The sequence below is a fragment of the Artemia sp. Qi Xiang Cuo genome, chromosome 14 (genome assembly GCF_049724085.1).
Source record: "Artemia sp. Qi Xiang Cuo chromosome 14, ASM4972408v1, whole genome shotgun sequence".
NCBI classification, from domain to species: Eukaryota; Metazoa; Arthropoda; class Branchiopoda; order Anostraca; family Artemiidae; genus Artemia; species Artemia sp. Qi Xiang Cuo.
Window position 1 is genome coordinate 32,740,608 of NC_142807.1, and position 54,837 is coordinate 32,795,444.

At 35.5% G+C, this 54,837-nt stretch overlaps 1 protein-coding gene across 3 annotated transcripts; it reads right to left on the reverse strand.

Annotated features, from left to right (window-relative positions):
• Nucleotides 1-9,312: 9,312 nt before the first annotated feature.
• Nucleotides 9,313-53,920, reverse strand: LOC148944381 (SET domain-containing protein 9-like). 3 transcript variants are annotated; one of them, XM_089099887.1, is made up of 6 exons: nucleotides 53,850-53,920; nucleotides 41,147-41,258; nucleotides 37,137-37,260; nucleotides 32,841-33,080; nucleotides 22,200-22,442; nucleotides 9,313-9,961 (listed from the first exon to the last, which is right to left on the reverse strand). In XM_089099887.1, exons 1-5 carry the CDS (start codon nucleotides 53,918-53,920, stop codon nucleotides 22,225-22,227), a joined length of 765 nt encoding a protein of 254 aa, XP_088956013.1. In that variant the 3' UTR covers nucleotides 9,313-9,961; nucleotides 22,200-22,224. The 3 variants fall into 3 exon arrangements, with proteins under 3 accessions (XP_088956013.1, XP_088956011.1, XP_088956012.1); XM_089099885.1 differs by lacking the exon at nucleotides 9,313-9,961 and adding an exon at nucleotides 20,718-20,941; XM_089099886.1 differs by lacking the exon at nucleotides 9,313-9,961 and adding an exon at nucleotides 20,718-20,987.
• Between the last annotated feature and the right edge of the window lie 917 nt (nucleotides 53,921-54,837).

Sequence of the window (54,837 nt, forward strand, 5' to 3'; positions counted from 1 at the left end):
ACCTAAGGATCGGCTAAGGAAATTTAGTTGAAAGCTTCAGGGTGTATTGACGGGGATGTTGAAAAGTGTTCCGAGGGCAACCAGGCCTCCTTTCCTTTTTTAAATATCCGCTCCCCTCATCACTGATTGAAATTTTGAAAAGCAGTTTTGTTCAAAATAGTCAAAAGATCTCGTGACTATGCCTTGGGAATTCAATATCACCCCAGAGCCCTTGGGGTAAGGATTGTAATCTATGCAATTTGCTCTTTTTTACAAGCAGAATTTATCATTAGTAAAGGGAAAACATTTCATCCTGGGTGTGCTCGAAACGGCTAAGAGTATTAATGTGAAACTTAAGGGAATGCTGAGGAGTATATTAAACTAAATCAAAAGACACCATGTGTATCAGTTTTATCAAAAAGGCGTATCTGCAGTATCTTGAGAATAACAGAGGGTATTAAGTTTTAACTTTCAGGGCATTTTGAACAGGATGTTGAAAAGTGGTAGGGGGGCAACCCGTCCTCTTGCCATACCCTATTTACCTGCACTTTCCCCAAAGACACCTGATGAAAATTTTGGAATAGCCATCTGGGTGAAATAGTGAAAACGTCAAATAATTATGCCTGCATGCATAAAATAAATCCCACAGCACCTGGGGCAAGTGCTGCAAGTTATGTAAGCTCCCCATTGTTAATATATAAGATTGGTCTTTGGAAAAAAGAAATCTGTTTGATCCCGAGTCTCCAAAAAGGCTAAGGGTATTAAGATAAAACCAATAGAAAATGTTGAGGGGAATATCGAACAAAATCAAAATACAATAAATGCAGGAGGGTGTCAAAAGGGCACAACAGCAATATCTAAGGAACGGCATATGGTATTAAGATGAAACTTTAAACGTATGTTGAGGAGAACGTTAAAAAGGGAACGGAGGGCATCCAGCACCTTCCTCCTGCCCTTTAGATGCCCCTCTTAACATTGATAGAATTTTTAAGGAGCCATTTTATTCAAGATAGTCACAAGGCCTAACAGTTAGGCCTCCGTGGATACCACGCCCCCACAGCCTCCAGGGCAAAGAATGTAGATTATCTAATTTGCCCATTTTTAACATTCAGGATTATCATTGGGAAAGGGGGGAAGGTTTGATCCTGGGTATATCAGAAAAGGCTAAGGGTATTGAGGTGAAATTTCAGGGAACTTTTAGGGGTATATTAAGCTAAATCAAAAGACAATATCCACATCCAACTTATCAAAAAGACTTATCTGCAATAACTTAAGAACGGGTAAGGGTATTAACTTTAAACTTTCGGGGCCACTATTACTACTACTACTGTTACAACTTTTACTACTACTACTACTACAAAAACTACTACTAATACTACTACTACTACTGCGGCTGGGCTGCGAATGCGACTGGTTGCGACTCCCAGTGTGATTACTTCCAACTGCAACAACTTACGACAGTGACTGCAACTATGACTGCAACTATTTGAAATTGCTACTACATCTACTTGTTACTATTTTCAAGGAACTTTGAGGGGGGTGTTGAACAAAATTAAAACCCTCTATGTGCATGCTGATTGCATAAAGGGCGTAAAGTAACACCTACTCCCCTTGTTCTTTTTAGACCCCTTAACACTGATCAAAATTATGGATTAGCCACTTTATTGAAATTAGTCAAAAGGTATAATAACTATGCTACTAGTAATTCCATACCTCTCCCCCCACCACAGCCCCTAGAGAAAGGGCTGTAAATTACGCAATGTGCTAATTGTTTACACATAGGGAAATTTGCCCATTGTTTACATATTTATCATTGGGAAAGAGAGTGGATATTTGATCTTGAGTGTGTCAGAAAAGGCTAAGGGTAGAACTTCAGGGAATTCTGAGGGGATGTTAAACTAATCCAAAAGACATTATTTGCATTCAGGTTATAAAAACGTATATCTGTGCGACTATGACTACTTTCGACTGCTTGCAAGTTCGACTACTTTCGACTGCTTGCAAGTTCGACTACTTGCAACTTCGACTACTTCTACTTGAGACTGGGACTACGTCCACTATGTGTATCCAAACTATCAAAAAGGGTGGCCGGCACCCCCCCCCCCGGAAAATGCCTCCCGGAAAATACTCCCCCGCAGAAAATACCCCCCAGAAAATACGCCCCCGTGGACAATACCGGAATTTTTCATGGGAAGAGAAAAAATTTCTCGGTATAATTTAAAAACGATCAGAAATGAATTTAAAAAAAAAAAAAAAAATTTCAACTGAAAGCAAGGAGCAACATCAAAACTTAAAACAAACAGAAATTATTACGTATATAGAAAGGGGTCGCCCCTTCCACAAGACCTTGCTTATTACGCTAAAGTTTTGACTTTTTGTCCTAATTCTGTAGGAACAATTCCTGAAACACAATGGCCGTTTAATTAGAATAGTAAGCTTTGTTTTAAAATTCAAAAAAAAAACTTCAGCGTAAAGAGTGTGCTCTTGAGGAGGAGGCAGCCCCTTTCATATACGTAATGATTTCTGTTTGTTTTATGTTTTGATATTGCTCCTTACTTTCAGTTGAAAAAACTTGTTTTTTTTTTTATTTCTGATCGTTTTTCAATAATACCGGGAAATCCGGCTCTCTCTCCATGAAAAATTAAGAATTGTTTTCTGAATGCAAACTTTCTAAACAGTTTACCCCCCCCCCCCCCTTATGTGCAAACATATAGCCCAAATTATATATTTCCCATCTATTCTGTCACTTGTCTTAGTCCTGTGTCACGCTAAGCTGAACGAAACTAACGAAGAAACCGGTTTGTTCTCGAGTTTTACACAGCGTAAACTTGAGTTAGTGGCATATAATACACAAGTACAAAAATTTCTTCCCCCTACAGAAAAAAAAAACAAAGCTCAAATACAATTCTCAAATTTGGAAAGCCTCATTTTCCACGGGGGTATTTTCCCGGGGGTATTTACCGGGGGAGTATTTTCCAAGGGGGTATTTTCCGGGGGGGGGGGGGTATTTTTGACGGGGGTATTTTCCTCGGGAGTGGTAGGGGGGGGGGGGGGTACTTTCGGGGGTATTTTTCGGGTGATATTTTCCACAGAGGTATTTTCCGCGGAGGGAGTATTTTCCGGGGGTAATTGCGACTATTTGTGACTTCGACTAAGACAACTTGGGACTACTTTCAAGTGCAACTATTTATGGCTGCGACTGCGACTATCTGCAACTGTAACTGCAACGATTATGAGTGTGATAACTCGTGACTGCAACTGCTTGTGACTGTGACTACTAGTGTTAGTGCTGCTACTGCTACTAAGATTGTGACTATGGCTGTAAATAATACTACTTCTTTTATTACAAATAAAACTATTGAGCTAAATCAAAATATTTTAACTGCATACTGCTTGTCAAAATGGCATAGTGCATTCAGGTTGTCAAAATGTCTTATCTACAACATTCAGCTAGATCGAACTTTCAAGGACCGTTAAGGGGACGTGTAAAAAAATCAAAACACGCAAATTAGACCTAACAAATTAGAACCCGTATATTTTAATTCTTAGGCCGAAGACGCAAAAAACCGTAAAATATTCATTATGCGAACCAATAACAGAACTTCGGTAATAAAAACATACATAAGTTAATTAAAAAAAAAACTCTCCATAAAAACTCCATAGCCGAATTAGACTCAAGACCAGCAGAAACAAAGTCCCATGATAATTCAAACATAAAACGACCAGAAATTACTTTTAAAGAATAAATGAAACTCAAAACAAACAGAAAATTAATATAATTCATCATATTAAACATGAAGATAGCAGATACTTGTATAGATGAATTAATAAATCTTAAAACGAGTAAAAATTAATTTGAATATTCAACTAAACTTAAAACGAAAAAAAATTACAACAAATAGGACTTCGGGTACTACCCCCTTCCCTAAAGCCCATGGCGACATTAGCGCTTTACTTAAAAAAAAAATATTATAATTTTGTTTCTACATTTATAACATTGAAAAAATTAAAATAAAAAATACAATGAAATAAAATTTTGAATTACTGAGATTTCCAGGAATTAATATCATAATACATTAAAAGTTCAGTTTATCCCAATCAGTTCTTTCCTGTTTTCTTAATTATTATATTGAATTATTGCCGATTTTTGAAAAAATAAAGCAAACTATTCGTACACATATATTCTTCAATAAAAAGCAAATGTTTCTTGCTTTCAAAGTCGCAAGCTGACCTGTTCCGCCGCCCCTAGCCCGTTACCTCTGAAGTTGGCAGATTTTTTCCTATGGAACTAGTAAATTCGTAGGTTATTCAACGAATTGAAGCCAGGAGAATTCTTTCCATAGGCTAGTATTATCACTTTTCTTGGCGCATTCATTACTTTCTCTGCATAATTTGATATATTGACGAGATCACCTGTGACTTAATTCATCAGTTCTGCCATGTCATGAACAATAGATAGATAAATCGTGTATTTCCAAAGCTCAAGAGCGATACACACACAAAAATTTATGAAAAATAAAGAAATCACAACAGAAAAAATTACGAAACACACAGCAACATGATACATAGCAAAAATTGCCTAATGGTAATTTATCGAGAAAATAAATTTAATTCCATATAATAAATAATAATTAATTCTAAAAACGTTTCCTTCTTTCTAATCCTTTCTCTATATACGCACCAATACGAAATACTGTGGTTGGATTACTACTTTGTAAAATACCAGGAAGCAGCAAAACAATCCGATGCAAGTATTTTTTCCTTAAATAAGAGATCACCAGGCACTTTCGGAGAAAATGGTCCAAATCTTCGTCCTCATCTCTACAATGAGGGCACACACGCCGACCTTCAGGATCAACTATCCACCTGTCAAACACCATTTGCCTGCTCTGGGTTGGAAGGCAATTCGCCCTAAGCTGAATCCATCGACATAAAATCATAGCCGGTAAATTAAATTTAAAATAAATTACCTCTCCAAAACTAGGTTTAGCCTGACTATAATGATTCAATGTAGTAGAATTTAATACCAGCCCTTGCCAATTCTGAATTTCTTGACCTTCTAAGATAAATCGTACCTGGCTTACTAAATTTGCTAGTAGATCACGGGAACCAAGACCATCATTCCATAAGTAAGGCATTCCCACTCTTTCCAGTAATGACCTAATTTGGGATGGCCACGACGTTTTCGAACAACAACTCAACATCTGATAATAAGCTGATCTAACTAGTCTATCTTCATTCCACCTAATGAGCTTCAACCAAAATCTAAGCATCAAAATAGACCTACGCAGTTTTAACGAATTCATTACTTTCTCTGCATAATTTGATATGCTGACGAGATCAACTTGACTTAATTCATCAGTTCTGCCATGTCATGAACAATATTATATTTTGGAGCCGCTTTCACAAACGTGTTCTTCCCCAAAGAATGTGCAAAGCTTGTTACTTCGGTGCCACTAAGGCAGTGAAGCAAACCAAAGCTGTCAATTAAGACCCGTGGAAGAGAAGTAGCTGTCCCACTTACAGGGAAAACTATCATGGAATTGGATTAAAAAACTAATTCTTTTTTATCTCTTCAGTAGCTAACGATAAAATAATGTTGCAAAATACGACAAAGATTTCAGTTTGATTAGGCCAAGCAATGACGGATGAACTTTCATTCCTGAAACAAAAAGCAACACGGACTGCTACATGCATGGCTGATTCTTCAAACGTTCTTCCAAATTCAATAATAAGAGAAGCTGACGGTTCCAGAGATCCTTTTCCTCGGCAGAATTCTTACAAATTATTCATTACCGAGACCTATAGCAAGCCTAATGCCAAAGCTCTTACTTTCTTTCCACCCCAGTCGGGGACATTGACCTGCTTTTTATTTGGTCAAAAACGGAGAGCCAGAAAGTAGATTCTTCGGCAATCCGTCATCTTTCATCCATAAAGCGTGGCCTAGCTATCTTAAATTTTCTTTCATTCTAGCCCTAAAAGGTTGGATCGAACCACATTTTTCGTGCAGCATATTGTTTGATATATGTCAGTCAAGTAAATACCTAAGAATATTCTCACACAACTCTTCTGGTGAACTTTTACAAAACTCTCCTAAGCTTTTTGAACCACCAATGTTTCAGAACCGTAATTGACCCCTGCCATTAGCATAACTTCCAATACTCTAGTCTTTGCTTGCAGACTCATCTTCCAGTTCTTCTAAACTTTTTTCAACTGTGAAAAAATACTGTATGCCTTGTCTATTCTCCTTTTTCCATCTTCACTTTATTAACTTTCTTTGCGAGTAATACAGCCATGTTAAGTGAAGATATCCACTTGGTCGATTTTTTCGTTTCCCAACATTCAGCTCTTCACCCTCATTTACTCCTAATCGAATTAACTTAGTGTTCTTAATATTAACTTTCAAACTACGAAGTCCAGAGTATGTTTTTGGCCCTGGAGTCATTGCTGAAAAGTTTTATGCGGCTCGATCCCTAAAAACTAATTAATTTTGCTAACATATTTACTTTGGACACAACAATCCTCTATTTTTAATAACAGTTCTAAAGAGACTAATTCTTTTATTGGAAAAAGAAAACTATAAAAACTATAGAAAAAGAAAACTATATGGATATTTCGGTCACATACACAGTGTTCGTCCTCAGCAGATAAAAAAAAAAAAAAAACACACAAATAAAACATCGACATTTACACAAAACAAATTAATTACATATTATTCAATGCTATTATTTTTTGCCACGCAGTTACAGAAGCTAATCTCTTTGAGAGAGAGAGAGAAAATAATTTATTAACTAAAATAACGCTTACATAATCTTTCAACAATCATCAGGGGAACCCATTGGGTTGTATATGATGGTTATTTCCATCCTTATAGTTTACTAACATATATTCCCACTTCACCTATAAATCAAAATCACAAAAAAAAGTGAAAATATAACAACTTTTAACTATTAGCACACACTATTAAACAATATCATCGATAAAACCATAAACGATGTGGAAACGAATTACTAGCGAGACACACTTCAAACAACTTAAATCATTAACAACTTCCCAGAAGGTGAATTCCACAGCTGTGGTCCTGCAAAACGCGGAAATAAAGATCCGCGTTGAGTACTCCAAGCCTCAAACACTATACGTGAAGAATACCTTGTTTCATAACAGTGATTAAATAAAAAAAAAGTTTTTTTAACTGAAAGTAAGGAACGACGTTAAAACTTAAAACGAACAGAAATTATTCCGTATATGAAAGGGACTGTCCCCTCCTCAACGCCTCGCTCTTTACGCTAAATTTTTTTATTGTTTAAAAAAGATAGAGTTGTGAGAAAGTCAAACTTTAGCGTAAAGATCGAGGCGTTGAGGATGGGGCAGCCCCTTTCATATACGGAATAATTTCTGTTCGTTTTAAGTTTTAACGTCGTTCCTTACTTTCAGTTAAAAAAAACTTGCTTTCTATTTATTTAATTTTTGAACGTTCTTGAATTAATGCAGGTTTTGATTTTGGCTCACCGTACATGAATAATAAAAAAAAAATTGAATATTAATTTTACTTTTATTTGGTTAAATGGCTTTCTCGAAACCTGTTTAATTTTATTTAGGAACGTTTTTATTATTAATAAATATACGTAACTTACGAATTAACTTACGTAACGCACTTCTATACTCATATATTTTCAGTGCATAAATTAGAAGGCTCGTCCCCTAGTGAATACCTCACTCTTTAAGTTAAAGTTCAAATTTTTTTCCAATTCTTTAAAAATAACCCCTTAATCACAAATGCCGCTAGTTAGAATAAATAGCTCTTATGAAAGTACTAAATAATTTTTGGCTTAAAGAGCGAGGTATTGACTAGGGAATGAGACCAATCATATATGTAATGTTTTCTGTCCTTTTAAGTTTTGATGTTGCTCCTTACTTTCAGTTAAAAGACTTGTTTTTTCATATATATATTTCTTATCTTTATTTTAATAATACTGGGAAATCCGGCGCCCCCTTCATAGCAATGTCTCTTCTCCCATGAAAACTTCCTTCGTGGTAAGATCCTCCCACATAACCCTCGACCCCCTCCCCACCTACCAGAAAAAATCCCCTCTGAAAACGTCTGTATACTTCCCAATAACAAATACTATACGTAAACATTGGTTAAAGTTCAAAACTTTCAGCCCTCCCCGGGGGACTGTGGGGGAATAAGTTATTCGAAAATACATTTATTATATTTTCAATCATTATGAATACAATGAATACCTTGTCAGTTTGATTGGGTGATTGTGGGGAAAAAAGAGTCTGGAAGGGGGCCTAGGTGCCCTCCATTTTATTTGGTCACTTAAAAACTAGAACTAGTGCTAGAAAAACTAGCACTAGAACTTTTAATTTCTGTTCGAATGAGCCCTCCCACGATATTCAAGGACCACTGGGTCGACACGATCACCCCTGGGGGAAAAAAAAACAAACAAACAAATAAACACGCATCCGTGATCTTTCTTCTGGCAAAAATGGCAAAATTCAACCTTTTTGTAAATAGGAGTTTGAAACCTCCGCAATAGGGTTCTCTGACACGCTGTTTATGATGATTTCATTTTTATTGGGATTCTATTGTTTTTATGGGGCCTTTTTCTCTTTTTTCGAAAATCCTTCATGCGTTCTCAGGCACGTAACTTTTTACAGATAGGAATGAATATGATGAAACTTATATATTTGAAATCAGCATTAAAATCTAATTCTTTTGATGTCTCTATTGGTATCAAAATTCCGTTTTCTACAGTTTCGGTTACCATTTCGGTTACCGGGTCGCTCCTTACTTACAGTTCGTTACCACGAACTGACAGTTCGTTACCACGAACTATTTGATAAAACGAGTTAGACTTTAAAATTTCATAAAAGCACTCCGGTGAATAACGATTCAAACATTGATAAACAAAAATAGTTAGTTGATAATCTCTTAACTTATAAACATTTAGTATTTTCATTTTAGTGAAGCAACTCAAAGTACTATTTTCAAATCTCACATAATTTCCTAAGACACGAACAGCTTTATTTTGTAAAAGTTAAACTCTTTTAAAGACACAAAAGAACTAGTCCACAGCAAACAACCATAAGATAGATACGGACTGATAAGAGAATGATAGAGGATCATTAGAATTCTTGGTGGGAGCTCATTCCTTGGCCTTCTTATAAGACCCAGTCCTCCTGCCGCGTTCCCTGCTACTACGTCACAGCGTAATTTCCAGTTCCAATTGAAATTACGAAAAAAACCTACATACTTGTCACTAAATGCTTTTTTTAGAAATTCACCATTCAGACAAATTTTATTATTTAAAATAATGGAAGTACCAATTTAAAAAAAAATGATGAAATTCGTCTTAAAAACATTAACAGATAGACTCGTAAAACTTGCCAGTTCACCGAGATAACTCGTAAAACTTGCCAGTTCATTTAGGGCCTTATTTGACTTTTAAATCAAAAAAATTTCGCAAGATGATGTGAAGTAGCTATACTTTTGGTGGTTTTCTGAATTCTGGAAAGAATCGAACTTCAGTGGAGCAACAAAGTGAATTATATTAGATTCCATGTATTTACGGAAACCCCTATGTACGACGTAAAAAACAGAATTTAAAAATGAGATTTCTACAAAATCAAGATTCTATTTCGTCGGCCTTAAAGCAAAATTCTGAACCTGAAGAATTTACATCAGCTCTATCGGAACCCATTTTAAATTTGCCGGACCATTCTATTATGTTCAAAAATATCGCTTTGGTATCTAGGTATCGAGGTTTATAGCAAGTTTTCCGGGAATTTATAGAAATTAAGAAAATTGTATTCAAAAACCTAGCTTTAAATAGAGATTCGGATGAATTTCGCCTAAATTCAATTCATGATAATATACTACGGTCAAATAAAGTATGGTTCGTTTCTCCCAATACTTTTAACTTCTGTTTACCTGATAACGAGCCTTCTCGTTCAAATCATGCCAATGAACCTGAAACTAAGAGATCAAAGAGATTTACTTTTGTAGCTGCTTGAACAAAAAAAAAAAAAAATAAGAGCACTAAATAATATGTGATTATTTTATTTTGTATAAATGTCGAAGTTTTATTTGTTTATATTTGTATTATTTGTGTGTATGACTGAAATATCCAGAGATTTTGTTATTGTTTTCACGGTCTAATCAAAGGATTTGTTCCTATTGAACTGTTATTTGTAAGTCATGGAAAGGCAATGGGGTCTTCGAAATGCCAGATCCTCTACATACTGTAAGATAAACTACATACATAAGACTATGCAAGAACTAGAGAAAACTCAATTTTACGGAACGCTGAAAAGTTGTTTCCATTCTTATTCAGTTTTTCTTGGAAACCAATGGTATGCAACGGTAGATAATGAGGTTAGCAGCTGGTTTTGTATTGAATCAGGAGTTAAGCATGGTTGTGTTCTATCCCCTTTATATGGATCATTTTGATTGACTTTGTCGTAAGGGGCACAGCAAAAACAATGGGAGACCATGGAATCAAATGGAGAGGAAACTCTCCTGGACTTAGATTATACTGATGATTTAAGTATCCTAGATGAAAGTGTGAGCAAAATGAATGAACTTTTAGAGTTTCTGCAAGTTCAGGAGGCAAGAACATGTTTGAAAATGAATGTTAAGAAGACCAAATCACTGAGGATAAAAATAAGTGAATATGAAAAGGTGACATTGGGTAACGAAAAGATTGATCAAGTGGACAACTTCAAGTATCTTGGTAGTAGTATTAGTAAAGACGGTGGGAGCAGTGAAGATGTTAAAAGTAGAATAGCCAAAGCTCAGGGTGTTTTTTCCCAGTTAAAAAAAAGTTTGGAAGAATAGGAAGATAAGTCTGCAAACCAACATTAGAATATTAGAAGCTACAATGATGACAGTGGTCAAATGTGACTCTCAAGCATGGGTGCTCTGAAAAGCGGATGAAGAGTTTCTAGATGTTTTCCAGAAAAATTGCCTACGGATGGTTCTGAGTACGCGGCTTACTGACCGTATTTCAATCAGTAGGCTGTACGAAAAGTGTGGTTCAATCCCGCTTTCTAGGGCTATAAGGAAAGAAAGGTTGAGATGTCTAGGGCACGTTCTGCAGATAAAGGATGACATATTGCCGAAGATTGTCCTTTTTGGCCAACCGTTTAGGGCTTAACGAAAAGTAGGTCGTCCTCGTCTGGGGTGGGAGGACGTCATCAAAAATATTTAAAGGAAATGGGAACTCCCTAGGATGGTGTAAAACGGGAGGCTTCGAATAGATTGGGATGGAGAAGGAGCATGCGTAGCTGTGTTAGCCTCAGGCAGCTTGGTGCTGCGGTGAGTTGTTTGTAGTAGTAGTAGTAGGTATGAAAATGACGAAATCAGACTCTTTGGAAAAAGACACATCAGAAACCATTCTTTATTTCTGCATAAAGATACTGGAGAATTTAAATATTCCATTGGAAATCGCATAGAGTGCTGATAATACAAATACGAATCTGAAGGACAAGAGAGGCAGGAGACGAAAATTGTTCATTTTAAACTAAAATCAAAGCTCTCGAAAGCTCTAGAAGGAATTGAGTGGTGTGTTCACATCCGACATAAAACAGTATGGATATCTGCTGACGTACTTTCAGTTGATGTGGAGTCTGCGGTACTCAAGATTAATAAATATTTAATAAAGATAATTTCTTAAACCACATTGGCCTGACATCAAATATTCGCTTTGTTTTTTCAGTATCGTCATTTGGCCTATAAAAACCCCATTTTTGCTCGTTTTTCTTTCTTTATGTAATTATTTAATAATCTAAGACACTACGAACGCCTTAAATCTTTTTGTGAGGCAGCAGATGCCATTTATGCTAATTCACAATCTCACTCAAGAGCTAGGTGATTGTCATTTTTGTCTGCTGAAACTGAACCGCCCACAGCGATAGTCAACATCTTTAACCATCCGTTGTCACAAGTTTATTTTTTGCTTTTACATACCCATTCTTTTTATTTGAGAAACAAATAAAGAAAAACAAAATAAAAACATAATCATTATTAAAGTTAATGAACTTATAACCGGTCTTGAAAAAACACTCTCAGAACGTGTAGCAGCAAAATATTTGGGGATTCAAACTGAAACTGAATATGATTAAACAGCAAAATTACTCAGCATTGAAATTTAATAAAGTCATATGACGAGGAAATTGAAAATTATTATACAGCAACTTTGGAATATTTACAACAATGGAATGGTCCACTCACCATCTATGATATTTTCATGGATGAATCTTGCTGCTCCACCGCAATGGCAGGATGTTGTAAAGACAGTACATTATTAACAAGAAGAGAAAATAGTTAACTTCGACAGCGTATTTAAAAAAAATACCATATCTCAAAGATTTTGAAGGACAAAGAAGAGGTAAAGAATCTTGGGACGAAAAAGACATGCACGAAAAAAGGTTAAGCTTTTTTTCTGGAGACGGTAATGAAACAGACTTTGATACTGAGAGGCCATCCCTTGTCTTAGCGCCAATGTGGGACAATATTTTTTTTAGTAGCTGCGCAGTGGACCAAGGGACTTAATCACCTTCACGTAGACACGGTCGAAAGCACAATGTAATGTAAGTTTAATCGTAAAATGACATGTTCAGAATGACATTAGTATTGGCAAACCAGACCTGATAAATAAGGCAAAGAAATCTGAAATATATAGTAAGTAATCAGTGTTTCAGGCATAGAATCCACGTGGTGGACATTTAATTTCGTTTCTATAATTTTAGTTTGATAACAAAATAACGGTAAAATGCTAACAAATGTGTTTTGTTTCTTTCACATGGAGATTTTCAGTCACTTACAGCTAATGTCCGTTTGTACTTGGGCTGCTATGGCAACCCTAATTTCAGACACTGTCCGTTTTACCTCTTCGCTGTCTATACAAAGCATAATTATTTACGGTTGTTGGATCGGACTGAATGCATACACTTAAATGCGAATCAATTCCCACATACAGCAACAAAAGAAGGCAGTAAGAGTTTTCTGTATTATCAAAGTTTGGCACTTTTACAAGACAAAATTTTCGTTTCAACCCTGAAACGTGGAACATGAGCTTTGACGTAAATATATAGTATTTCTATCATCAAATATGAAATTTTTAATTGGAATTTCTATCAACAAAATAGGAAATAAAATTTCCAAGGCAGATAAGATTTCCAAGGGCAAAAGCCAAAAAAATCAAAGAACATAAAACTCCTTTTTATTCAATTACTATTTGGTCAAAATCGACTACTATTTTCGACAGCAATTTTGCTATTTCTTCAATGAAAATACCAAAAGAATTTTTCCAAATATACCAAAAAAAATTTTAAACACCAAAATTTTTCAATAAATACACCTAAGAAATTGTCTTTAAAATAAAAAGGGGTCAAATGCACTAATTCTCTTATTTCTTTTCTTACCTTTTACAGAAATCTACTTCATCTTATTTACCTTTGACCTTTGTCGTATAAATAAAACTGCAAAAGAATAATCCTAGAGCATGCTACAAGTATATAAGCATGCAGCTTTTGCAATCTGATAAAGTCCTATCCCTAACTTTTTCCTTTTATTCTCTAAATGCAGCAATCAATTTAGCTGTATTTTTCCTAGGAACCATACGTTACTTATTTATACCATCAAGTAGGAAAAGAGGGTACGTACTTAAAAACATATTAATGATGTATAGTAATTGAATGACACAGAGGACTCCAAAGAAAATGAGAATCATAATTGAAACCAAACAATTGGCACGGGGATATAAAAACTAACTGAATAACCGACAAAACACGCGCCGTAATGAATCTTTCAGAAACAAACGCACATTTATCAAAAACCCTTCAGAATGCTTCAAACCAAAATTCATTATCTTTAAACTGCTTTTTGACCATTAGCACCATCTTGGATTGGATTTAGGTAAAGGGGACTTTGGGAGACTATGAATAGCTCAGCAGACCATGTTTTCGGAAAGAATTCTTCTGGTAAATCTTGGAATGGTAGTTCCTATCATCGAAACAGATAGAGGCAGCTAATTTTGCGTTGTCAGAAGGGTCATTTAACAAAGGAAGCTAATTTTTGTTACTTATATAGTAAAGATAGTTAATTAATTCTGGCATGGATTATTTTGACAGACTTTGCCTTAAGGAACACGGTAAAAGCTATGGGAAAGCATGGAAATCAAACGGGAAAGTATTGCTCTCCTACACTTGATTATACTGATGATTTGAGTGTCCTACATGAAAATGTTAGCAAATTTATGTTTTGAGCATTCAGAGTGCAATAAAAGGTTTGAAAACTAATTTTAAGAAGACCAAGTCAATTAAACTGCGAATAAGTGCATATGAAGAGGTGATGTTGGGCAACGACAAGATCGATCAAGTGGATAGTTTCATTCACTAGGTAGTGTTATTAGTAAAGATGGTTATTGCAGTGAAGATGTTACAAGTAGAATAGCCAAAGCCTGGGGTGTTTTTTTTTCAGAGTTGCAAAAAGTTTGAAAGGACAGGAAGATCCGCCTGCAGTCCAAGACTAGAATATTAGATGCTACAATGATGACAGTGTTCAAGTATGGCTCTGAAGCGTGGACTCTCAGAAAGATAGAGGAGGATCTATTACATGTTTTCCACAGTCTGTCTACGGGATACTTTGGGCACCCGTTTCACTGACCGTATTTCAAACAGTAAGCTGTACAAAAAATGTGGTTCTATCCCCTTTCTGGGGCTATAATGAGAGAAAGGTTGAGATGGCTGGGATACTATCTGCGAATGAAGAGTGGCAGCCAAAGATCGCCGTTTTTGGCCAACCATCTAGGGCCAGGCGAAAAACAGGTTGTCCCCAAATTTGGTAGGAGGAGGTCATAAGGAAAGATCTAAAAGAAATTGGAACTTCTTGGGAGGGTGTAAAAATAGGGGATTCGAATATACTGGGATGGAGGAAAAGTGTGCGTAGCTGTGATGGCCTCAAGGGCTTCGTGCTACAGTGCGTTGTTAGTAGTTGTAATAGAGATTATGGTACTACCCTTTTCTTTCTTCTAGCCCTTCCATTGTAGAAATGACACCCAAATTCCATTTTTTAGGTGGATATGGCACTTTACGAATGGCGTTATCAAGTCAAATTTCTAAAAAGCGATTATATGTACAGAATTAGTTTTTAAATGAACCCTAAAAGAGACCTCTACGATATTGTAGGGCCTCACTCAGCCTTTTCATTTCAGTAATAGTATCCAAAGTGCAATCTTTGGGTGCCATATAGCACTTTATGATAGCTTTATCAAGTCAAACTTTTGAAAATCAATTAGACATGAAAATTAGCTTTTAAATGAACCCCTAGACAGATCTCTATGACGCTCCAGTGCCCAACTAGTAGCCGACAATGATGGATGATGATGGGTAACGAGAAGATCGATCGAATAAACAGCTTCACTTAATAAAAAAATCGATTCACAAAACAACAGGTATGGTGATTTTTCATCCAAGTTGAATTTTACTTCTGTTTTTAATTTGGTGCTTAAGTGGTGGGAAGAAATTGCTAATTATGCACCTATATCAATTGTTCATAGACTTGTAGATAAGTGTCTAACTAGTGACCCATCATTCCATGAAATTTGCTTCAGGTCAATGGTTTTCAGAATAAAGTAAATTTGATATTAATTTTTAGCCAAATAATCTGTTTATTTAGCATTGATTAGTTTTGCTTAAAAAAAATAAAGGGCAAGCATATCCTGCTTCGTCCTGACAACATTACAGCAGTAGCTAATATAAATAAAATGCGAGAATAAATTTAAAACGATTTAATCATTTTTTTAATAAGATCTGGCAGTTGATTTTGCGGGGCAAAGGCTAGATCTCTGCAGAACATTTGCCCGGATTTGTCAATATTGCTGATAAAGCGTCAAGAAAGTTTGATGATGAAAAAGAATGGGAATTTGATCCTGCAAATTTCACGATTTTGAATTCTTTGGTAGGTCAATAGATAGCCATTAATTTCCAGCATTTCCGGCAATCTAGTATAGAACGAAGTTCAGCCAATAGTAACCGAAAATTTAAAAATTCTTTCTGAAAAAACTGTCAAGTGAGAAAAACTGCTATCTGAAGCTGGTTACGGTTCAACCGAGTTTTTGTTCAGGTTCAATGGCAAAAACAAAATTGTCTTTTAATCAAATTTTAATACAGCTTGTTTTCTTCTGCTCACTAAACTTTAACAACTTTTTTGCTCAACTTTTTTCTATTCACTAAGTGAATTGATATATAAGTGTTAACTTTATTTCCTGCTTATTAATATGTTGCCAATCATTAAGTTGTGATACATCTTCTTTTTTTTAATTAGGTCCTAATACAACATTTTTTTTCTGACTTAATTTAAATAAACTTCTTTTTTTCTGCCAATTAAAGGTTAATAAGCTTGTTTTTCACCAACCATTTTTTTATTCACTGTTCTAATACAGCGTTTGAAAATGACATCATTTTTACACAATCCTGAAAAAGGCTTATGCCAGCTTTTCCTCTCACTCAGACTATCTGTCTTGGCTTTATCTCCAATTATCCGTGGCTCGATGGCAACTTGATTTTAATTCAAAAATCAACGAGGTCGGGGCCGACGACCGAGACCGAGTCCGTTGATTAAAAATTCAGTCCGTTGAATAAAAATTGAGGTTTTCCTTAAAAATGATTAATAAAGAAAAAATTTCAGGAATTTAGCCGTTTCAAAATATAAGATTAGACGTTCACATTTCTAAAAATAGAATGCAAAGCTCGTTTAAATAAGCATTTAGAAAAAAAGCGGACATATAGATGTTAACTGCTGATGCTTGCAACTTACTCTGCAGCAAAAGAAAATCATTATCAGTTTTATGTTACTTTCAGCTCTAATTACAATGTTAAGTCCCCATTGTCTATACGCGTAATGAGTTTAAATAAAAGCTAAACTAGAAATCACTAATAAGCCCTCTGCAACTCGTAATCTCATCTCTTTGAAGGAAAGACCGCTATTGGTTCTGGACAAGCTCAGGATTTAAATTTGAAACATCCCTATTGTCTAGCAGTAAACTTCAACCCTTTTCATGTCACAAATTTCTTCTTGAACTGTATTTTTACACAGTTTAGGTCCCCTTTTAGTTCTCATTTTCTGCTCGAAGGACATTTGGGTTGCTCAAATAGTCTAATGTTTTTAAGGTAACTGAGTTTAAAATAAAGTTAAGCATCAATTCCACTGACGTCAACAAACTACATACACTACCAAAAGCACTACTAAGGTATTGTAGTGGGTTAATTGTATAGCTTTACTACCAGTGCAATGGTAAAAAGTTTCTATCAGTATTGTACAGACCATATAATTTTCAATATATTTCCCACTTTTCTTTTAATTTTAATTTCCTTTTTTCCTAAGAGAGGCAACGACGAAAAAAATACACTATTAAATATTCATTCTTCCACGACTATCTCTAGGAGCCATTACCTACTCTTAAGCGCCATTAAGTGCACCACTTGAAACGATTTTTTTTTTCCATTAAGAGCAATTACTGAGGGAATTTTCTTGAACCTAAAAAAGGAAGTAGGAACTAAGCGATAGTCTGGAATAGATAAGCACACCGTTCTTCATTATGAATGCGTGTTACGAGGAAGGACGTTACGATGTCTAATAAACAAAAAGATTAATCGTTTCTTCAATGTACCTAATGAGACTTTACATACAAAATGTAGTTTATTTATGGCCAAAACCGATACTTTCTCTGGCACTTCCATACTTCTATAGCAGAATGAAACTAAAGTTTAAAATGCTACAGTGGGAGCCGCTCTTTCCGTGGATTTAAATTCTCAAAAAATTGTCAAAATTTCGACACAAAGAAGATACAATTATGCCAAGAAGTATTTGATCTAAAGGTGATGGAGACTGAATTTCCTAGCTATTGCAATTTTCCCTTTCTATTTTTAGTTACCTAAATACGCCTTTATAATGTACCTAGTAGATACTAATCCACCAGACAAGAGGACTCTAAGGGGAAGAATAGCACTTAATTATTGGAGGGAATTCCCTATTGCCCTTTGGGCTTATACCTCCACAACAAGCTCGAGAATACCCTAAAAAGCGAATTTTAAGCGATTTGAATTTGAAGTTACTCGATAGTTTTGAAATTTGTATTTCGTGGTCATGTATATTCAATCAGTCCAATAGTCTTATTTTGCAAAAAACTCACTGCGACGTTAAGATCCTATATCTCATTAGCTGTTCGACTATAAAATGTTAAATTTATTGCCAAGTAATGCCAGTCGACCAGTGGCATTCGACAATTTCCTTGAATACCCTTTCCGAGGGATCTTATTCATAGGACTGGTGAATATGGGCCGAATTATTAGGGGTGTCAGGGAAGAGGGGCAGTATTTTCCTAAAATGGCGGGAGAGTTTCTGACCTTTTTGAGGGCAATCAATAACCCCTCTCACCTATGAGTGTTTAGTGTAACCCCTAAAATCAATCCTAGGATAAATGAAAGAAAAATCCCAAGAATATAAAATTTACCTTATTAAATATTTAACCAAAATTTCGCTGTGTTGCGTTTCAATTGTTTTCTGTATCTAACATTTAGTTATTTTAGTTAGATTTCAGTGCATTCGTCCCTGTCTGGCCAACTAAAAGATTTGCAATAAACTTAAATATAGTTGGATTATATAATTTGGAGACATCCATTAAGATCCACAAAGTACAGGATAGAGTGACAATAATTCTCCGTCTCGTTGTAAATCAACATCTTTGCCATATATTTCGGTATTTATGACTCAGGATTTCGTTGAAAATTCGGGGAGAATACTCCAACGAGGATAAGCTGGGTATAAAAGGCCGGAGCTGTTCCCGTGTTGTGAGACGGCTGATGATCTCCACTCTACCATAAGCTGCTTCCTCCGCCCCTATACCTGGAGGGGAAACCTCACCTGTTTGGACTCATAGTGACATCGGGGTGGAACTTTCACGAAATTTCCCAACCAGAGTCGTAACTGCAAAAAGCACTTCAGGGTGACCTTGAGAAGTGGTGACCCTTGAGGAAATGACAACCAATTAAACGATACAGCATTACACCGGAGTTGATTAATGCATAACCCTCCTGGATCGCTACGTTATGCATTATGGGTTACTTAACCATTGTACAATGTCCGCAAGCAGAGATACATAATGATTCGGAGGTAATACAGCCAAAATTACATGCACATGACGCCAACTGTTGTTGACAGAAGTGCATCGAAAAGTGCTGAAAACCATATTGTAGCCAAAATAGAAAGCAACTATGGCACATTTTGGCTAGTATTCTGGATAAACCGCAGGATGCTGCATGGTTGGGTAGTTGGTCCTATTGGTATGCAAGCAAAATGCAAATTCGCTGAAGCCCTTCTCCAGTTCAAGGCCAATTAAAATGGCTACACGAGCCAGACCGTTGGTAGTTCATGCATGACCTTGAAGTGTATTTTGGCAAAAAACAAAAAAAAAAGTTCTCCGGCTACTCACTATCTGAACTAGAACTTACTGATGTGACTGTCTTAGAGAGAAACAAACCTCCCCGAATTTAAATCATTGCAACTTCTTCTAAAAAGCCCTCAATAACAGATTCAGTTCTCCGTAAAATACATAAGCTTCTTGGTCATAATGTAGAAATACATTCGAGTATCGTTCTGAATGATAAAGTATGTGAAAAGTAAGTATTTTTACTTGTCTGAAAATCCACCGTTTAATTAAGGGACAGAGGATCCATATTCAGGAACCGAACTATTATTTTTCTCTCTCTCTCTCTGTTTTTATAAACAATGCATTTTTTTGCCACTTAGACAAATTTCCTCGTGACAATTCCCATTGTGACAAGTTCCATGTATTTTGTTGGTACGTTTAAAAGAGGTAGGAAGTAAGGCTGTATTTAATGCCCTATTTTAACGAAAATTTATATGACTTTTTAGTTTCATCGCCGAAGTTTCACAATTTTTTTTTTTAGTCAAAGTTTTGCGAATGTTTCATAAAAAAAAATTAAAACGGACAAAAATTAGTTGGAAAAACAAAGATTTTCTGATGGAAATAAAGAGCCAAGTTAAAAATTAAAATGAACCAAAAATTATTGATTCATAGTTTATGCAACAGATACCTTCAAAACTAGCTCAAGACAAGCTGATTCGTGATGTAGAATTATGAAAAACTAGTGCTTTACTGAAGACACAAAACCAACGTAAAAAATCAGGATGTACTCTTAGGAGCAGAAAAGCCCCTAAGTAACATTCAGAAACGACTAATTTCTAAGACTCTCAAGTGTCTTTCACCAGCGATGATATCACAACTTTTAGCTTAAGATTTCAATCCTTAAAACAAGAAAAAAGGGAAAAACACAAGCAAGCTCACTTTCCGGTACAACGCTGGTTTTTTCTTAAAATTCAAAAATTTTGATCATTTTCACTGTTTGATGTTCCCTTTAGTTGGTATTTTTAAAGTTTTCAGCTTCGATGAAGTTCGTATTCGAGATCTTTTCTAGCATATATAGTCAAATATTGCAATATAATAGCCCAAAATCATAAAAGATTATATACGTTAGCCACAAATAGCGTTCGATTTGCCAAAGTACTTAGTCAAATGTACGCAGTTCTTAGTCAAATAGTTATGAACACAAGAAAACTCAACACAGGCATCTCAACCTATAATACCTTTTTCTACAGAGTTATTTGTTTCTAACTCATTTACCCTAACTTCATAACATAATTGTCTTTTCATAATTTCCTTTTCTCAGTTTCTATTTTAACATTTGTTTTTCTTAAAAATCAAAAACAACATATTAAACTCCCATTTCCATCATCGTATTTCTGCTAGTTTGACTTTCCACCACCGACTGAAAACAAGGCCAAGAAGCGAGAGAGTCTTCTCAGAATTGATGATGTTCCCTTGGAAATTTGGAGCCTCAATTGATTGTAATCCATCCTCGAAAACAGCTCATCCTTCAAAATAAATTGAAGCGAAAGTAAATGCTTCTCTTCTATAATGCTTAAAAAATACTTTAATGAGTCCCAAAATTTGTCAGGTTTTCTTAAAGTGTTGTGATTAATAAGAAAAGCGGAAGTATAGCTCTATCTGTCAGAGAGATCGAGGGCCTTAAGGCAAGCTCTTATTTGCGGTACTTTCTGTTCGTTTTAAGTTTAGGTTAACTGTTTAATTTGATATTTATTCATTTTATGTTTTGCCTATTTATTCATAGTAATTTCTGTTTGTTTTAAGTTTCACCAAGTGTATGACTTTATTTTTACTCGGTTTAGGTTTTCATAATCCTCTTTATTTTTCTTAGACATAATTCTTTATGAAAGTTTCTTCAAAGTTTCAAAGCTTTCTTCAATAAGAGTTAGTTTTAAGCTGAAGATCACAGACTTTCTTTGATCACAGCCTAGAAAGCGGGATTAAACCACGCTTTTGTACAAATTACAATTGTAATTAAAAATACTTGTCTTAAACTGTTTAACACAAGAACTAGAACAGTCCGAGTTCTTTCTTACTATGTGAGATGGAAAGTGTATTGAACGTATTATTGTATTTTTGATCTGGATAAAATCGAAAGGATGTATCAAGCAGTTTCTCAGAACTCATTATTCAGTTAAACGCAGTTGATGGCTATTTATGGCACATCTAACTCAGTACTAAGAAAAGAAAGTTTATTGTGCATATTACAAAAGGTGGCCTTTCAAAGTCAGGTTATTTACTAAAGCATGGAAATAGCTCAATACCAAAAAAAACGAATACTAACGTATAAATTATCGTAGAATAATTTTTTTTAGAGAAGCCTTTAATTGGGACAACCAATAGACCTTTGAATCTCAAACAACCCGATCTCACAAGACCTTAATTAATATAAAAATAATAGCATTAATTATTTCGATAGTCAACGGAAGGGAAATTGGGACCATATTGGACCGCTCACAGGGGAGATAGTGTTGAGTCACCATAGAGCTAAGAACCATTTTTAACTGATTTATCTAACCATCCGTGCAATTGGCTATGATTTAGCCCTCAATCGCAAGAGTTTGAAAATTATTGGGTAAGGATAATATATAGTACTGTTTTAAAAAAAATATATTAATGTTTAAAATCATCTACAAATGATGGTCAATTAATGCTGAACGATTGTTCATTTCACCGAATAATTCAAACAAAAACTTTTTATTTCATCTTAAACTCGCTTTTCAATAGAAGCTAAGACATAATTACCTATTGTTTCTTTGTTGTCGACTGATTAGGATTTATCAACAATAGAGATATAAGTGGAATATAGCTCATCTCCTTCTTGTATTAAACGTGTCGCAACCAGACCAACAATCTTCAGCGGTGGGAAGTTTCCTGCTTCATCAAGAAACACAGTTCTATATGATATATTTGGAATATATTTCCTAAGATGGATTGGAAAGTCAGCGGATATTGTCATTTCATGATAAGCAACATTTGCTGGACGATCTAGAAAATATAGAAGGTAATTGAGCCTTGTCCCATGAACCAGAATAAACGATTCGGTCACTTAACAGGGATATATTTTTAGGGGAAAATAAAGGGTAACTATTATACTAGCTAATACGGATGATACAAAAAAAAAATCTAGCACACACTTTTTGCCCTTTTTCGGCTAATGCTTCCCCAGCATTTCGGGGCAAATTTGTATTCATAATTCAATTATGGGCGTTTAAAATGTTTTAGATTAAAAAAAAATACTATCTATGTCTAAAATTGAAACTTACTCGTTACATACTTGAAAAGATGCACGACCTTAAATTTCAACCACAGCAGCCCCCCCCCCCCTCAAAAAAAAAATTATTCGGGAAAAATTGAACTAAATGAAATACAAGTCGAGATACAATTATGCATTGTGCATTCGATGAAGCACTTATGATACCGATTGGGGCGTAGCTCCAGCATTTTTATTGGGGGGCAAGAGGGGTCCACATCCAGAGGGTCAAAGGACATGGGCTATATAACAATTTTTTCTCCAAATTATTGGGAGGGGGGAGATCTTCCCCCCCCCCCTTGCCCCTCCCACACGACGCCACTGGATACCAAGGACACAAAATAAATTTGGTTTCTTAAATTGTTAAAGTAGAAACCTATACAACCATATACGTCTTTTTAAAAAAAATTAGGAAAACCCAAGAGCTCAATTTTTAATATATAAGATACTTGATGCAGCCATGCTGTTTAAACGTATAGCGGGCGTCAGGCTTAAAAATCAAGCACATACGGGAAAAATCAACAGAAAATGAACGAAAAAACATATTATCACATAGCTCTAGAAGGTGTAATTTTCCTTGTTGCTGTAGAAAAAGACATCAATGCCATGAATTGGCAGTAAACTGAATAAAAAAAGAAACAGTGACTGGATGATAAAACCTATGAAAGAATATTGTTTAAGAAAAACTGAATAGAAGTATATGTATATCATTAAATAGCTAAAAATCTAAGATATGTGTTGATATGCTGATTATTAAAATTTTTCAAGATTAAACATATCAAACTTCTAGTTAATTGTCTCACCTACCAGAGAACTTTTTCAGAAAGACCAATTAGACTATCCTATTTTGTTGTATTTATCTCTTTAGTCGACAATTGACATATCGATACACTCCTTTTTTCTTCTGATTCAAAAAAATTCTTACTTAATTTTGACAAAGTCTCGCTAGCCAATCATTGGTAGCGCAATCGTACTGCCTAAGTAAAGAACGATGTTGGCACAATGTATTTTTTTTTTTCATACCCGGGCACTTCGTATCGAAGGAGCTGTCGTAGAAACTTCAAAAAGCGCCCATTCGATTGGAAATTGGAGTGGCTAGTGCTATTTTTGATAGTCGAAAGTGATTAAGGGGTGGCTAGCCCCCCCACACCCATCATTCCCCCAAACACATCCAATAAAAATCTTGAGATAGCCGTTTTGTTCAGCGTAGTTGATTCCCATACAGTAAATATGTTTTTGAGGACACTCCCCAACAGCCCTCAGTCTAAAGATTTTGAGTTCTGGCCTGGGGGCATAAAAGAACCTTGTTGGCACAAATTATTATTTATTATTTTTTTCCTTTAGAGCAGGGCACTTCGTATTAAAGAGGTTATCGTACAAACTTCGAAAAGGGCTCATTCAATTGGAAGTTGGAGTTGCTTGTGCCCTTTCTGATAGTCGAAAGTTATTGGAAGGCGACTAACACCCCTTCCACGCCCACCATTTTCCCCAAACACATCCAATCAAATTTTGAGACAGCCATTTTGCTCAGCGTAGTTGATTTCCAGATGGAAATAATGTTTTGAGGAGGACATTCCCCCACAGCCCTCAGGAGAAGGGTTGTAAGTTATGCCCTGGGGGCATATACGGTTTTTTATAGAAAGGGTTGTCGTAGGTACTTCAAAAAAGGCTCATTCGGTTGGAAATTGAAAGGGCTAATGTCCTTTTTAATAGTTGAAAGTGATTAGAGGGCAACTAACCCCCCTCTCACGCCCAACTTTTTCCAAAACACATCCAATCAATATTTTGAGATAGCCATTTTATTCAACGTAGTTTTAATTTCTGAAAATTAAGTCTTTGAGAATGACAACCCCCCACAGCCCTCAGGGCAAGGGTGGTAAGTTATGCACATATGACATATAAGGGTTTTATAGAAAGCACTGTCTTAGAAACACCATAAATGACTTATTTTATGAGAATCAGAAATAACTAGTAGAGTCTTCAACCGTTAATGGTGACTGATAATTAATAGACACCTTCTACATAACAACCACTTCTCCACAAACATCCAATAGCTATTATGTTCCACGGAGTTTAAAGTTCAGGAAATTATACCGTTGAGCAGGACACTCCCCCCACAGTCTTCAAGGTACGGGTCATAAGTTATGCTCTGGGGGCATGTACTACTTTAATTGATAGCTTTGAAGTGGGCATTTGAAAAAGGGCTGATTTTATTGGAAGATTAATTGGCTTATACCCTATATTATACTTGAAAGTAATTTGATTGTATCTAACCCCCCTCTCACGCCCAACTTCTTACCAAATACATTCAATCAAAATTTTTAAACAACTATGTTGTTCCAAGTAGTTAACTGTTCTGGAACTTATGTGTTTAAGAATGACAACCCCTCCCCCCCACAGCCCTCAGGGCAAGGGGTGTAAATTATACCCAGGAGGCATATAGGGTTTTTATAGAACGTGTTTTCATAAAAACTTTAAATTTAAATTCGATTGGAAATTTAAATGGCTAGTGGCTTGTTTAATAGTCGAAAGTGATTGGAAGGCAACTAAAACCCCTTCCACGCCCACCATTTCCCCAAACACATCCAAAAAAAATTTTGAGATAGTCATTTTTTTCCACGCAGTTCAACGTCCAGGAAATTATACCTTTGAACAGGACACTTCCCCCACAGTCTTCAGGGTAAGGGTTATAAGTTATGCCCTGGGGGCAAATAAGGTTTTTATTGAAAACTTTGTCGTTAAACATTGAAAAAGAGCTCATTTGATTGAAAAGTCAATTTGCTAGGACTTATTTAGGTAGTTAGAAGGGATTTGACGGTTACAGAACCTTCTCTCTCGCCCACCATTTCTTCAAACACATTCAGTCAATATATTTTAATAGCAAGTGAGTTGAGTGTAGTTACAAAGTTTGGAAACTATATCCTTGAGGATGACAACCCCTCCCCCCACAGCCCTCAGGGCAAGGGTTGTAAGTTATGTCAAGGGGGCATATAAGGTTTTTATTGAAAGCGTTGTCGTAGAAACTTCCAAAGGGCTCATTTGATTGGAAATTGAAAGGGCTAGTGCCATTTTTAATAGTTGAAAGTGATTGGAGAGCGACTAACGCCCCTCTCACACCCACCATTTTCCCAAACACATCCAGTTAAAATTTTGAGATATCCATTTTGTTCAATGTTCTGGAAATTCAGTCTTTTAGGATGATAACTTCCTCAGAGCCCTCAGTACAAGGGTTGTAAGTTATGCCCTGGGGGCATATCAGGTTTATATAGAAAGTTGTTGTAGAAATGTCAAAAAGGGCACATTTGATTGGAAATTGATTTTGCCCTTTTTAATAGTCGAAAGTGAGTGGAGTAATTAACCCCCTCTCACGCCCACCATTTCCCCAAAAACATTCAATCAAAGTTAGAGATAGCCATTTTGTTCAACGCAGTGGAATGTTCTGGAAATTATGCATTTAAGGATGACAAACCCCCAAGAGCACCCAGGGCAAAGGTTGTAAGTTATGCCCTGGGGGCATATAAGGTTTTTATAGACAGAGCTGTCGTGAAGCTTCAAAAGGGGCTCATTCAATCGGAAATTGAGAGGGCTAGTGCCCTTTTTAATAATCGAGCGTGATTGGAGGGTAACTAACCCCCCTCTCGAGCCCACTATTCCTCCAAACACATCCAATCAAAATTTTCAGATAGCCATCTTGTTCAACGTAGTAGAAAGTTCTGGAAATTAGATCTTTGAGGATGTCCCCCCCCCCAGGCCTCAAGGCAAGGGTTATAAGTTATGCCCTAGGGGCATATAAGGTTTTTATTGAATGTGTTGTCGTAGAAGCTTCGAAAGAGCTCATTTGATTTGAAATTGAAAGGGTTAGTGCAATTTTTAATAGTTGAAAGTGATTGGAGAGCGACTAATGCCCCTCTCACCCCCACGATTTTCCTAAACACATCCAATCAAAATTTTGAGATAGCCATTTTGTTTAATGTTCTGGAAATTCAGTCTTTTAGGATGATAACTTCCTCAGAGCCCTCAGTACAAGGGTTGTAAGTTATGCCCTGGGGGCATATCAGGTTTATATAGAAAGTTGTTGTAGAAATGTCAAAAAGGGCACATTTGATTGGAAATTGATTTTGCCCTTTTTAATAGTCGAAAGTGAGTGGAGTAATTAACCCTCTCACGCCCACCATTTCCCCAAAAACATTCAATCAAAGTTAGAGATAGCCATTTTGTTCAACGCAGTGGAATGTTCTGGAAATTATGCATTTAAGGATGACAAACCCCCAAGAGCACCCAGGGCAAAGGTTGTAAGTTATACCCTGGGGGCATATAAGGTTTTTATAGACAGAGCTGTCGTGAAGCTTCAAAAGGGGCTCATTCAATCGGAAATTGAGAGGGCTAGTGCCCTTTTTAATAATCGAACGTGATTGGAGGGTAACTAACCCCCCTCTCGAGCCCACTATTCCTCCAAACACATCCAATCAAAATTTTCAGATAGCCATCTTGTTCAACGTAGTAGAAAGTTCTGGAAATTAGATCTTTTAGGATGACCCCCCCCCCAGGCCTCAAGGCAAGTGTTGTAAGTTATGCCCTGGGGCCATTTAAGGTTTTTATTGATAGGGTTGTCGTAGAAACTTCCAAAGGGCTCATTTGTTTGGAAATTGAAAGGTCTAGTGCCATTTTTAATAGTTGAAAGTGATTGGAGAGCGACTAACGCTTTTCTCACACCCACCAGTTTCCCAAACACATCCAATCAAAATTTTAAGACAGCCATTTTGTTTAACGTAGTTGAAAGTTCTGGAAATTAGGTCTTAGAGGAAGACAAAAAAAACTTTTTCCACAAAATAAGTTTTTCAACAATCAATCAAATAGTAAAACCGTTGCTATTGAACAAATATTAGTAAAAGAAAACTTTTTCCACAAAATAAGTTTTTCAAAGAAGAGTAAAGAACTCCATTAAACAAAAAATGAGCAAAAATACAAATAAAATAATCTACCAAGCGTGGAGCTACCACAAATCAGCATCAATAAATAAATAAAACTCAATACGAATAGAAATTACAATAAATAACCGAGTCAAACACAAAACGAGCAGAAATTACCATCATTTAGGCTCAAAACCCATTTGCCTTCCCAAGGCCAGAACAAAATTTGCACTTTACTGAAAAAAAATACAAATGAATGTGCATTTTCAGTTTTATATACATATACTGATATTTAGTAATCAAAATGTTAATATTATTTGATTTATTAAAGTTATAAAAGTAAAAACATTTATATTTTTTCAGCAAAGTGCAAATTATTTTCTAGCCTTGGGAAGGCATAGGGGTTTTGAGCCCAACTTATGTTAATTTCTGCTCGTTTTGAGTTCGACTCAGTTATTTATTGTAATTTCTGTTCGTTTTGGGTTTCATTTATTTATCGATGCTGATTTGTGGTAGTTTCATGCTTGTTAGATTATTTATTTTATTTTTGCTCATTTTTTGTTTAATGGAGTTCTTTACTCTTCTTTGAAAAACTTATTTTGTGGAAAAAGTTTTCTTTTACTAATATTTGTTCAATAGCAACAGTTTTACTATTTGATTGATTGTTGAAAACTTGACTATCTAATGCACGTACCTTGGGCGGTGCGGTATTTCGTCCGGCTTTTGTGTAAACAGGAAAAGTTTCCACTTTGTTTCTCTTCACTATTCAGTCTGGTAATAAAATAGAGAATTTAGGCATCGAGAAAGATTTTAATAGTTGTATAGCAACCAAAATGAAAATCGTAAAAAATGCTGGTTTTCAGGAATGAAAAGACTTCTGATGAAGCCAAGGGGCAGTATTTTTTTCTATGTCCATCGCACTTTAAAAAGCGTTCTTAGAAACACTGACTACTTCAATAGAATGGTAGAATGCACCGTGGTTGCAGTGGTAGCTGCAATCTAGTAAAAGACGAACACGGCCCACAATATATACCTTCACGTGTAAATACCTTCATTTGTGCAAGAATTATTATTTGAAGAATGAATGTAGTGTCCCTGGGTGCAAACTCTTGCATTCCAGGCTGTGTGTCAGTTTTAGAAGTGGGCTTTGCTTCGGTGAATGCAGTCAAGTTCACTTGAAATATGGATATAAATCTTTTAAAAAGCTCTTAAATAGTGCCAAAAAAAATTTAAACCCACAGTCAGCACCCCCTCCAATTCCTTCTCTCATCAGTTTGGACCTGTCAAAAAACAATTTGCATCAAACCTTCCCATCATTACATCAAAGGTCAGTGAGATACCCCAAGCAGTTCAGCTCAACGAAAACAAATTTTCCTCCTCCAACAGTGCCAAGAAAACTGTCAAAAAACGGAGTCACAAACCCGGTCAAGTAACACACCAGTGCCCATTGAGGCACCACCACCAGCTCATTCCAGGGAATTTAAGACCCCCACCGTATTCTATCAACACAAAGAAGACCCTACTTCCCTCCATTCGTTCCCAGGTACTTCGGGTTATGGAAGCATCGAATTACGGGACTCTAGTGTAAACCAGTATTTTAGTTCTACCTTATGTCCCCCCAAATCCCAACTTAATAATATCCCCATAATTTGTCCGCTGTCCTCCTTTTCTCTCAAGCACGGTCAAGCACCGGCTTTTAATCCTGCTTCTCAAACGAATCCCAGCGTTCATCCCGAAAAAGATGCCTCTACCCTCCCAGATCGACGTTCCTCCCACCCCCCACTGTCTCCCACAATTAAAAAAAAAAATTGCCCTCTTTAGTAACCGTTTTACTTTCCCAAAGCTCTTTGTTACGAACGCCGACAGCCTGAATTTCGACAAATTGATCGAGCTAGAGGCCCTCTGTCAAGTACACAAAATTGATGTAATTGCCGTAACTGAGGTCCAAGCACAGAACCCTGATTTATTGAAAATTAATAACCACTCCCAATTCATAAAACTTCGTCCTCATGATCACCCCCTAGGTAAAAAGGGAGGTGGAATACTATTATTTGTAAATAATTATCTCTTTCCTAAATTAATTCATGCTCCCAACTATTCAGATTACGATGAAATAATTTGGGTAAGTGTAAGACCCAAAGTTTTACCACGCCCCTTTAATTTGATTGTGTTTTGCTGCTTCTATTATTCCCCAAATCAAAACGCTACACAAAGACAGCGATTCTACCAACAACTGCACAGTAGTGCCGACTTTGTCCTATACAAATTCCCGAACGCCGGTATTTCTTAGTAGGTGATGCTAATGATTTTATGTTAAATTCCCTTTGTAGTTTCCAAAATTTAAAACAAATAGTAAAAATACCAACAACAAAAGGAAATTCTACCCTTGATCTGATTTGCACCAACATGCAGGCGTTCTATGCCCCTCCTGTCCCCTTGCCCCCGTTAGGAGGAAGTTACCATTTTTGTTTATTAATGAAGCCTCTCAACAGCTTTAATCATACTTTTTCTGTTACAAATTACATTAATTTTAAAGTCTCTGAATTCCAGAATCTGATAAAAACAAAATATATAAATTCCTTCCCTGTGAAAAATGTATAAACTTGTTCTAATGACAAACCATACATTACTAGCCAATTGAAAAAACTAATTACAATTAAATTGAATCTACTAAAGAGTGGTAAAACATCCGAAGCGAATTCACTGCGTAAACGTATCACATATCTGCTTCTTCATATTACAAATGTAAAGTCCAGGATTTATTTTCTACAAAGCCAAAACAATGATATAATAGAATAAAGAAAATTTGTGGAAAAACACATAATAATATAGATTTCCATTTCCAAGAAGACCCTTCAGTTACAGCCAATGATCTGAACAGGTTTCTTTCTTCCATAGTTCAAAACCTCCCTCCCCTTTCTTTTGACACTCCTTATGATTTATGCTCTCTCAATTTTCCCGTTATTTCGCCCTCGGATGTAGAGGCAAAAGTTAAGAACATTAAAAAGTGTAGTACATCTCGACTAGACATCCCGATTGTGCTAATTAAAGCCTTTGCCGACAATCTCTCAGAGCATTTGTCCTTACTTTTTAATGAAATTACCTTTACTGGTAAATTTTTAAATTGTTGGAAATTAGGTTTTATTACTCCCGTAAAAAAGAAAGGTAACAATTAAGATTTTGATGGTGTCCGTCTCATTACTCTTACTCCAGTTTTTTTGAAGTAATATGAAAGCTTTTTAGCTGAGTGGTTGAAAGTAAAGATAATCCAAATTGTTGACCAAAGACAATTCGGAAACCTACGCTCTACATCTGCCACCCACTATCTTGTTCACCTTATGGACACAATATGTAACACACTCGAAAAACCCAATACCCTGCTCAATGTTATCGCTGTTGAGTTGCAAAAAGCTTTTGATTTAATCAACCATAATATACTATTAGAAAAGCTATCTAATGACTTTCAAGTTGAACCTTATTTAATTAGAATAATTGCGTCTTTCCTCTCTAATAGAACGCAAGTCGTGAAATACCTGAATGTATATTCTGATCCCCTCCCAATTTATAATGGTGTGCCCCAAGGAACCCTCTTAGGCCCAATTTTATTTCATACAATGATAAACAACCTTGATGTTTATTTTCGGATAGATAGAAATTCATTGATGATCTAGATGTCTTGGAGACATGTTTCAAAAATTTAAAAAACAACCCAAAGGGCATCTTGGAATCAATATCAGCCAAAGCTCTTACTAACGATATGAGAGTTAACCCTTTAAAGCGAACTGTTCTTACTATTGATTTCCTTAAAACTCCCCCTTCTTTCTCTTGTCCAATCCCCCGGAAATGTCTGTTACCACTATGAAATTACTGGGCGTTACCATCTCAAGCGACTTAAAATCGGATTGTCATATCAATGACATCTTAAAACGTGCAAATGCCGCATTTTCCCCTCTTAAACTCCTTAAAAACTTTAAATGCCCTAAATCGCATTGTTTGAGGATTTTCCTGTCATTTTTACGCCCAACCCTTGAGTACGCCTGTCCTGTTTGGCATCCTGGCATTTCCATTGAATTGTCGGACAAAATAGAGGAAGTCCAAAAAAGGTGCCTAAGAATTATCTTCAATGAGGGTAAAGTACTTTATATTTCCCTTCTTAGGAGAGCTAATCTTGTCACCCTCAAGGAAAGGAGAGCAAAAATTACCTTGCGTTTTGCTAACAATGCCCTTCATGACCCTCGAACAACTCCCCTTTTCCCTGGTCAATATTCACCCCTTCGACCCCGCTTCCCAGGTTCTGTGTCAACAAAAAAAACCCTTCTTGCCCCAATAAGAGTTTGCACTGAAAGATATAGAAGAACTGTTATCCCTTACATAGTTGGCATTTTCAATCAGTGAATCTCCGCAGCCCCCCCCCCCTCACTCACTTTTTACCTCATAGTTATTAATTGCAATGCCCATTTTGCAAATTTGGAGGTTTTTTATTTATTTTTTTTAGTCACTAACTAACTTATGTTTTTGTTTCAACTTTACTTTATCCCATTGTTAATTTTACGAGTTTTCGTCTTTTTTGGCATTTTTGCTGACTTGACATTGGCCTTTTAATTTCATGAGTTCAATTAGTTTTTGTTTTTAACATTTTTACGTATTTGACATTGACCCTTTTGTAATTTCCTGTAATTGTTTGTTCGTTTGTTTTTGTTGTTCCTTTTTCATTTTATTTGACGCTAAAGTGCGAATTCGGCCCTTTTGAGCTTGTGATAGCCGTTTTTCAGCAATAAATCTTATCTTATCTAATAATCAATAAAATGCCTGACACCCCTAAAATGGTGTTGGATCGAAACAAAAAGTACACCATTGGCATTTCGTTGGCCAAAAATCTTATACAGGAAACTTACAGTCCCTTGCCTTGACCAACGAAGAAATTCTATTGGCTAGAACAACAACAAAAATCAGTTTTTTGCATAGGAAGCATCTTCTTTCCGGTTTTTTTTTCGCAGCTATCGGGGCACTAGAACATCACATCAGTTTAAGAGCTCATTTTAAAGGAAATTGCTACATGTACATGCTTTTGTAATTAACACAACAAAATATTTAAAATAAAGAATGTAATAAATGAAGCAACGACGAATTTTTGGGCAAGATACAGGAAAAAAAAAGCAAAACCAGGTGGATTTGGTTCAAATCGACCCTTCAATATCGATTCCTACTCCAATTTCTTTTTACCTGAGCTTCTATTGTTGACATACTGTCCTATGTTGAGCGGACTTAGAAGATTCGAAGTAAGCCATGAAATATCAGAAATCAGATGGGGACCAAAGCGATCTCGATTCACACAGGACTTGAAAATAGACTTGGATAAGCCTCTATCTTTCCCATCAATGTGAACACCATCGGAGCATCGGAATATAAACTGATTGTTTATTGATTGAAAGAAAATTGGATCGGTAGGGTAATATACTGTTCCTAGAATAAAATGTATTTCATCACAAGATACATTTGAAAGTATTTCCTGGTTCTTTTGATAATATTGACAATTTAAAAATGTTCGTTTACTATTGTGTACAAAAGTAAGGGGGCTGTCAAAACGGACAGTACAAGTGTTAGTCAGAGTAGATATAATAATGCGTCAAATTTCCTTGGTAATGAAAGGTGAGAAAAGACTTTATCAATAATAACCGAATACTAATGCTAATTGGTGCGTAATTTTATTAGGTGATTATCAAAGGTTGTTTAAAATAGAGAGAAGGTTCATTCAAAAAGTGACATTTAAAAGGAGCAAAATGATTCTTCGTCATGAGGCTGTGGTCTTTTACCATCTAAAAAAAAATTGTTTAATATATTACGGACAAATAGAGATAAACTAGAAAAAGAAACACAAATACTGAAAACAGCAACAGTTTTAGTCAAAAGTGAAACATGCACTCTCTTATTTAAATTTTTACCCGTCTTTAGAAGTCCCAAAGCATCAAGCAGCTGTTATAACAAATCTTAAAAGAGCCAGCGCTCTAACGTTACCTAGAGTAAGAACCCTAAAGCTTCAATGTATTCTTATTGTTTATTTATTGTTATTCTTTTTCCCAGAGCCACTTCACGTAGAAGGGGTAGTCGTATAGGTTTCGCAGAGGTTGAGCTAAATCATGAGACACTATATGCACCCTGGTTGTCAAAATGGCATGTCTGCAATATCTCAGGAAATTTTAGGGTATTAATTTGAAACTTTCAGAGAATGTCGCAGGGGATGTTGAACTCAATTTAAAGACAATATGTTCATCCCCGTTGTCAACAAAGCGTATCTGTAATATATTAGGAACAGTTAATGGCATTTAGTTGAAAATTTAAGGGAATGTTGAGGGGGATGATGAATTAAAACAAAACGCACTAATTAGAACTGTTTAGATAGAATCGGATATTTTAAGTCCTAAACCAAAAACGCGAAAAGTTGGAGAAAAATTCATTATATTAAGTAATAATAAAACTTTCTGAAAAAGAAGTTGAACGATTAGAATAAAGTCATATAATAATTCAAAGTCAAAACGACTATAAATTGCTATAAAAGAATAAATGAAACTCAACACAAATAGAAATTAAAATAAATGATCATATTAAGCATAAAGACAACAGATATGGATACAGGTGACTAAATAAATCTTACAACAAGTCAAAATAAAATTGAAAATTCAAGTCAAACCCAAACGAACAAAAATTACTACAAACGGGAGTTTGGCTACTGCCCCTTCCCCTCTTCCCAATCCCATAAAAGTTCTAAGGCCTATTGCGTCACTTGCGATTTACTAAAGCATAATGAACTATAAACATTTCTTTATATTCAAAACATAAAAAAAATACAAAAACAATATAGTGAAATAAAATCTTAATTGTTGATAATCCCAGGAGTTAATAACCTTACCTACGAAATATTCAGTTTATTTTCATTATTTCTTTCCCATCATCTCGATTATCATAGTGATTTATTTTTTTATTTTCCGTCAATGTTTCGAAAAAAAAGCACAAAGTTCAAAATACATATACTTCCAATAAAACACGAACGACTCAAACAGTTAGGGAAGAGTGCAAGTGGCAGTAACCAAACTCCTGTTTGTAGTAACTTTTGTTCTTTTTTGGCTTGAACATTCAATTTTAGTTTTACTTGTTTTAAGAATTACTTATTCATTTATATAAGTATCTGTTATCTTTATGCTTGATATGATCGTTTATTTTATCTCATTTTCGTTTTTTGGTTTCATTTATTCTTCGATAGTAATTTCGGTAAGTTTCCGTTGCCCTTTTTAAGAGACAAGATATCAACCCTGACATTTTGTGGTACAAAACAACGCTTTGAGCCTAAAGAAGACAAAACCAATACAAAACAAACATTCAGTACCGCCGCGCGGTGGACACTAGTGTACCATGGCAATTATCCTTGTAGGCCCTGATCAGATGTCACGAGACAATAATAATGATATTAAATATAAGCAATAATTAAGTAAGCCTATCAAAACACCATTTTAAAACGTTTACAATGACTCATATACTATAGCTTTAAGATATCCTCCATATAATCTAAGAATAATTCATAAAGTTTTGTTCAATGGTTAAATTTGGTTAGGACACTAGGGCAAATTTTATAAAATTAAAGAAAACAAACAGAAGAGTAATAGCATCATAACCAACCAAATTAAAGAAAAGTCACAGGTCTTGTCACTTTTGCTTCTGTACCATAATATTATAGTTGTTCATTAACCTCAGTACATTTAGCACAAAAGTAGGCATGCTGCACCTTGTCTGAATGGAATCGTTTAAATATTTTCAATCTGCATGATAGGAAGGCCAAAGTGGGACCATGACCTTCCGAAAACGCCCTTCAGCTCCTACCCCAGTTTTTAGAAGAAAGTGGACCTGTGCCCCCTGATAATTCCCACCCTCCCATCTCTAACTTTTTAGCAGAAAGATAGGAATGTCATTCCTTATTTAAATTAAAACGCACAATGATATTAGGTACAAAGTAGGCTCCCCAGCAACCTCCCTCCCAACCAGCATTTTAGCAGAAAGTAAATATGCTGAGCTTTGTCTGAAGCAACATTTCGGCGTCCCCTACTTGACCCTTCGAATGCCAACTTTTTAGCAGAACGGTAGGCTTGTTGGACCTTTTGAATAGGAGCAACAATATGATTTTTAATCTTTGATATTTGAGTGGAGAACTAAAATGTAGCTGTTGACCCATCAACATCATCCCCCCCCCCTCCTATCTATTTTTTTCAGGCGGAAACTTAGGTCTGTTATACATTGTTTGAATCAAAACGAGCAATGACTGCCAATCTATACGAATTCAGGGAGAAAATGGGCTTATGACACCTTAAATACATCTCCCCAGTCACCCAGAGATTTTGTATCTACATAAATGGAGGCGCAAAGTGGGCTCTTGGGCCTTCCAAGGAAAACTCACTATACCAACTTTCCGCTTTCCAACAGAGAAATAGGCAGGCATTAATTTTCTTTCTTTAGCTTATCAGCTTTGAACTTATGGGACAAGTGCTCGTTGTGCAATAGAACAAAATGTTTTCCAATGGTCTTTTTTCATAATTCAACCTCTAATGTTTTTTAAACTTACGGGAAGAGTAATTTAGGGTCAAAGGTACAGAGCAGAAGATTTCTAAAGACGTTCGCCCTCTCTGACTCCCCCAACGATCTTTCGTATAAGCGTCCACATTCATTTGAAATTTGGTAGGACGGTATCTACAGCCGAAGAGACAAAAATCAAGGAATCTTAGATCGTTCTGCTTTACAGTCTGGACATTAGCAGGCTGTGAATTTTCATTGTTGGGCGATTTCTTCTCTATCACAAAGAGTGACTTGCAAGCAAGAATCGTAAAGCTTGTTCCTCTTCAATGATCAGAGGCTACATATAGGTGCTAATTGGTCTACCTTTTTATTCGTTTCGTATACATTTTAGAACCAGAAAATTTGGATTCATGCAAAGGTTAAGCAACGACTATAAATGATTATGCAACACAATGACACAGTCAGGCAATTATAAGTAAGATTTTTATGAGGCAATCAGTCAGTGATAAACATTGAGTCTGTTTTCATCATGAAACAAATCATAGGTGAAACATTTTTGGGCAAAATAACATAGCCTTAGGGGACTGTTTAAGGCTTTATTTCCTGGGGCATTGGCTTTATTGTATTTTAAAGCTAAAAACATTGATTGGATCTTATAAAATTGCTTTTAAGAATGCAGAGTATTTTGAGACAGTTTTTAATAGAAATTTCATCTTTTTTTTTTAATTGAATTCTTTTTGAGATGTACCAGTTTTGAAGCTTTGAGGGGTTGATAACTGCAGTATCTGATCGACGGGGAAGAAAACAAATCTAAGTGTTGGTCTCTGCAACACTTTTGATGGTGAAACCAGCCAAAGGCTGCTGCAACACTTCACATTGCACCAAAGCAGTAAATCTAGTCTAACCCAGTTTAGTTCATCTACCAACAAGATACTAAAGAAAACCGTTTTTTAAACATACCTGGATATAAAGCAACTAAAGATCCTCTTTCAGCTTTTCCTGCACTTAGAAATACCCCGAGACCACCTCCAGGAACTTGGCTGCTATTCCTGGTTAAGTTGAATCCAGCTAATTTCAGCATATTCTGAAAAAAAAAAAAAAAAATAATATGATGTCCTATTTCAGGAGTCACTGTCTTTTTCTATGTGATAGATAATATCACACAGGACGTGATGCAGAGCACAGTTTTAGATATATTTAGCATTTTATGAGTTCGATGATAACCAACAACCCTTCTACTGTTTTGAGTAGATATGTTTTTTGAAGAATTTAAAAATTACAATTTGAAAACAAGGTTTCAAAAGACAAACTTTTTTCTTTTCACTTGATTTTTTAGTCCTATTTTTATTTTTGAATTCTATTTCATTAAAAAGTATAGAAAACTGATCCCTAAATTTAACTTCTAAAACATCGATTGGTGCTTTGAATATATATATATATATATATATATATATATATATATATATATATATATATATATATATATATATATATATATATATATATATATATATATATATATATATATATATATATATATATATATATATAATGTAGCCTACAGGTAGCGCAGGCTTCACCCGAGCCCCCGCATTCAGCACTCGCCAGGCTTGTATATATTTTATTCTAATCATTTATTAGCATAATTATCGCGTTATTCCGTAATAAAAAAACAAGTTTTTTTCAACTCTGAAACATAAAAAGTTGAACAAACATTAAAACTTAAAACAAGGAGAAATTATTCCGTATGCGAGGGGTGTTGCCCCCTCTTCAATATCTGGCTCTTCATCCTTGTGTTTTAGGAGCCGTTCTCAAAGAATTGGGACAAAAAGTCAAACTTCAGCATAAAGAGCAAAGTATTGAGGAGGGGGCAACCCCCCTCATATACGGAATAACTTCTGCTAATTTTAATTTTTGATGTTGCTCCTTACATGCAGTTGAAAAAACTTGTGTTTAGTTTATCTAATTTCTGATCATTTTCCAAATAATGCTAAGAAATTCAGTTTTCCTCTACAAAAACATTCCTCTCCCAACAAAAATTTCTCACAGCAAAGTTCCTCTCACGTAAAAAACCCCCCCCCCCCCCCATACAAATCCAAACTCGCTGAAAATCCCCAGGAAAACTTCTTATGGACCCAATAACAAATACTACATGTTAGCAGAGGGTAAATTTTGTAACTTAGCCTTTTCCCCTTAATAATTCTTTTTAGAATGCTTTCATTTGAAAGAGAATTCAATTTCTGATGTTTTTTTCAAATCATGTTGGATATCACCCTCCGTGAAAGTTTTTCTCAGAAATCCCACCACCACTTAGTGGAAAGTTACTCCTGCGGGAGAATCCCCAACGGAGAATTTCTCCCGTGGAACCCCCCCACCTCCATAGAAAACCCCTCCAGACAATCCTATAGCCGTGGAAAATATCCCGAGGAACGAAAACTCCACATGTTAAATTTAGTTGACAAAGTATGCCTAAAACAAATAAAAATAATTTCATAAAGAAATTCTGGTCAATTCCTCCAGTGTAATATTTCCGCTGGAAAACTCACCCCTGGAAACTTCCCTCCTCGCGGAAAATTCTTCACTGTAGTAAATCCCCCCAAGCAGAAAATCCCCCCCCCCCAAAAAAAATCTCCATACACTTCCTAATAACAAATATTATATGTTAATAATGAGCACATTTCATAACTTACTGCTGTTTCCCCACGGGGCAGTAAGGCTTCATAATATCCCGAAGGACATAGGCTAGTTATTGGACCTTTCAACTATACTGAAAAAAATGACTATATCAAAATTTTGATCAGACTACTTTGAGGAGGAAAAGAGTGTGGAAGGAGGGCTAGCTGCCCTCCAATATTTTTGGTTACTTAAAAAGGACATTAGAACTTTTGATTTCCATTCAAATGAGCACTTTCCCAATCTTCTAGAATCACTGCTTAAATAGCATCACCCCAGGGGAAAAACAGCAAAAACAAATAAACACACATCTGTGATCTTTCTTCTGAAAAACATGCAAAATTCCACATTTTGTATACAGGAGATTGAAATCTCTACAGTAGGGCTCTTTGGTATACCGAATCTGGTGGTTGATTTTCATCAAGATCACTTGAAGTCTTGGGGATCTTGTCCCCTGTTTTCAAAAATTAAGCAAACTTTCTCATGCTTGTTGCTTTTGATGGATAACATTAAACTTAATGAACTTAATATGTTTTGAATCAGAATAAAACTTCAATTCTTTTGATGAATGAATCTATTGTTATCAAAATTCCATTTCTTAGAGTTTCAGTTAATATTGAGCTGCATTGCTCCTTACTTACAGTTCACCACCACAAACTATTTGATTTTAAGTAACAATGTTTCAAATAGGCTATGCAATTTCAGTTGAACTAAAAAATCTGGCTTGAATGCAATTCCTCGTTCCTGTTAATGCATAAAAAATTATCCATTTTATAGGATTTGCTTTCTTCTAGGACTTATTGTGATTCTCACTATTGCGTATTCTGTTCTAGCTACAGATTTCATTTACAATTCAATGTGATTGCCCCTGTTGCTTTTTTTCTAATTATAGATTGTGCTGTCCATTATTGTCATTTGTGATTTGTAGTGATGTTTGTTGTCAGTGGCGTCGCTGAGGGGGGGGGGCAAGGGGGGGGGGAGCAGTTGCCCCTCCAATAATTTGAAAAGAAAACTGTTGCTCGTTTTAAGTGTCAAATTTGCTCTTTAATCTGAGCAGATAATTTTTTTTTTACAATAATTCAATGCTCATTTTTAACATAAGGAAAATGAGAAAAATAGGGGTCTATTACGCTTCCTAATATATTCCATATTAATATATATCCAAATATACTGCCTTTGAAACATTATCATCAAGTAAAATGTGAGCCAGTTAATGGCAAAATTGAAAAATGTTCTGTGCTTCCGGTTTCGTCACATTTGCTCAGGTCAATTTTTCCCCTGACATTTAAGGTGCTTTTACGTCCTAAAATCTGTCAGCTCAATATTAGATTCTCTTGTTTTATAACTTTCAAAAACGGGAATGAATACACGCTCTACATCTGCAAATACGACGGAAATGGAACCATTGAAGAAAAAAAAGGTAGATATATAGTTAATATAATTTCCTGAATGAAAAAATAATCATCGAAAAATAAATAAGACTTAGTACTTTTTATAATAATATTTGTACTATAACTAGATAGTCAAATCGGTTGTAGTTTGGTCATGGAATTTGTTAGAGGGGGATCCGCTCCAGGAGTCATTTAATTGTTTTAATTTTTATTTCCGGTATTTAAGTGAAACCTTTATTCCCTTATTTGTAATTGAAATTCCTAATAAGAGCTTATAACTTCATGGGCATACGGAAGGGGGGAAGCTACCCCCCCCCTAGAACTTCAAATTTATACTAGATATGGCTGAAAATTCATTTGTTATCATACCGTTCAGAGTCATTTGTTATCTTCTGTAAACTTGCACATGTCACAGATATTACAAATTAGTTTCTCCTTCCTGTTTATCAATCACAGACATACACATGCTAAACTAACACATTCCTTCATTCCATTTTAATTTTGCTTGAAAATTGGAAGATGGCTCATTTGAAGAAAGGAAACTAAAAAAGGTTACCTGACAAGCTGAATTTAATGGTGCAATTTTCATTAAGAAGATAACTTGTCCCATTAGGGGTGTTTCCCAGAAGTGCACACATTTTCTCAGACCAGTAGCTTTTGATGCATAACTTTAATCAGTTTTATATATTTGGAATCAACATTGAAAGCACAGTGTATATATTGCTATCAAAACTCCTTTTTTTTTAATTTTCCTTTGCCTGCTATTAGCCATGGTTGCTCCTTACCTTCAGCTTGTCACCACAAACTGTTTGAAACCATACAAAGCCTCCTACTCATTTGCTACCACAGCTGCACAAAGAAAAATGGTAAAAACCATATGTTTTAAGTATCAACAAATAATACTACCTGACTATTAGTTTGGCAACATGAATCAAATGAAAGAAACACCTTAATAAGGTTGGCAATTATTTCTGATGAATTCAAATTTAAATCATCAATTCCATTTGTATTGATCTTCCTGAAAAAAAAAAGAAATGTCACACCAGCACCCTTCTTAAGAGATCAAAGTAATTGGAGGGTAACCAACCAACCTTCCATGTCCTTTTTTGCTAACTGAACCCCCAAGACATCCAATCAAAAGTTTTAGGCAGCCATGTTTTCCAAAATAGTTGAAACCTTTAACAAATATGCCTCTGGGATATTAGTGCAGCCATTTTTTTTCAAAATAGTTGAAAGTTTTCAAAAGCATGCCTCTGGGATATTTGCTTTATCTTCTCTTTGTTTTATAGAATGGTATACAGAATGTTGATGGGGATATTGTATTAAATCAAAAGACACTAGGTGTATCCAGGTTTCCAAAAGGACATATATGGGCAAATCTATATTAATTGCAGGAATGACTATAGTATTAAATTGAAACTTTCAGGGAATTCTAAAGAGAATGTCAAAGTAATTCAATAGACACTATATGCATCCAGGTTTTCACAAAACCATATTTTCAATATATCAAGAGAAGTTAGGGAAGATAATTAAGTTGAAACATTCACAGAATGTTGACAGGGATGTTGAACTCAAAGAAACTATGTGAATCCTGGTTGAAAATGAGAATAGCTGCAATATCTCAGTAATGGCTTAAGTTATAAAGTTGAAACTTTCAGAAAATGTTGATTGGGATATTGACCTAAATCAAAAGATGCTATATTTATCAGATTGTCAAAATAACAATATTGCAATTTATCAGGAACAGTTAAAGTGTAAACTTCCAGAGAATGCTAAGGGGTATGTTGAACTTGATCAAAAAACACTGTGTGCATCCTGGCTGTCAAAGGGCATATATCTGCAATATCTTAGGAACAGCTAATAGTATTTAGTCAAAACTTCAGGGAATGTTGGGGAGGGTAATAATCTAAATTAACAAAAAGTTAAAAGCAAAAAAGGATTTAGTTTAAATAAAGGAATGGTTTAATTTAAAGAAAACAACAACAAAACATTAGATAATAAAAATCCAAAGATTTTGGCTCTATGTCCAGGAGCATTTCTCAACAGAAAAAAAGAAAAAAATTAAGTAGGAAAAGAACGGTTTTTTTAAATAAAAACAATCTAAAAAAGAAAACAACTAAATGCATGGGAGAAAAAAACAAATAAAAATAAATCACATTATGAATAACTTCCAGAGATAGCCTAGTATGTGTATCTATGTTGCTAAAATGGTGTGTGTAGTACATAAGGAACAGTTAAGGGTATTAAGCTAAAACTTTAAGAGGATGTTGAGGGGGATGTTGAAATAAATCCAAAGATGCTATTTCAATTGGGGTTGTGAAAAGGGCATATGTGAAATATCTAAAAACAATGGCTAGAATATTAACTTTGAACTGCCAGAGAATGTTGGGAGGGATTTTGAACTCAAATAAATGACATTTTGTGTATCCAGGTTTCCAAAATAACATTTTTTTCACCACACCTAGCAACTACTAATGGTACAAATGTATTACTAATCCACTACATACGGAGAAATGTTAAGAAAACAATTCTTACTTCATAATATACAAAATAATCCTAGTTAACATATTTTCCAGGGGGAGAGCACTTATCTCAACTTCTTTCACAATATTTCTCGTTTTTCAATCACATTTTTCAATATTTATGTCTATTTCCCAAGTCTTGAAAACTGTTTATAAAACAAACACCCAAGAGCTATCTTGCTAACCTAACCTAGGTTCTAGGCATTTACCCCACATGGAAAATACCCCACATGAAAAATACCCCAAATGAAAAATACCCCACATGGGAAATACCCCCCATGGAAAATATCCCCCCATGTAAAATAAGACTTTCCAAATTTGAGAATTACATTTTAATGTTTGTTTTTTTTCTGTAGGGGGGAAGGAATTTTGGTACTTGTGTATTATGCACCATTCACCAAAATGCAAGAAAAAACCAGTTTCTTTGTTAATTTCTTTCAGCTTAGCACAAGACAAAGACAAGTGACAGAATATATGGAAAAATATATAATTTGGGCTATATAGGCTATTTGCACATAAGGGGGGAGAATAAAGTATTTGGACAGTCTGAAGTCAGAAAACAATCCTTACTTCATAATATGCAGAATAATTGTACTTCATAATATGCAGAATAATTGTATCTAACACATTATGCATGTTGACCCACTATACTCCCCCCCCCCCAAATGTACAATTCTATAGCTCAAATTTGTTTCTAAAGTAACCAAGAAGCTAACAAAAAACTGGTTTATTCTCAAGTTTTACACACAGCATGAACTTGAGTGAGTGGTGCATAATACGCAAGTACCAAAATTTCTTCCCCTATGGAAATTAAAAAAACAAAACTCAAATAAAATTCTCAAATTTGGAAAGCTTTATTTTCCATAGGGGGAAGGGGTATTTTTGGTAGGGCATTTTCCAGGAAGGTAATTGCTGGGGAGATAAACACCAGCTAACCTAACCTAATTTATAAATACTTTCCTATTAATATCTTTTTGGTAGATGGCAGTGATGGTGTTTAACTTTCACATATAGATTATTTGAAAATGGATAAATGCAGTCAAATCTATGTTTGTTTTTCACAATGCTGTTAAAAAAATTGTAGGTGTAAATGTGTGGCCATTCCATTACATAAGGAGACATGTTATGAAAACAATTCTTACTTCATAATGTACAAGAAAATCCTAGTTAACATATTTTTAAGGGGGGAGAACCTTTATTCTCACTTCTTTCCTTCTTTTACCAACTTTGCCAAAAAAAAATATGAAAAAAGCCATACTTTTGATAAACGTTTTGTCTGTTTTCAAATTTGTGTTGAATGATATAGTCTCCTACAGTTTTTTTTTATATTCATCCTGGTCATTTGTAGGTGGCATTCATCCTGGTCATTTGTAGTTTCATAATTTTTTTAGTTTAGAAAAAATAAATATTATGAAAATGGATATAAAATTACCCTTTTTGATTCTAGGATGAGCTAGCAGTTTCACAGTCAGAAGGAATTATACAGATGATTAATTTATAATAAATACAGATGATTAAACTTTTTGCTGAATTTAGGTTAATTTTTGAACAAAATTAGGTTAGAACAAAATTATGTTCAAAATTTAGGTTTGAATTGGTTCAAATTAGAGTGGCAAAAAATCAGGTTCAAAATTATAAATGGCCAGGATGAAAACCATCTATCAGATGAGAGGCAATGGTATAGCATTGCCTATAGCAAAAGCCATACAGCTCCAGTGTTTTATAATTTATTATTTTTTTTCCCAGAGGCACTTCATATGGAAGGGGTCATCATAGAAACTTTAAAGGGGGCTCATTCGATTGGAAATCGAGAGTTCTAGTGCTCTTTTTAATGGTCAAGTGATTGGAGGGCAACTAGCCCCCCCCCCCACGTCCATCATTCTCTCAAAGACATCCAATCAAAATTTTGAGATAGCCATTTTGTTCAGCGTAGTCGATTTCCAAATAGAAAATGTGTTTTTCGAGGAGGACACTCCCCCACAACCCTCAGGGCAAGGGTTTTAAGTTATGCCCTGGGGGCATATAAGGTTTTTATAGAAGGCGTTGTTGTAGAAACTTCAAAAAAGGCTCATTCGATTGGAAATTCAAAGGACTAGTGCCCTTTTTAATAGTTGAACGTGATTGGAGGGCAACTAACCTCCCCCCCCCACGCCCATCATTTGCCCAAACACATCAAATCAAAATTTTGAGATAGCCATTTTGTTCAGCATAGTTGATTTCCAGATAGAAAATATGTTTTTGAGAACACTCCCCCACCACCCTCAGGGCAAGGGTTTTAAGTTATGCCCTGGGGGCATATAAGGTTTTTATAGAAGGCATTGTCATAGAAACTTCAAAAAAGGGTCATTCGATAGGAAATTCAAAGGGCTGGTGCCCTTTTCAATAGTCGAAAGTGATTGGAGGGCAACTAGCTCCCCATCCTATGTGCATCATTCCCTCAAACATATCCAATCAAAATTTTGAGATGGCCATTTTGTTCAGCTTAGTTGATTTCCAAAAATAGAAAATATGTTTTTGAGGAGGACACTCCCCCACAACCCTCAGGGGAAGGGTTTTAAGTTGTCCTGGGGGCATATAAGGTTTTTATAGTAGGTGTTGTCATAGAAACTTCAAAAAAGGCTCATTCGATTGGAGATTCAAAGGGCTAGTGCCATTTTTAATAGTCAAAAGTGATTGGAGGACAACTAGCCCCCCCCCCCACGCCCATCATTCCCCCAAACACATCCAATCAAAATTTTTAGATAGCCATTTTGTTCAGCGTAGTTGATTTCCAGATAGAAAATATGTTTTTGAGGAGGACACTCCCCACACCCCTCAAGGCAAGGGTTTTAAATTATGCCCTGGGGGCCTATAAGGTTTTTATAGAAGGCCTTGTCACAGAAACTTCAAAACAGGCTCAATCGATTGGAAATTCAAAGGGCTAGTGCCCTTTTTTATAGTTGAAAGTGATTGGAGGGCAACTAGCCCCCTCTCATGCCCACCTTTTCCCCAAACACATCCAATCAAAATTTTGTGATAGCCATTTTATTAAATGTAGTTTTAAGTTCTGGAAATTAGGTATTTGAGGATGACAACTCCCCCACAGCCCTCAGGGCAAGGGTTGTAAGTTATGCCCTGGGGGCATATAGGGTTTTGTATAGACAATGTTGTCATAGAAACTTCAGAAAGGGCTCATTTGATTGCAGATTTAAATGGCTAGTTCCCGAATTCAAAGAATTCAAAGGGAATTCAAAGGGCTAGTGCCCTTTTTAATAGTCGAAAGTGATTCTAAGGCAACCGACACCCCTTCCACGCACACCATTTCCCCAAATAAATCATCTCCAAATTTTGATATAGCCATTTTGTTCAAAGTAGTTGAAATTTCTGGAAATTACACGTTTGAGGAGGACACTTCCCCCACAGTCTTCAGAGGCAAGGGCTGCAATTTATGCCCTGGGGGCATATATGATTCTTATGGAAGGAATTCTTGTACAAACTTCAGAGAGGGCTCATTTGATTGGAAATTGAAAGTTCTAGTTCACTTTTTTAGCATCAAAACATATTGGAGGGTAACCAGCTTCCCACCCCCCCCCCCCAAACCCTTTTTTCCCAAATGCATCCAATAAAAATTTTTAGATAGCTATTTTGTTAAAAATAGTTCAAAGATCATATAACAAAAATTCTGGTGTCAACACAACCTACCGTGGCCCGGGGACAGGCGTTGTAAGTTATGCCCTGGGGGCATACGTATATGGGTCTTATGGAAGGGATGCTCGTATTAACTTCAAAGAGGGGTCATTTGATTGGAAACTGAAAGTTCTAGTTCACTTTTTAAGAGTCAAAAGAGATTGGAGGGCACCCAGCCCCCCCCCCTCCATGCCCTTTTTTCCTCAAACCCATCCGATAAGAACTTTTAGATAGCTTTGTTTTAAATAGTTCAATGACCATATAACGAAAACTCAGGGGTCAACAAAGCCCCCCAGGGCCCAAGGGCTGGTGTTGTAAGTTATGCTTTGGGGGAATATATGGTTCTTATTGAAGGGATTTTTGTAAAAAATTCAGAGAAGGCTCATTTGATTGGACATTGAAAGTTCTAGTTCAGTTTTTTAGAGACAAAAGAGATTGGAGGGCAACTAGCCCCCCCACGCCCCTTTTCCCCAAATGCATCCAATAAAAATTTTGAGATAACCATTAAGTTAAAAATTGCTCAAAAGTCAGATAACAAAAACTCAGTTGTTGTCACAACCCCCCAGACCCGGGGTAGGAGTTGTAAGTTATGCCCTGGGGTATATATTGTTTGTATGAAAGGGATGCTCGTATAAACTTCAGAGGGCTCATTTGATTGTATATTGAAAGTTCGAGCTCAATTTTTAATATTTAAAGTAGATCCGAGAGCAGCTAGCCCCCCCCCCCCCACGCCTTCTATTTCAAAACCCATGTGATGAAAATTTTAAGATATACATTTTGTTAAAAGTAGGTCAAAAGTAGTATAAGAAAAAATCCGCTGTCAATAGACCCCCTCCGGGCAAAGGGGAAGGCGTTGTAAGTTATGCCCAAAGGGCATGTATGGTTCTTATAAAAGGGATGCTCGTATAAACTTCAAGGAAGGCTCATTTGATTGGAAATTGAAAGTTCTAGTTCACTTTTTAAGAGTCAAGAGAGTTAAACTAGCCCCCCCCCCCCCATGCTCTTTTTTCCCCAAACCTGTCCACTACAAATTTTGAGATGGCCAGTGTTTTGAAATTGTTCAAAAACTAGATAACAAAAACGCCCCCCCCCCCCAGAGCCCGGGGGGATAGGCGTTGTAAGTGTTGTCCTGGGGGCATATATGGTTCTTATGAACGGGATGCTCGTATAAACTTCAGAGGGGGCTCATTTGATTGGAAATTGAAAGTTCTATTTCAATTTTTAAGAGTCAAAAGATATCCGAGGGCAACTAGCCCCCCCCCCCCCGCCACACACCGTTTTTTCCACAAGCCCATCCGATAAAATTTTTATAATACCCATTTCATTAAAAATAGTTCAAGGGTCAGATAAGAAAACTTTCTTTGGCGATGGAACCCGCCAAGGCCCGGAGGAAGGCCTTATGAGTAATGCTCTAGGGGCATATATAGTTCTTATGGAAGGGATGCTCGTATAAACTTCAGAGAGGACTCATTTGATTAGAAATTGAAAGTTCTTGTTCACTTTTTAAGAGTCAAAAGAGATTAGAGGGCAACTAGCCCCCCTCCCTCCTCCACGCCCCTAATGCATCAGATAAAAATTTTGAGATAGACATTTTGTTAAAAATAGTTCAAAGTTCTGATAACAAAAAACTCTGGTGTCGACACAGCCCCCCAGGGCCCAGGGTAGGCATTGTAAGTTATGCCCTGGGGGCACATATGGTTGTTTTGGAAGGGATGCTTGTATAAACTTCCTAGAGGGCTCATTTGATTGGAAATTGAAAGTTGTAATTCACTTTTAAAGAGTCAAAAGTGATTGGAGGGCAGCTAGCTTCTCCCCACACTCTATTTATTTTTTTTCCCAGAGACACTTCATATAGAAGGGGCGTCATATAAACTTCAAAGGGGGCTCATTCGAGTGGAAATTGAAAGTTCTAGTGGCCTTTTTAAGAGTCAAAAGTGATCAGAGGGCAACTGCCCCCCCCCCCCTCCCAATTTGAGGTAGCCATTTTGTTAAAATAGTTCAAAGATCATATAACAAAAACCCCTTTACGTATGTCCATTTCATTCAAAAATAGTTCATAGGTCAGATAAGAAAAACTCCTGTGTCAACACACCCCTCCCAGGACCAGGGCAGGCGTTGTAAGTATTGCTCTGGGGGCATATATAGTTCTTATGGAAGGTATGCTTGTATCAACTTCAGAGGGTTCATTTGAATGGAAATTAAAAGTTGTAGTTCATTTTCTCAGACTGAAAAAAGATTGGAGGACAACTAGCCCCTCCTGCCCTCCACGCCTTTGGGTGCATTGGATGGACAAACCCATCCGATAAAAATTTCAGGTGACCATGTTTTTAAAAATAGTTCAACCATCAGATATTAAAACTCCAGGGTCAACACCATCCCCCAGGGCCCAGGGACAGGCGTTGTAAGTTATACTCTGGGGATATATATGGTTCTTATAGAAGGGATACTCGTATAAACTTCAGAGAGGGCTCATTTGACTGAAATAGAAAGTTCTAGTTCACTTTTAAAGACTCAAAAGCGACCAAAGCTTAATCTAGTCCCCCCCTGCCCTTTTTCCCCAAACCCATCCAATAAAAATTTTGAGATAGCAATTTTGTTAAAAGAAAGTTCAAACATCAGATAATAAAATGTCTGAGGTTGACACAAACCCATTTTTTCACTTTGATATTGTTACTTTGATGAATATTTGATTTTTTTTTTTTTAAATAAGGAATTTTTAAAAACTTGAAATTTTTTGCAATCAAAAAGGAACAAAAAATAATTAAAAAAACTTCCCAAAAAAATAAGTTTTTCAAAGAAAAGTAAAAGCCATTTTAAATTTAAGCTCAGCACATACAAATAACTTTTAAAATTCAAACTCAAAACAACCAGATATTACTATTAAAGAATAAATGAAGCCCAAAAAGAAGAGAAATTAAATAAACAATCATAGCAAAAACATACAACAAGTAATAATATAAATGGATAAATAGATCTTAAAGCGCGTAATGCTTAGATTGAATATGAAAATCAAGCATTAAAACAAAAAAAAAATTCATATTGAAGTATAAATGAAACTTAAAATGAACAGAAATTAAATAAACAATCAATGCAAACAAACATACAATAGGTATTAATGTAAATTAATAAATACATCTTAAAACGAGTTAAACTTAAATTGAATATGCAAATCAAGCTTGAAATGAACAAAAATCATCACAAACAAGAGTTTGGGCCTGACCTCCTTCTCTCACTATAAAAGTCTAAAACCTACTGCATCATTGGCGCTTTACTGGAAACTCTACACGTCTTGAACAGTCTTGGAAAGTATAAACAACATCAAATTGAATATTTGATGTATAACAATATTAATTGGTGAAAGATCCATTGGTTCAAGAATTTATTTCACAGTAATTATATTTTTATTTTCAATGCTGTAAGAACTGGAAAAGAAAATATTTGTAATATAATCCGTTTTCAGTTAAGCGCCAATGACACAGTAGGCTTTTGGTTTTTATTTACAGTTAGGAAAGGAGGCAGCATCAGAACACATGTTTTTAGTGAAACTATATTTGCCTTTAACAACTTTAAAAAGAGTTAATAGATAAAACTGAATATTTGATGTATAATGATATTAATTGCTGAAAGCTCATCAGTTCAAAAAGTTACTATTATTGTAATGTTTATTTTCAATATTAAGTATGAAAGAAAATATTTGTCATATAATTGGTCTTCAGTAAAGCACCAATGACGCAGTAAGTTTTAGACTTTTACAGTGAGAGAAGGAGGTCATACCCAAACTCTTGTTTGTAGTGATTTTTGTTCGTTTCAAGCTTGATTTCCATATTCAATTTAAGTTTCACTCGTTTTAACATATATTTATTCATTTACATTAATATCTATTGTATGTTTGTTTGTTTTGATTGTTAATTTAATTTCTGTTCGTTTTAAGTTTCATTTATATCATAGTTCAATAGCAAGATTTTTTTTTTTTTAAGCTTGATTTTCATATTAAATCTAAGCATTACTCACTTTAAGATCTATTTATTCATTTATATTATTACTTGTTGTATGTTTTTGCTATGATTGTTTATTTAATTTCTGTTCGTTTTGGGTTTCATTTATTCTTTAATAGTAATTTCTGGTTATTTTGCATTTGAATTTTAAAAGGTATTTGTATCTCCTGAGCTAAAGTTTAAAATGGCCTTTACTTTCCTTTGAAAAACTTATTTTTGGAAAGTTTTTTTTTTAATTAATAAGAAAAAGATTATGGGATGGCATATCATTCAGCACAAATTTTAAAACAGAAATCGTTTATCAAAAGCATGGCTTTTTTCATATCTTTTTTTTGCAAAATTGGAAAAAGAAGGAAAGAAGTGTTCACCCCCTGGAAAATATGTTAACTAGGATTATTTTGCACATTATGAAGTAAGAATTGTTTTCCTAACATCTCTCCTTATGTAATGGAATGTGTCACACATTTATACCGGATTGTACAACAGTAAAAGTAGTAATGATAAAGGTTCTCCTTATGTTAACTAGGATTATTTTGCAGATTATGAAGTAAGAATTTTTGATAAAATGAAACTTTCAGGGATGGGTCTACAGGCTAAAGTATGGGTACTTATTAGTTAACTGGAACACAATCAACAGGAACCACATATAGAATCTCAAAGATCCTAATGAAAAACAGGTTTCCTTTGCCTAGTGAGGTACTAATCACTCCATGAAAAATATTTAAACTTTAGTTTTTTGGGGTTGAAGAGGCAAAAAAGGTACCTAAGTTAGGTTATGTATTTCATATATGCTATGCTTTACCCCCCCCCCCCGCGCACACACACAAACACACCCTAATGTGCTAATATATAGCCCAAATTTGTTTCTAAACTATTATATTTTCATTGTATTTTGTTTTATTTCATCAGCATTACTCAAATTTCATTTCTTGCATGTGTTCTAGCTAACTAAAAAGTACCAAAGTATGTCCTGTGATTTTGAAGTACCTACCTCTACTCCTTCTCTCTCTAGAGGGTCCCAAAAATTTGCCTACATGACAGGTACCTATTGAAATTTTAACAAAACAACATTTTACCTTAATTTCCAGTTATCAGTTTCTTTTCCTCTGGGTTTAGTTCTAAAAATGCAATTTTTTATTTTAGCAGAATTTTAAGCCATATCAATACCTTTTTTCAAAATTTAGGAAATGTATTTGTATAACTTTGAAACCTTATAAATTGGGATTAAGTGAAGTTTTGAAGCTGGAAACAATCTTGTTGTACTTCATTTAGCCAGAAAATCTATATTGCAAGGTTTCACTTTCACAATACAGATTTTTAAAGGTCATCAAAGGTCAGGACCCTCTAGAGGGAGAAGGAGTAGAGGTAGGTAGTTCTAAATACCTTCCCAGGACATACTTTAGCCTGTAGACACATCCCTTAAGGTTTCATTTTCCTAGCCTAACCCTTTCCAAGATGGCCAACAGTAGCTAAAGTAGAATATTACTGAATTGATTTCTTAACATGTCTCCTCATGTACTGGAATGGTTATACCATTCTACTATTCAAGTCATGCCAATGGTAACTTCAAAGCACTATATAGATAATATAACAGTAAGATCCCAGCTTTGTGATTTTTGGCTTCTACATCCTTGGCAAGTACAAACAGCTCCTCCCATTTAATCTGCCATGAGCAGTCCAGTGGGAAAATTTGCAGGTGGCACAATAATTTAGCTAGGATGATAACAGTAAGATCCCAGCTTTGTGATTTTTGGCGTCTACATCCTTGGCAAGTACAAACAGCTCCTCCCATTCATTCTGCCATGAGCAGTCCAGTGGGTAAATTTGCAGGTGGCACAATAATATAGCTAGGATGAAAGTGAAAATGTCATTGGATGCCTTGTTTTATGCTCTTTCATAATACAATAATCAATTCTGTTGCAAATTGTATCTTGAGCCCTTAGAGAGGCCCCAAAAGTATTTTATACAAATTATGAAAGAGCATAAAAAAGCCTCAAATGATGTTTTCACTTTCATCCTAGCTAAATTATATGACCCACTCCAAAATTTACCTTGAACTTAGCACCTCACCCCCCTAATGTGCTAATATATACCCTGAATTGGAATTTACCCTGAATTGTTGACAGCAAACTTTTGTATCACAAAATTCAGCACTATGTTTGTCAATGGCATTTGAAAAACTTGAAATGGTAGGAAAAAAATTTGAATTGAGTTTCCTAATAAATGAGGTTTGAATTGTCACAAATAATTATTTTTAGAATATATTACTCTTGAACAACTTATTTCTAAACTATGATATGTTTTAGCCACTTTTAAACAACTCAACTAGTGGTGATAACTTCTTTGTGTGGTTACAAAATGAAATACCTTTGGGGTTCCTTTAAGGGCTCAAGATGCAATTTGCAACAGAAACAATTATTGTATTATGAAAGAGCATAAAAAAAGGCATCATGGTATTTTTACTTTCATCCTAGCTAAATTATTGTGCCACCTGCAAATTTAGGTAAAGTCCTATGAAATCATATTATTGAGTAAGGACTAAAGTGAATACACCATTTGATGCATTTTTTTATGCTTATTACAAATATAAAAAGCATTTCTATCGGAAATGAATTTCAGCCCCCTTCCCCTATCTATGTCACTTCCTGGTTAGGTTAGGTCTAGCCTATATCGGGGGGGGGGGGCTGAAATACATTTAAAAAATAAATTATCATTATATTTGTAAAAAGCATAAAAAAGGCATCAAATGGTGTATTCACTTTATTCCAAACACAATAATATTATTTATTAGAACTTTACCCAAATTTACCATCTAGTGTACATTACCCTGAAACACATATTTTCACAGAAACTTTCTCAAAATACCTTTGAAACCAACTTGAGACTTTGAAACCTACCTGTAATTCCTAAGAACATCTAATAATAACATTGCACTACTATTTACCAATTTCTATATAGCTGATGTATTGGACTAGGCTAAATTAATTTAAAATTATATTCTTTAAAATTTAGTGTTACAAAGGTGAAGCCAAGTTTTGCAATCAAGAAAAATCTGACTTGTCTACCTGTGAAAGAATCAATTGTTGCATATGTTTATACCTGTTTAAATGTTCTTTGGAGCACTTGCATCTCAGTCCAGCTTTGTATAATGGTTGAGATACAGAAAGAGCATACTGCATTATATTTATATACAGTGGTTCAAAGCCACAAACAAAGAGTTTAAAGAATCCTAAATAAAGAGAGCTGATGAAGTCTCCAAAATATATTCATTCCGTAATTCCACTTTCATTCAAAAAGAATATTTCTAACATTTCCCCAGGAGGATTCTTTCAAGTACATTATTCATAAATTGCTGTTGAACCAAAAACTTAGGTCAAGAATCATACAAAACCATGATTTCAAATTGAAGACATTTTTCACTCTTACTTTCCTGTTTGTAGAGCTTTCTTTAAAACAAGAGGGAAAAACCTGTGCTTATAATTATTCCATGTGCTCATTTTTTGAATTATTGCTAGTGAACGTCAGTAGGGAGGTTTCTGAAATACCGTTGTACGCTATTGCGCACACGCTATCCTTTTACGCAAAGTATAATCACCTACGGAACAAGTACTGACAAAACTTCAAAAGTGACCCCGCGTACCTCAGCGCCTCTAGACACAAAGTGCTGTACTACTTAATCGCTCCAAGCCAAAGTGCTCTGCTGCGGGTCAATAAATTAAGCTAAAGCGTGATTCAGGCGGCAAGCGACCGAGAATGTTTTATTGAATAGTGTAAGTACTGTATTTAGTAGCCAAGTTTGTCTGGATATGGAATCGTCTCTGGGGACATGGACAAAGTGTCGCTTTTTTTGTGTCGAGAGGATAAGTTTTGTCAGTACTTGTTCCGTAGGTGATTATACTTTGCTTTTACGGTAACATTAAATGATAATAGCAATGTAAAATAAGGTAAAAGTCTTCCGTTCAGATTGTTGGTCTTTATGGTTCGTTTACAAATCCGCAGAAAAAATCCGCATGAATTTCCGCAATGTGTAATGGTTCGTTTACACATTGCGCAAATCCTTCCGGATTTAGCAATCCGTATAGAAATTCGATCCGTTTTGTTACAAGAAAAAATGTCTAGCTTTCCGCATTGTTTTGGTCAAATCAGGACAAAATCTTGGCAAGATTTTTAAATGAATAAAATCATGAGTATGGATTATCAAAACTACACGATCTTATAACTTTGGTTCAAAGCTGTACCCAGCTTATATGATCCTACACACCCAGGCTATGTAAGACTTTACGTAACGTTTAGTCCTAAAGTTGTTACGTTTCATGTTACGTGTCTTACGTTGTCATGTTACGTTCTTATGTTCCTTCACATCGAAAATCTTTCCTTCACACTGCAACGTCAATTTTCAGTGCTACCCATACAA

Coding starts and splice junctions, on each gene's coding strand:
- LOC148944381 (XM_089099887.1), bottom strand. CDS start 53,920: ATGAGCACATGGAATAATTATAAGCACAGGTTTTTCCCTCTTGTTTTA. Junction 41,259..53,849: donor AAAGCTCTACAAACAGGAAA/GTAAGAGTGAAA, acceptor TTTTTTTTTCAG/GAAGATCAATACAAATGGAA. Junction 37,261..41,146: donor GTTGCCAAACTAATAGTCAG/GTAGTATTATTT, acceptor TTTTTTTTTCAG/AATATGCTGAAATTAGCTGG.